This window comes from Fusarium vanettenii (assembly GCF_000151355.1).
Source record: "Fusarium vanettenii 77-13-4 chromosome 10 genomic scaffold NECHAsca_14_chr10_3_0, whole genome shotgun sequence".
In the NCBI taxonomy this organism is placed as follows: Eukaryota; Fungi; Ascomycota; class Sordariomycetes; order Hypocreales; family Nectriaceae; genus Fusarium; species Fusarium vanettenii.
In genome coordinates, this window is record NW_003315871.1 from 147,532 (window position 1) to 202,481 (window position 54,950).

General features: G+C 52.8%; 17 protein-coding genes across 17 annotated transcripts; 10 read left to right on the forward strand and 7 right to left on the reverse strand.

Moving 5' to 3' along the window:
- Positions 1 to 348: 348 nt before the first annotated feature.
- On the forward strand, positions 349 to 2,614 carry NECHADRAFT_51054 (uncharacterized protein; the record flags this gene model as incomplete). The annotated part of the gene is made up of 3 exons (XM_003047514.1): positions 349 to 457; positions 513 to 680; positions 726 to 2,614. The coding sequence occupies 3 exons, from the start codon at positions 349 to 351 to the stop codon at positions 2,612 to 2,614; spliced, it is 2,166 nt and encodes a 721-aa protein (XP_003047560.1).
- A 1,586-nt stretch (positions 2,615 to 4,200) lies between these two features.
- NECHADRAFT_96845 (uncharacterized protein) lies at positions 4,201 to 5,107 on the forward strand (the record flags this gene model as incomplete). Its single annotated transcript, XM_003047515.1, has 3 exons — positions 4,201 to 4,414; positions 4,472 to 5,009; positions 5,065 to 5,107. The coding sequence occupies 3 exons, from the start codon at positions 4,201 to 4,203 to the stop codon at positions 5,105 to 5,107; spliced, it is 795 nt and encodes a 264-aa protein (XP_003047561.1).
- A 1,507-nt stretch (positions 5,108 to 6,614) lies between these two features.
- NECHADRAFT_101885 (uncharacterized protein) lies at positions 6,615 to 9,778 on the forward strand (the record flags this gene model as incomplete). Its single annotated transcript, XM_003047516.1, has 1 exon — positions 6,615 to 9,778. One exon carries the CDS (start codon positions 6,615 to 6,617, stop codon positions 9,321 to 9,323), a length of 2,709 nt encoding a protein of 902 aa, XP_003047562.1. The 3' UTR covers positions 9,324 to 9,778.
- A 311-nt stretch (positions 9,779 to 10,089) lies between these two features.
- On the reverse strand, positions 10,090 to 11,366 carry NECHADRAFT_102874 (60S ribosomal protein L17). Its single transcript, XM_003047690.1, has 4 exons — positions 11,320 to 11,366; positions 10,883 to 11,096; positions 10,582 to 10,769; positions 10,090 to 10,527 (listed from the first exon to the last, which is right to left on the reverse strand). Exons 1-4 carry the CDS (start codon positions 11,320 to 11,322, stop codon positions 10,372 to 10,374), a joined length of 561 nt encoding a protein of 186 aa, XP_003047736.1. The 5' UTR covers positions 11,323 to 11,366; the 3' UTR covers positions 10,090 to 10,371.
- A 649-nt stretch (positions 11,367 to 12,015) lies between these two features.
- On the forward strand, positions 12,016 to 13,738 carry NECHADRAFT_72420 (rRNA methyltransferase NOP1; the record flags this gene model as incomplete). The annotated part of the gene is made up of 4 exons (XM_003047517.1): positions 12,016 to 12,154; positions 12,326 to 12,396; positions 12,454 to 13,117; positions 13,168 to 13,738. 4 exons carry the CDS (start codon positions 12,016 to 12,018, stop codon positions 13,224 to 13,226), a joined length of 933 nt encoding a protein of 310 aa, XP_003047563.1. The 3' UTR covers positions 13,227 to 13,738.
- A 182-nt stretch (positions 13,739 to 13,920) lies between these two features.
- On the reverse strand, positions 13,921 to 15,628 carry NECHADRAFT_50522 (uncharacterized protein; the record flags this gene model as incomplete). Its single annotated transcript, XM_003047691.1, has 4 exons — positions 13,921 to 14,345; positions 14,395 to 15,160; positions 15,214 to 15,339; positions 15,392 to 15,628. 4 exons carry the CDS (start codon positions 15,626 to 15,628, stop codon positions 13,921 to 13,923), a joined length of 1,554 nt encoding a protein of 517 aa, XP_003047737.1.
- A 2,690-nt stretch (positions 15,629 to 18,318) lies between these two features.
- Positions 18,319 to 20,615, forward strand: NECHADRAFT_50976 (uncharacterized protein; the record flags this gene model as incomplete). The annotated part of the gene is made up of 4 exons (XM_003047518.1): positions 18,319 to 18,408; positions 18,458 to 18,762; positions 18,810 to 20,099; positions 20,255 to 20,615. Coding segments are annotated over 4 exons (2,046 nt in total), but the record flags the coding sequence as incomplete, so codon positions are not given.
- Positions 20,616 to 26,298: 5,683 nt separating this feature from the next.
- On the forward strand, positions 26,299 to 28,874 carry NECHADRAFT_64151 (uncharacterized protein). The gene has a single exon (XM_003047519.1). The coding sequence runs from the start codon at positions 26,603 to 26,605 to the stop codon at positions 28,448 to 28,450; it is 1,848 nt and encodes a 615-aa protein (XP_003047565.1). The 5' UTR covers positions 26,299 to 26,602; the 3' UTR covers positions 28,451 to 28,874.
- Positions 28,875 to 30,114: 1,240 nt separating this feature from the next.
- On the forward strand, positions 30,115 to 31,061 carry NECHADRAFT_64155 (uncharacterized protein). The gene has a single exon (XM_003047520.1). The coding sequence runs from the start codon at positions 30,309 to 30,311 to the stop codon at positions 30,924 to 30,926; it is 618 nt and encodes a 205-aa protein (XP_003047566.1). The 5' UTR covers positions 30,115 to 30,308; the 3' UTR covers positions 30,927 to 31,061.
- A 186-nt stretch (positions 31,062 to 31,247) lies between these two features.
- On the reverse strand, positions 31,248 to 33,191 carry NECHADRAFT_101889 (uncharacterized protein). Its single transcript, XM_003047692.1, has 3 exons — positions 32,637 to 33,191; positions 32,442 to 32,573; positions 31,248 to 32,389 (listed from the first exon to the last, which is right to left on the reverse strand). The coding sequence occupies exons 1-3, from the start codon at positions 33,047 to 33,049 to the stop codon at positions 31,318 to 31,320; spliced, it is 1,617 nt and encodes a 538-aa protein (XP_003047738.1). The 5' UTR covers positions 33,050 to 33,191; the 3' UTR covers positions 31,248 to 31,317.
- An 897-nt stretch (positions 33,192 to 34,088) lies between these two features.
- On the forward strand, positions 34,089 to 36,467 carry NECHADRAFT_50799 (uncharacterized protein; the record flags this gene model as incomplete). Its single annotated transcript, XM_003047521.1, has 2 exons — positions 34,089 to 34,385; positions 34,458 to 36,467. 2 exons carry the CDS (start codon positions 34,089 to 34,091, stop codon positions 36,465 to 36,467), a joined length of 2,307 nt encoding a protein of 768 aa, XP_003047567.1.
- Positions 36,468 to 37,085: 618 nt separating this feature from the next.
- NECHADRAFT_72433 (uncharacterized protein) lies at positions 37,086 to 38,707 on the forward strand. Its single transcript, XM_003047522.1, has 3 exons — positions 37,086 to 37,261; positions 37,318 to 37,331; positions 37,387 to 38,707. Exons 1-3 carry the CDS (start codon positions 37,240 to 37,242, stop codon positions 38,323 to 38,325), a joined length of 975 nt encoding a protein of 324 aa, XP_003047568.1. The 5' UTR covers positions 37,086 to 37,239; the 3' UTR covers positions 38,326 to 38,707.
- An 87-nt stretch (positions 38,708 to 38,794) lies between these two features.
- Positions 38,795 to 40,756, reverse strand: NECHADRAFT_96853 (uncharacterized protein; the record flags this gene model as incomplete). Its single annotated transcript, XM_003047693.1, has 9 exons — positions 38,795 to 38,932; positions 38,975 to 39,131; positions 39,181 to 39,305; positions 39,353 to 39,833; positions 39,881 to 39,990; positions 40,038 to 40,395; positions 40,448 to 40,541; positions 40,625 to 40,667; positions 40,733 to 40,756. The coding sequence occupies 9 exons, from the start codon at positions 40,754 to 40,756 to the stop codon at positions 38,795 to 38,797; spliced, it is 1,530 nt and encodes a 509-aa protein (XP_003047739.1).
- A 1,583-nt stretch (positions 40,757 to 42,339) lies between these two features.
- Positions 42,340 to 44,121, forward strand: NECHADRAFT_51012 (uncharacterized protein; the record flags this gene model as incomplete). Its single annotated transcript, XM_003047523.1, has 3 exons — positions 42,340 to 42,845; positions 42,886 to 43,364; positions 43,412 to 44,121. 3 exons carry the CDS (start codon positions 42,340 to 42,342, stop codon positions 44,119 to 44,121), a joined length of 1,695 nt encoding a protein of 564 aa, XP_003047569.1.
- Positions 44,122 to 45,634: 1,513 nt separating this feature from the next.
- Positions 45,635 to 45,853, reverse strand: NECHADRAFT_9477 (uncharacterized protein; the record flags this gene model as incomplete). Its single annotated transcript, XM_003047694.1, has 1 exon — positions 45,635 to 45,853. A coding segment is annotated over one exon (219 nt), but the record flags the coding sequence as incomplete, so codon positions are not given.
- A 972-nt stretch (positions 45,854 to 46,825) lies between these two features.
- Positions 46,826 to 47,492, reverse strand: NECHADRAFT_85858 (uncharacterized protein; the record flags this gene model as incomplete). The annotated part of the gene is made up of 2 exons (XM_003047695.1): positions 46,826 to 47,305; positions 47,364 to 47,492. The coding sequence occupies 2 exons, from the start codon at positions 47,490 to 47,492 to the stop codon at positions 46,826 to 46,828; spliced, it is 609 nt and encodes a 202-aa protein (XP_003047741.1).
- A 2,734-nt stretch (positions 47,493 to 50,226) lies between these two features.
- On the reverse strand, positions 50,227 to 51,681 carry NECHADRAFT_50734 (uncharacterized protein; the record flags this gene model as incomplete). Its single annotated transcript, XM_003047696.1, has 3 exons — positions 50,227 to 51,086; positions 51,179 to 51,369; positions 51,416 to 51,681. The coding sequence occupies 3 exons, from the start codon at positions 51,679 to 51,681 to the stop codon at positions 50,227 to 50,229; spliced, it is 1,317 nt and encodes a 438-aa protein (XP_003047742.1).
- Between the last annotated feature and the right edge of the window lie 3,269 nt (positions 51,682 to 54,950).

The window sequence follows — 54,950 nt, forward strand, 5'->3', positions numbered from 1 at the left end:
CTGAGCTTCCAGAAGTGGAGTGATAAGAGGTGGCTGAACTGCAAGGCTGTGGCGGGATAAAGCCGACCCCTGTGGCGCCGGCCTTGGCATTCTCAGCCTGACAGCTCTCTCAGCCAATGACATTTGATGACGCGCCAGCAACCTGGCCCCAAGTTCAAGGGAACACACATTCCTTCAGCTCATCACCGGAATCACCATCTCATGGATCCAGTTTGACCACGTCAACGGCGACTCCTGACGACTATTTACTGGAAGCACCAACTGCGACACACTCGTTCTTATAGCATCGTGGCGGTAAAGGCCATTCACTCTCTGCGCTGCCCCTGATTCTCCACGATCGACAACGCCATGACGGACGCAGCCGTGGAAGCCGCCCTGGCAACTTCCAACGAAGCCCCCGCAGCTCCTACTTTCGAGGGGGAGAACAAGTTCCAGCATGCTATTTCAGCATGGAGGAGTACGACACCAGAGAGTCCTCATCACACAATGCGTGATACTAACTCTGCTGACAGCTATCGACCTCACCACCCTCGTCTCCAATCTAGACAATACGGCATCCGACATTGTAGCCTACCAGCGAGACTCGACGGTACAACGCAAAGAACTAGCGCAAAAGACCAAGGAGTTCCGCAAGCTCGATGATGCCACCAAGCTTACGGAGATCAAGGGCCTGCTAAAGTGTACGACCTACGTCCTCATGATGAGGTTATTCTAACTGGATGCAGCCTACCAAACCTTCATTGACCTTCTTACGAACCACTCCAAGTCTGTCAACTCGGCATTCTTGCAGACATATACCTCTTTCTCTGACGCACCCGATCCATATCCGCTCCTCGAGGCTTCGGTCGACTCGATGCTCCTCTCTGAGGACACCTTGCCAAAAATTACCGAAGAGAACCAGCGTTTGCAAGAAACTGTCACAGATCTCACTTCTCAGTTGGAGGAGACCGAATCGAGACTACAGACCGAACGGTCTGCCCGAAAGGAACTGGAAGAGAACCTTGACAGCCGAGTGAAGGAGGTAGAGTCATCATGGACCGCCGTGCTAGAGGAAAAGACAGACAACTGGGAGTCCAAGGAGGAGGCGCTGGAGGATAAGCTGGAAAAGCAAGAACGATTGTTGGCCGAGATGCGAGCAAGCTACGAGGTCAACCAGCGATTGGGCAAGAATGGAGATGACCAGGAGGCTCAGCGTAACCAGGTCTCAAGCGCCGAGCTTGAGATGCTTCATGCCGACCTTGATCGCACAAGCTCTCGTCTTGCCGAAGTTGAGGCCCGAAATGAGCAGATGAGACTGGAGCTGGCGCAAGCCAAATCTTCAGTTCAATCACAGCCCGAAGCCTCCCTTGAAGATGACCCCAGCTATATGCGCATGAGGTCGGAGAACCAATCCATGATCCGCAAGCTGGAAGCTGCACGCGTGGAAAAAGAAGGTCTCAAGCGAGACTTGGATGGTAAACTACGATCCATTGAGAGGGAAGTGAACAAGTTGAAGGGCGAAAGGGACACTCTAAAGGCCAAGGTCCAGAAGTGGGGCGACTACGATGAAATCAAGCAGGAACTTGAAGTCCTCAAGAGCATCGAGTTCTCCACGGGCGACGACGATGAAGTACGAGAGCATCTTGAGTCAGGAGATGCGGAAGGCAACTCACTGGAGAGGCTTCTCCTGGCTCGAAACAAGAAGCTTGGCGATGAGCTGACTGTACTTCGTGTTTCCCATAATGACCTGCAGAGTCGCCTTGAGAATCTTCAGGAAGAGCTATCGAGGACAAACGCTGAGCTAGAACGGTCTCAGAACCTCAACCAAAAGTTGGAGAGTGACCTTGAGAATCTCCAGGAGGAGGGCGCCAATGCTTTCCCGTCAGGAGCCTCTGTGGCTGGCACATATGTCACCCGAACAATCGGCCGCAAGAGCGGCAGAATCTCGCCGACATCGTCCATTATCAGCGGCATGGACCCCCGCATGGGTAGTGAGCCAGGCGAGCGAGTATACGGAGGTGGCTCGGGCATGCTGCCCATGGTCACGGCCCAGCGTGACCGCTACAAGAAGAAGAATACGGAGCTGGAGCAAGAGCTTTCGGACACGCACCGAACAGTCTCACAGCTCCGCCAGGAAGTCGCAGCCTTACAAAAGGACAACCTGAACCTGTACGAGAAGACGAGATATGTGTCGACCTACAACCGAGGCGGCGGCGCAGCTACGTCCTCCGCCTACGGGGCAAACCCGAACCCCTCAACAGTGTCGATTGGGGAGACGGGAAACCCTGGCATCGCTCTGGACAGGTATCGCAAGGCATACGAGTCCAACATTTCTCCATTCGCGGCATTCCGTGGTAGAGAATCTGCCCGAGCATACAGACGGATGAGCCTTCCGGAGAGGGTGGTGTACTCGCTGACGCGTATGGTTCTCGCCTCGCGTACCAGCCGAAACCTGTTCGCAGCATACTGCGTAATGCTCCACCTTCTGGTCTTCCTGTCCATGTACTGGCTCAGTTCGTCAGATGTCGACCGAGCCGCTCACCTCGAGTCTGCAGCGGCGGCGGCAGCAGCAGGTGTGGCCGGTGGTGGACTTGGCAGCCCAATGGATGGAGCTCCCAAGGATCCTGCCAAGTAGCCGAGAGGCGAGGCCCGTTTTGGGTGTGTTTTGCGTATACTGCGTATAGGGTTCAAGAAGGGAATGGGAATATATGTCTTGTAATACCACCGTAAGCTTGGAAGGGTTTGGGTTGAAGGTAGAGTAAATGACAGCTCGGGAACTTTGCGCCACAGAATCAATGGGTTCACCTATAAAATACATGTTACCTACAAGGTGTTTGCTTGTCAGAATGAACTTGACAGGCACGTCAATAAAAAAACCAACATGTGAAGAAGGACTCGCGGCTATCTCTCGACCATCCATCCACTACAGATGCAAGTCATGATGGACGGAAGCTTGGCTCTAGGGTGTCCGAATGCCCCGTCCCAATCAGAAGCGTCATTGGACGCGCGGGTCCAGTCGATGCTATTTTCTGCAGCCGCTGGCCGCTTCTCGCGGCCCGTCGAGAGGCGCATGACAAGACCCGCGGTGTCCAATCACAGCATCAAAGACGGGCGGCAAGATGAACAAGGACCCTGGACTCCATCGTTTGGGACGTTTTGGACATTGATTGCTCGTTGCCGCGGAGAAACTTTGTTTCTGGTCTCGGCGAAGCTTGGCTTCTTGATCGGTTGGTTCGCAGGAGTGCGCCGAGATATCTTGGGATCTTGATCCGGGTCTTGGCCGATGGGTTAAGACGGGCGGTACGAGAGATTGGAGGGTAAGCGAGGGAGTCCTGGACGCTTTTAGAATGTACAATTGAGCAACTGAAGGGCCGTTTACTCCTGGACCTGGTCAAGCAAACCCAGCAATGTAGCAATCTGTCTAAATACCTCAATGGCTGGTGGGCAGATGATGACAGTCTCGTCCATTAATGGATCTTTTTTGTTTAACGAGGACCCAGATCCCACATGGCAATGACCGAAACAACCTGCGCACGCATACACCTCTCTTCCTGGCAGCGCCCATCCATAAACGCCCATGCATATGCCGACGCCCGAGACAGGCGCTTAAATCTCCCCCATGCCACCAATCATGACCCAGCATACCCCTACCGTCTCGTCGATCATTGGACATTGCTCATCCATTCTGCTTCTCAGTCACAGAGAGCAAGCGAAGGGGGAGGGGTTGGTGTTGTTCTCGCAGACGCAACCCGTTTAATGGGTGTACCCGGCGTCATCAAACCAATCAATGCTGATGTTTCTACATGCTGCGGACCAAGTTGCCGCCGAACTTGCGCAGCCGAAAGAGAACGCGTATGACAAGGGCTTGCTTGATGGAGGGTGGGGAGAAGGTTGGTTATAATAAGAGACGGTTCATCGCCGCCCCGTCTTCATTGTTGAAAGTGAAGAGGCAGGAAAAGATAATCCAAATCTCAACAGTAGACTTTCGGGACGCTGGGCGTTCTTTTTCCTTTTATTTTTTCTTCTGTGTTTCCTTATTTCCTTGAGTACTCGAATATTCGTGTTTACTGTTATCACGCCCCCCCGGTCGAACAACAACCATTACTCTGTGTATCTGGACGCTCTGGTTTCTGTGGTTCTCGGGCCTCTCGAGTTAACGACGATATCGACACATTCCCGAAACCAATCACCTCAATCATCTCTTGCCCGCACGACTTCAAGATGCAATTGTCAACATTGCTCGTATCAGCCCTGGTGGCGATTGTTTCTGCGGCGCCCACATATCCCGAAGTCAAGGCAAAGGATGCCCGTTCGGCCATCGACTCGCTGGGTTCCTTGTCAGAGTACTTCAACTCTCTGGCATACAAAGTCAAGGCGGCCAAGGTTTCTGGAGAGGTTCCCGTCTGCGACCTGTCACAAGCCAAGATGCCTCTGAGTATGTCCAACTTTCAGCCCTGTTCCCGGAAGCCCAAGTACTAACCTGTGGTCAAAGACGGAGCACTGGCCGACCCCGCCGAAGGTCTCACCCTTAAGCACGTTGCTGTTGGTCGCGGCACTCAGAATTATACCTGCGACCTCAAGGAGCCTTCAGTCGCCCCCAAGGCCAACGGTGCCGTGGCTACCCTGTTCAACGCCAGCTGTGTCGCGGCCCTATACTCTGACCTCCTCGAGCAAATCCCTGGCATGGCCGTCCACTTCCCCCTGACGAATGCATCCAGGCTTGGCCCTGCTGAGCTGCCCGTGTCGGGCCACCACTACTTCACCGCCGATGGAGTGCCCTTCTTCGACATCCGCACACCGGGTCACGACATTGGTGAGGCTCCCTGCGCGAAGAACGATTCAGCTCCCGCGCCATCGACTGCCTCGGTGGGACAGAAGGGAGAGGCTGCCGTGGCTTGGCTCAAGCTCGATACCATTGAGGGCGCCACCCACAAGATCAAGCAGGTGTACCGTCTCACAACGGCTGGCGGTAGCCCTCCTGCCACTTGCGAAGGAATGAATGCGCAGTTCCAGGTTGAATATTCGACAGTGTAAGTGAACTTTTTGTTGAGTGATAACGACATTGAGAACTGACGTGTTGATTAGATACTGGTTCTGGGCTGGCGACATTGAAGAGGATGAAGAGTAGGACAAAGGAGGAACTGAAAGGGAAGCAAGTCACGATCTGGTCGGCGTTGTTGGGGGATGGAAGCAAAGCTCATGATACACGTAGTAGTATGGTTCGTCACGTAATAATATCCCCATCATGTTGTTGTTAGCGCTTTGTACTGTAGGCTCATTAATTCGACCTTTGTCTCGTACCTACATACCATTACGACAATTTCCATTGAAGTCATGTCATGTCTTGCCATAGATCAGGTCTTCAAGTGCGGATCCTCGGAATGGCGCATCAACCCTTGATCCCCATCAAACATCACCTCACCGACGCCCGCAACACCCCGAGCTTCTCCGCGTCTTCGGGGTCCCCGTTCCCCCACGGGGACACAGGGCTGGCCCCAGCAGGAGACCCTTGAAGTCCCAGATGCCCGTAGCACTCGCTTATTCTGGGACTGGGGAAACAGAGATGGGCAGCTGCCTGTCATGAGAAGCGGTGATAGATGGATGGATGCTGAGATCTGGGATGAAATCTGAGCATGCCATGTTGTGTCGTGGGGCTGTTTTTTACGGATGCTGAAAGAGAGCGACTTTCAGGTTTCTTTCAGCTGGAAATAAACAAAATTCTTTCAGGGCCGTCCCCACTATCGTTTAGGCTCCTCATCGCTGACTCCCACTGAAGCTGGGGTCATGCCACTCACCGCGGCTGCTTACATTTAGCAGGCCCTGCAGGCATTGACCGAAGAGGTACTTGGACTCCCGCCGTAGCGCAGGTGCCACGGAAGTACACTTCCATTCATCCATTGCGGGACGGAACATGACCGTACGTACCTTGCCTTTCCCCCGCGCAACCACTTCCATCCCTCGCTCTCCGTCTTTCGGTCCCAAGCGTGGGCCTTCTCCAAACTCAACCTTAGCCATCTCCAACATCCATCCACTGCAGCCCGCACGCATCATTTTACCACCCCCGTTGGATCCTCCTTCTTGTCACGTCGGAGCCGCAATCAGACAACAACTAATACCCCGTCGCCCAATTAGACCCGACGCACGCGCTGAGAGCAGCAGCAGCAGGAGGACGCTACCAAGCCGTGGGAGACGCGGGCCTCCCGTCTCTGTCCCCGTTCCCCGTTCCCCGCCGTCCGCGAACCTGTTTCTGCCTCTTGTTTCTACTTCCCCAGAGGTCGCCACAACTCGCCGCGTCGACCCGATCTAACCCGCCCATTCATCCTGCATAACTCTGCAGCCTGGCTGCTGTAACTTCCGGACTTCGCGACCAACCTCTCTACGACTTTTTCAGACCAATTTCCTGCGAATCATCGTTTTGTCGACTCAGCTTAATTAGACTTTGAGCCTCTTTTCGCATACTCATCGACTATTTTAACTCGGCGACTTCTTCCCCGCCCCGCCGCTCTTCTCTGCATCGATAAACTCATCAACTCCGTCCGACCGAACGAATGCCTACGAACTGAATCAGTCAGCTGCGCTGCCGCATTGGTTAGACCGTCACTTCTCGACAAAAACCCAGTTTCCCTGCCATAGTCATGTCTGATATGATGATGGCCGATTCCACCGGTCTGGTTGATCCGCCTGGCTTTGAGGCGGATCAACGGACTCCAGAAACGGCGCCGCCATCCTGCGACGACGACGCTTCCACAGACGCTGATGCCTCTGACCTGCAAGCTTGGCCCTACGACGCTCCCTCAGTTGTCTGGCCTCGCGACCGGCTGCCCGTCGAAATCTTCGAGATCATCACCACACATCTCACCAGGTTCGAAGTCAGAAGCCTGCGGCTGGTGTGCAGGGAATTCGAAGCCAAGGTGTCGGCGCAGTATTTTCGAAATGTCGTTGTACCTTTCAAGTCGGAGCTCTACAGTACCCTGGGTCACGATAGAAACGGCGTCCTCAACCGCACGTCGTCGGCTTTGCTTTCAAATGGCATGCGCATCTTTGAATCTTTTGGCCCTCACATCTGGCGCTTTGCTCTGTCGCTCGAGCTTGACGAGGATGCCTTGGCTTATCCGCCTATAAAGCCTACGCAAGAAGCTGTCCCGGCCTTCTGGGGCTTGTATCGTTGGCCACACACCACCTATCACCGGTACTCAGACCTCGAGGGACTCGAACAAACCGCCGATGAAACCGGGGCTATGAAGGATGCTCTCAAATGCTTGTCCAAGGTTAGAAATCTCGGACTTTGCTGCGACGCCGGCCTCGGATTTCTCGCAGGACCCGATCACATTGCTCGCAATGCAACCACTCTCCATCCCGTCTTTGCAACTCAAAACTGGCGCCGCGCGGGTTCGGAGCCGGATCAACGGAAGCGTCCCATCGTCACCGTGGGTGAGGTGACTGATCTCGTCAAAGCCATGAAAAAGCCCGTCTTTGAAAACCCAATCAGCTTTAAGAAAACTGTTCTGCAGAAGATGGTCACTGATGCTGGGTTCGAAGGCACTCAAATTAACGAGGCGGTGCGCATGATCCTGGAGACAGAAGATTCCAATCTGGCCGCGATTGATTTCGACGAGAGGGCGTCAATGCTCAATAACTTTGAGGGACGACGGCCATTCTCGCCTAACAGACTGCTGGCTGATTTTGAGCCCTCCTCAGACACTACGAAATACCCTCTGATCCCCTCTAGCCTGACGACGGCGCAGAAAGAGATGCTCCTTGAGCTTGAGTGGGCACACCGAGCCATGATTCAGTCATACGTTATTGGCTTGATTGACAATGCTCGCGACGGTTGCTTCCAGAACCTGACAACTCTCACGATCGCCAAAATCCCTAGCAGCCATGTGTACATCTTCAACCGCCATGACCTCTGGCAAAACCTCCCAACTCTCAACAACGTCTCATTGGGAGTGATTGCGGATTGGCGACGAGTCTCCAAACCAGCTCCTGGTTGTGTCGAGGACAGACCTGTTTCCCCTGTCGAGGCGGTCGAGAAGGTATATCAGCTCCTCAACACCTACATCGGTGCTCAGCAGAACATCGAGAGTCTTCACTTTGAATGGATTTGCGGTGGAGAGTTTGCGCCTGGAACATACCAGCGAAACCACTATATCCTCCCAGCCCCCTTTCTCCCAATGACCTATCTTATGAGTGCGACGGACAGCCCCAAGACTCACGGAGATTCCATTCTGAGCCTTCCCTTTGTCAAGCACTTGTCGCTCAAGAACTGCTGGTCATCTCCACATGTGCTTCTGCACATGATACGCTTCATGGCCCTCTCCTCACTTGAGAAGCTCGAGCTCGAGTCAGTGTCGCTCTCTGGTCCTCCCACAAACCAGACCCAGGCTCCCCTTCTTCAAGGCGGAATGGGACCAAACCCGAACGCTGCAAACTTGCTAAATCTATTCCAACAAGTGCATCATGTACCCGCTGATCAGGCAACGCTGCCGCACCAGCAACCGCAGTTCCAGCCACAAAACCCACAGCAGCCGGCCTTGGGTGATATTGGCATTGTGGCTCAACCAGGCGGGAACTGGGCTGCAAACATGATCCAAAATATGCAGCCCCTCGTACAGCCACAACAGCAAGACGAGCATCAGCAAGATGACCAGCAAGATGCACAACAAATCCCTCCTCTCAACTTACTGAGCCAACTCAACACCTTGGTCCCAGACGCGATGCCTGGGCCAATGGAGACGCTCCACCAACCCGAGTGGCTGTCTTGGGCAGGTATCATTGAACATTTCTCTCCCGGTATCAAGATTCGAAATATCCTGGCAGAACAGACGGGCTCGACTGGTGCACCAAATGAAGACTCGTGGTTCGACGAGTTGATTCAGTTGGATCAATACCTGCCATGGATAAACGCCCTCGAGGTTGATGAGAAGTCGTATTCCCTGAAGTGCCTCTCATTCAAGTCATGTGGCTACGTGTCGGTCGACGCACCCTTCCTCAACACAAGAGGCATTCTTCCTCATGGCGCCCAGGGACTTGGCGGTAACGCAAACCCCCACAACCAGGATCTCACTGCTCTCATGCAACGATGTCGTGATAAGATGCTCGGCCGTATTTCGCCCTACATCTCAAGCCGCGAGCTGTTCCAGCTCATCAACGCCTTTGGCATGGACATGGGCTGGGAGAATGTCTATGATAGCAAGACGATCTCTGATGCTGTGGCTGACGGTGTCGAGAGCCCTGGGAGAGGTCGCTTCTCGGGGACAATAGATGCCGACTATGCGGATCGAGGTGCAACCGGGCACTTGGGCAACCTTTCCAACATGGAAGGTCTGGGCTCGTTCTCATAGGACGAGGATGAAGAAATGGCTCCCATGGAGGAAGGAGATGAAGATGGCGATGAAGTTGACGATGAAGACATGACTGACACGGAGGACCAAGGTGTGCCTGAGGTCGAGGACGCAGACATGGACACTGAGAGTAATTCTGCCACTGAGACCGAGTATGAGACCGAGTACGAGGACGAGGAGCAAGTTGATGGTGTTGCTTTTAATTATTCTCCTTTTGTTTTGTAAAGGCAGGAAGGGCTTGAGGACATGACATTGGGCAAAACAGGACTGTACAACCTCGCAATGGACTCGCGAATGATGATGGATGGACGGATGGATGGGTTTGGGTTTACAGGGATTACGATACCGGCTCGGGAGAGCCCATGTTTATATGTGTATGTCAACTGTTGTTGGACAACATTGATGTTGGAGTACAGTAAAGGCTCGCGCTGAATAGCTTACTTGGATGGTTTTGTAGCCTTGAGCACAAGACGATGTGAAATGCAATAATCTTATGGCGTTGGCATGAAGGGATTGTGAAGCTTGTCAAGGCGGCAGGAGGACAACATCATGGCCAGAGCTTGTCCCATCAACGGCATTGACTGACTTGCATAACTTGCCGTCTAGTCAATCTTCACGGCAAGAAGCATTGGACGTCAATAGGGAGTCGTGAACCCTGGACAGGGTTGTATCGTCAACACCAATCGAGGAGCTGCTCTATGCCGCTGCTCATCATGTACCAGCATAACCTGGTCTCTGATCACATCACATCACAAACCAGCACTCATGAGGACTTGATTGATTTTATTTCGTCAAGAAAGCCTTGCGAATTTTTGCATGCGTTTCCCTTTAAAAGCCATGCTCACCGTAGCCTGCCATACACCAGGAGATGAAAAGCCACGAATCGCCCCCGCAAAAACCCTTAAAACATTGTGGAGTGCTTTGTGTTGTGCCTTGTTCACGTCACAAGAGGTTCCTCCCCCGAAATAACCAGTCTCGACCAGCGCTTAACAATTTTTGTCTATTGAGAGGGCCCCCCAAGAGGAAATTGGGAAGAGAGCTTCTCTACTTAAGCGGCGGTGATGGCCTTGCGGAGACGGGCACCGCGCTGTCGCGAGCTGAGGTGCTGGTCACGCTCGGCGACGGCATCGGACTTCTGGACGACCTCATCAGCCTCGGTGAGGATGAGCTCGATGTGGCAGGGGTTGGACATGTAGGGGTTGATCTGTCTTGGGTCAGTATTTGATAGGTATGTCATCCAGGGTCGAGGTTAACATACACGACCGTGAGCACGGTATGTCCGTCGTCGCTGCTTGGGGGCCTGGTTGACCTGGATGTGCTTGACGACCAGGGCACCAGTGTCGAGACCCTTGGCATCAGCGTTGGACTCGGCGTTCTTGAGGAGGCCGAGGAGGAACTCGGCGGACTTGACGGGCCATCGAGCCTTGGAGACACCGAACTGCTTTCCTGTTGGGGAAAAAATCCATCAGCATCTTGTTCCCAACGTAATCCCATGATTCACACTCTCCACCTCTCCATCTCCAAGTGTTTCGCATGTGGGGGAATCTCGAAGGTCGTACCTTGGGCGGTTCGGCCAGTGCTGCCGGCATATCGTCGCATGGGGACAGCCTCCTTGTGCTCCTTGACGTTCTCGAGGAAAGCAACAGCGCGCTGAAGCTTCCAGCCGTTGATGGCCTGGGCGGTCTCGCGAGTGTTCTTGAAGGACACTCGGAGGTAGGCACCGCGGGCGCGGGCCGACTTCGAGGACTGAATCTCGGTGGCAGCGTATCGAACCTGTGTTGCGAAGAAAAAAAGCCAGTCAGCCGTGGCATGTTCTCAGAATATTCCCATCACGAGAAAAGAAAAAAAAAGGACGCTGCAAGCACACAGCACGAAAACTCGCCCTCGACGACATGACCGTCGTCGGAAGCAACAATTCGTGCCCGTCTCGCGCGTGTATTCCTCCTCTTTCTAATTCATCGCGATCGACGGGACTGGGGGGCGCATTGGTACTCACCATCTCGGCGACTTGGGTGGTGAGTGACGGTTATCGACGACGACGTGGGTTCGGGCGGGCTGAAGTTGAGAAATTCTGAACTTTTGCCCTAACAGGTCGGGAGGGACCACAAACTCGCTTACTCAATTTGGGTGGTGAGAGGTCTTAGGGTTTGGCTGCCCTGCTGGTTGGAGGTACGAAAAAAGACGTAGTAAATCGTGAGAAAATCACAAAAATCCTGAAAGAGTCTGAAAAGAGCCAAAAGATTCTAATTGACTTTGAGAATGAGTCTGGAATGGTTTTATCTCTTCCTGTGTCGTGCACGAAAGGAATATCAAATTCAGACTGATGTGCACCAGATCACCTGACCCTGCCATCCATCGGCACGTGATTTCCAACTTTGCACCTTGCCTCGTCCGTCCCATCCCCGGAGCCACACTCCCCACTCTCGGAACCGGAGAAACTTGCTGCAGCAAAGTGGATCTAAGCTTCAAGAGCTTCAAAAAATTCTTTCTCGACAAGTCCCCCAAACGCCCAGCGTTCCCCCCAGGCAAGGCTACACAAAAGACAAGATTGGACTCTGATCCACGTCCGCCTTCTCTCGACGATCTCTCCTCGCTTGGATTCCTCCTCGATATCGACTTTCTCTGTCGTCCCTAGTTTCTTCAGTCCCTTTCAATTCCTTCCCCAGGGAAACTTCCAAATCAATCCGATATCATGGCACCTTTCACCCCTCGAGGAGGCGCCCGTGGTGGCCGTGGAGGCGGCGCTCGTGGAGGCCGTGGTGGTTTCGGTGGTGGTGATCGCGGCGGCTTCGGTGGCCGTGGTGGTGCGCGAGGTGGCTTCGGTGGCCGAGGTAAGAAGAGTTGCGCTGTCGCGCGATCTTGTCGTGTTTTGCATCTTGAGACTGACTGTTCGCAAAAGGTGGTGGCCGTGGTGCTCCCCGTGGCGGTCCCCGCGGTGGTGCTCGAGGTATGAATGACTCCTACTATCTACACTCTTGAATGGAAACTGACAATCTGAAAAGGTGGTCGTGGCGGCGGTCGCGGCGGCTTCGGTGGCAAGCCTGGCCAGAAGGGCGGTGCCAAGGTCATTGTTGTATGTTGAGACGCGATCCTCAAAGTTGAAAGTTTTGCGATCTAACACCTTATCTAGGAGCCTCACCGCCACCCCGGTGTCTTCGTCGTCCGCGGCGGTAAGGAGGATGGTCTTGCGACTCGCAACCTGACCCCTGGCGAGTCCGTCTACGGCGAGAAGCGCATCTCTGTCGACGAGACGGTCCAGAACGACGATGGTACCACCACCACCACCAAGATCGAGTACCGCATGTGGAACCCCTTCCGAAGCAAGCTTTGCGCTGCCATCGCTGGTGGTGCCGATGAGATCTACATCAAGCCCGGCTCCCGCGTCCTCTACCTCGGTGGTGCCTCTGGTACCTCGGTGTCCCACGTCGCCGACCTTGTCGGTCCCACCGGCTACGTCTACGCCGTCGAGTTCTCTTCGCGATCCGGCCGTGATCTCATCACCATGGCTTCCAAGCGACCCAACGTTGTCCCCATTGTCGAGGACGCCCGTCAGCCTGCCCGCTACCGCATGATTGTCCCCATGGTCGATGTCATCTTTGCCGATGTTGCCCAGCCCGACCAGGCCCGTATCGTCGCCATGAACGCCAACTGGTTCCTCAAGGTTGGCGGTGGTGTCCTCATCTCCATCAAGGCCAACTGTATCGACAGCACTGCGCCTGCCGCCGAGGTCTTTGCCAACGAGGTCCAGAAGATGCGAGCGGAGTCCATCAAGCCCAAGTTCCAGCTCACCCTGGGTAAGTTTTCTTAAACATGACAATGACCTACCTCAACTAACAGTCTTCAGAACCCTTCGAGCGTGACCATTGTTTGGTTGCCGGCGAGTACCAGCGCTACAAGTCCTAAATTGACATGAGCGGCTAAGGAGTTTTCGCTTGGAATCAAGATGAGAAGAGATGGTCTGCTTTGTCATGCGGTTTCCCAGGTTTCTCACGATCCCCGGTAGACATTTCTTGCGCGTCTTCAGCTTGCATCAGGGAAAAATGGTTGACGGCTTTTCTTCAACAAACGGCGAGGGGCGTTCCGGGTGGGTTGGATCTGTATACATATCAAATGTTGTCCCAAATCATTTTTTTGGTGGTTTCACGGCTCCAAGAAATCTATAAACAGTTGATCACAAACCATAAAGCACAACCAACACCACCCCCGGGGACGACGTCCTTGATTGAGCGATCGGAGACGAATATGGCACGGGATCAGACAGACGATGGATGCTTTATGTGGCCAAGCAAGCAGTCTGGTACACGTCTGCCCGGCCTACGACTTCATGATACCCCCATACGATGGCCACGCCTGGCGTCCCTGTGTTGTGTCTTGTTTATAGAGGATAGTTTAGGAATGCAATTTGTAATGTTTTGACAGTTTACCTTAAGCCGAATGACTGCTGGGTGACGCTGTTATGAAAATCAATGAACCATAGATTGATAGGATTGGGAGCCATTTAAGCTTATTCTTTACATGTATTCATCTATTATCGTGATGTTTATCTATCTACAGCAACAGGGTATATACTAGTCATCAAGGTCTATTTCTGTTTCGCTCATACTGCCAGTGACCGGCGTCGAAATTCGAGCTCTGCATCTGGAGAAGGCGCCTTGGTCATGACCATCGCCATGGGCATTGGGCGATCCTCGCCCTTCTTGAGGCGAATGTCATAGTTTATGAGCAAATGTGCCAGCACAAGTTTGATCTCATTGCCAGCAAAGAAGCGCCCGGGGCACGCATGCTTTCCAGCGCCAAAATTGATGTTTGTGTCATTGAGGGATGTGAATTGCCATCGGTTGCTGGCCTCATCTGACTCCTGGCGAAGATTGTAAAAACGCAGGGCATCGAAGCGTTCAGGGTTCGGGAAGTATCGCTCATCGACAGAGATGCCTGCTTGGGGAGCGAGCACCTTTGTTCCAGGGGGAAGCTGGGTGCCGTCGGAGAGGGAAATCGGTTTCATGACTTTTCGGATGAAGGATGCTGAGTTCGGTTAGTTAAGCGGAAATATGAGGCAGAACTTGAAACTCACTGATGTTTCCACGAAGGCGCTGAACTTCCCTCATGAAACTGTCCATCTTCTTCAGCTTGGCCATGTTCTCCTTTTTCTCCCACCCCTTCTCCACTTCAAGAATACGGTATGCCTCCTCGCGTAGCTCATCTTGCACCTCGGGGTATGCTGCCAAGTCGCAGAGGCATTCGCAGAGCAGGTTGTTGGTCGAGTGGATAGATGCCGCGGCAAGAATTAACTGCAGCTCGGCCTGGACCGTAACGTCGGCCTTCTCCTCCTCGGGCAGCCCTTCAATGAGCCACTGGATCATGTCGTCTGGGGCATCCTCAGATCCAGGCATGTCCATGTCTCGTAGCCGCTCCTCGAGGATGGGTAGGAGCATTTCCTTCGCCGTCTTGATATCGTTGCGAATCTGGCCCAGTTCCGAAACAAAATGTTGACCAATGGGTCGAGCCCATTCGGGGAAGAGCTGAAGCTTCACACAGGCCGTGAAGACGTGAATAGCAAAGTTGATGGTAGTGTTCATCCACTTCTCATCTCGGCTGATGGAGGGTCCGACAAAGGCTCGGCCACTCATGCGGGCGACGGCGCGGAGGCCAAAGGGCTGCCATTTCACAGGCGTCCAGTCCTCGCAAGCTGGGAACTCAGTAGCAAGAATGTATTCCAACTCTTGCTTCAACTGAGGCATGACTCGGGTGAGATTCTGCGTCAGCTTTGTCCGCACCAACAGCGCGAGCATGTCGCCATTGTGGCCGGGTGTAAACTTGGTGTACTTGGTTTGGAGAGCCTGTTGGGGGATAAGTATTCGTTATGACATGATTGGATTGGGGTAAGTATTACATCTGATACGGCTTCGGTGGCACTCAGGACATCCTCTGGTAGCACCTTGAGCTCACCAACGAGTCGTGCTGGTACCAATACTTGTACTCCCTCGGTGGCCTTGATCTGGTATACTCGATCGCGAAACTAACACAGTATAAGCACGTGTGGTGTAACATCAAAGTCTTGTCCAACCAACCTTTGTGTAACTATCCTTGATCAACGTCTCGGCATCAAAGATCCATTTCGTCTTGGGGGCTTTGTAGAAGGGGAACTCTAGTTCCAAAGGTTTTCTTCTTGACCGTATTAACCAGACGGCTAGAAGGACGATGGCGATAGTGATGTAATAGCTGGCACGCTTCCCTCCAGTGACAACTTGAGGTAATTGGACATCGACGCTTATGGGTGAAGCGAGGAGGCTCGACACGTTTTCCATGACGGTCGACGACATGGAGGGAAATCGAGTAGTGATGGATAAAAAGAGCAATGGATCCGTGGAAATCAAGGACCCTTCGAGATTTGGCGTTTTCTAAATTGACAAAGTAATCCGTGGTCGTAGCGGGTTATAAGTCGTCTCCGTATCCGACAACAGGGCAGGGCCGTGTCGTGTATTAGACCGTGTCTCTGCAGCGTCGGGAAAGGACCCTAGTGAAACCCAATGATTCGTCAAGGATCGACCGGTTCGGCGAGACTCGTGGCTAATAACACAGCACGAGACAGAAAAATACCCGATCCCAATCGGAGAGAAGGATCGAGTTGGTTGTGGAGGGCAGGGCTGAAAGGGTAGAGGTAGAACAACTGCACCAAGCTGTACAGATGACCTCAAGTTACATCACGGGAGCCATCAAGTGCGCGAGGGACGGCCTGCTTTTTGAGACCAACCTGTAGGAGGCTTCGATGCTCCGAAGCACGCTCCATGCTGACGGAGGATTCGTTGGAGGACCGTCTGTGTAGTGCCGTCTGAAACAAATTGGTTCCCAGAACAGCGCTCGGGATGTGCCACCTCCGGATCTTAGCCTGCCGCTGGGGTACAGGTAGCGTGTGAACATGGTACCATGGCGTACAAAGTACATGCAGGATTGCCCGCCCTATTTACGACGATCTTGATTGTCAATGGAATGGAAGATGGGATTGATGGACAGTTATCTTGACGAGATGCGTTAGACGGGTGAGAAAAAGCCATGCTTTTCGTTAGACGGAAGGCGATCTGCTTACACATCGGCACCTGCCCTGGCATCACCAAGTGCCGTTTTCAGAGGAAGGAGCGACCCCGAAGGACAAAAACTTCACCAAGTGCATCTAGAAAATCACCAGAATTATCCAAGAAACACCAACAGACGCCTCACCGACTTCAATATGCACAGACTGGTCAAGATCAATGTCGGTAACATGGCAATCCTTCAGCGCAAATCCGTATTTGGTGCCAATCGCGAATTCCTCCAACTGCCCTCTAGTCTCTCGGATGTCAGGCCTTCCATTCACTAGCGCCATTGTCCAGCAGCGGAAACATCGTCTTCCGTCAGAGGTCTGCGCGTCTGGGACATTTGGATCTGCCCTGCGACCAACGACAGGCCGCACAGCTCCTGATTACCACCTCTGACCCCTCAGCTTGCGGGCTTGTGCGCCTTCAACGCTCCAGCCAGCCATTCGGTTGGCTCTCCTCCTAGAACCCCTCGGCAGTGCGGCAGCCCCAAGCCTCAGACATGAGACTCAATCCAGCTCCTTGCAGGATCCATTGCGACGCATCGAACGCAACAAGTTTCTGGCGCCCACTGTTACCGCAATCACTCCTGAATCACCCTTCAGGAGCTTGCCGTTGTCAGCAGTTACTGTTCGAGGGCCGATGGCATTTACATCATGGTTGCCCACCGACATAAGCAACAACGTCACCAGATGGCAAGCGTCTAGTCCAATATTTGATTCAACTTGAAAACTCTGCCCCGGATACCAAATGCCAGCTGTCTCAGTCCGTGTTGAGAGAGGTCCAGACCTAAGCCCCAAACCTCACCGCTCGAGTTTTTCCACTTCCTGTCGGGCCACCATCACGAGAGGCTCGTTTGATTAGCCTTATCACACGTATGCTTCATGAACATAAGCTTAGATGCCTTATGATCATCAAGTGCCGATTGCCGACAAGTTTTTCAGGGCGGCATTTCAAGGCCTCAAATTCTGGCCATAGGCGAGGTTTCAGTATCGAAGAACAGACACAGTCGGTTTTGGCCACTCACCTTCACCATTTCCTGCCAGTTCTCGTATCAGACAGTCAACAAGTCTGATGCCTTCTCAAATTCAAATGCTAGCTGCAGCAAGCCCCATCAACTCAGGTTACACAACCCAGGCGAACAACGCTGAACGGTTCGCCCGCTTGGCATGACTATTCCACGATCCGATCCGTTCTCATCCCGCTGTACCCCCACACGGTTCCTGGCACATCTGCAGTTTCAACCCAAAGCAATCTTCAGACACCAATCATATCTGCTAATGCTTACCCCAGACGCCCGTTGTTGAAAAAGTTTTCGCATCATGCTCGGGGAACCCTGCTATCAAAGATCCTCTGAGCCTCCTCTTTGGCTGACTTGAGTTCATAATCACCTGTGTCTGCCTTGCCAGGCGATGGCACCACCTCAAGAAAGGCAACCAAGCCAACGTATGTCGACTGCAAGGCCAGTCGGGCGGTGCTTGGCTGCGTTGCGAGGATGATCGACACTGAAAAAAAACGAGAGGGAACCAGCTGCAGAGTGCAAATTTTTCTCTTTCCTTCAGGGGCTGTGATAATCGAGGTGGCTGTTATCATTGCCTGAGTGTTGGGGATGGCGAATTTATATGTGAGAACATGCACCTCTGCATGTGTCTTGCCAACTTCATTTCCAGATCTCTTCTTTATTCTCTCGATGTCACTTGACTTGCCCATTCCTTATCCAAACTTTGAAAATGTCGGATTTCCAGGGGCTTGGTGCGAAGTTCGAAGAGCCAGATGCCCAGGGCTTCCAGAGCTCTGTGACTGGTAGCACTTCAAGTCCAAGTCCATTTGTGGTAAGACTGTGAGCATCTGTATTTTCTCGCCTCTCACTCGAGCAGCAGGCTTCCGATGCATCCTCGCACACTTCGCTATCCCTCACTTCCAACGTCTGTCTTCCTGCTCCCGCGACGCACGATACAACAAGATCGCAGCATCACATGGACCACCTTGAACGCTTTGTTCAAGATCTCCAATCGGTAATGGCAGTTTTGTGTTCAAGAAAAGTGGATTACTTACATGTATCAGTCCGCGAAGAGGGCGTTTCCCAACTCTGCGTATTCTCGATACAAGGAGGTCGAAGTGCTGTTGATTCGATGGGAGGAAGACGAACTCGAAGTGGAATGGGAACTCAACGAGCTACACAAGATCTTCCGTGACCTGTATGGGTTCTCGACTGAGCAGTTTCTCATTCCAAGTCAAAACTCCCATCGGAAACTCAACCTCAAAGCTTTAAGTTTCGTTGAAGAGCACGAGAACGAAGACACTCTTTTGATCGTATACTATGGTGGACATGGAGTCATCAACAAAGCCAGACAGTCAACCTGGTCTTGGTAAGAACAAAATTCGTCATCGATTTCAAGGGCTCACTAGTGTATAGCAAACAGGACAAGACTTACGCAACGGTAGAATGGTCTGCCATTCAGACCTTGTTCGAAATGGCAAAATGCGACGTCCTCCTGCTCCTCGACTGCTGTGCTGGTGCCAGTGCGGCTCCGCTTACTGAGCGGCCGACCAACATCAAGGAAACAATCGCAGCTTGTGGGTTCGAAACATGGACACCACGCCCCGGGGCGCAGTCGTTCACTCATACATTGATCGAAGTGATGAAGGAGTGGGCCTCTCAACTCCCTTTCTCCGCCGCCATGCTGCATAGCGAGATCCTGACTCGACTCAAACATGCGCCGCCTCACCGGTCATCTCAGGGAGCATTGGTTGAGTCGAGGAAAACACCAGCTTACATCGTCTCAACGCCCGACCCACATACAGCCTCCATCACCCTTGGCCGCATGTTTGAAGAAGAGTCTTATTCTCTCTCATCGTCTCGGGCCGTACCCGGATCCATTCCCGGAAACCTCTCAGAGAAGGTGCAGTCAGACAGTTACGTCTCGAGTGAGGACCGCATCCAGGCCCTAATGGCGGTGGACGATAAGGGACAGAGAGCGGCTCCACATGTTCTCCTAACAGTTGCGCTGGAGGAGGACCAGGTGCTCGATGCCGCAAGCTGCGCTCGATGGCTGAAGCAGTTTCCACTTTTGGCAAAGTACGTGAGTGTTGAGGGCGTATATCGCAGTTACTCAACACTTCTGCTGTTGTCTGTGCCCGTCGTTTTGTGGGACTTGCTGCCAGATCATCCAGCAACGCAATTTGTGGGATACGTCAAGTCCCGCAACCTCGTGCCGAGGGAGGTGATGCATGACCGGGCAGCCACGCCAATCCCTATTACCAAATACTCGGCTCGAGACCAGGCAGTCGATCCCTTTGATTGCGTTTCTCCGCTGAAATCGACCTCGGGATTGAGCAGCCTTGATTCCGGATACGACTCAAGTATTCCGCGGCCAGCAACGCTGGCAGCATTGAGACGTACCCGGCAAACAACGGATGGCATGGTTGGTTCTCTGGCTAGCCAGGTACTAGCGGGTAACAGACGAAACAAGCTGTCATCAACGGAACTTCTAGGCCCGGATCGACCAACCTCGGTGCCAGCCAACACAGGTTCGGGCTTACAGCAGGGGCTTGTGTCGACCAGCCAAAGACCAAAGCGTCTGATCGTGTCTGTTAGGGAAGCAGACTTTGATGACGACAAACTGGGCGTGACCTGCGTGCTTTGTTACGGGCACAATGTCCAGCGAAGTCAGTTTGTGAGGAGGGCGACGTCAAAGCCGATCTGGTGAGTCAATTAAGTTGAGGATGCCGAGTCGCTCGGACGGTGGAGGTCCCCAGTTCTGAATTGTCATTTCTGCTGGATCGGACTGGAGCCGGTTGCCCTACCACCCTGGCTCTTCTGGAAGATTGAATGGCACATGGTTACTAATGTTGGTCTAGGAACGAAGAGTTCCGCTTTGAAGTGCACAACTCACCAATGTTCTATCACATGAGGCTCTCGGTGTGGGGAGACCAGATGCTAGAGCTCATTGGTGAACTGCACATTGACCTTTGTGAGTTGGTGCTAAAAGGCCAGCTTCCGGACCTGGATGAATGGCAGAGCCTATGGCGCGATGGAAAGAAAACGGGGTCGATCCGCATCAGGTTACAATACCTAGACGTGAGCGAGGATGAGGAGCGACAGGCGGCAGAGACCAAGGCGACGGCGGCGCAACGGCACCAACAGCGACAATGGCTGGAACGGCAACAGAGCGATGACGGGCAAGCTCGGGTGCAGCAGATGGATTTTCAGGTCTGGTAAGGGGCAACAAGACGGCGTCTGCGATGACAGGGAGCCAAGAAGCGGTGGCTCAGGTCCGGTTTGCTCAACGCCGTGGCTTTTGACCAGGGAGGATTCAAGGAAGAAAAGAGTACATGGTTGGTACACAAAGGGTCCCACAAAAAGACAGAACTCAAGCGATCGAATCGCTGCACTAGGGGAATTTGTTGACAGGAGACACCCCTGCCTGGCAAAGGGGTCGGTACTTGGAGGAGCCGCGCCGTCTCTCCACAAAAGAAAAATTCCATCCATCTTATCAGATCGTGGCTTACTGCCTAACCCATGGGCCTGGGCCGGGACTGAGGCCGGTGTTGTTTTTCTGTGGGACTTGTCGAGGGTGTTGAAAAAGGCAGTCAATTTCGGATATCCTTGTTCAAACAGACGGCGGTCTCGGACGACGTAACACTGAGCTTGTCGGTGAAAGGGATCCTTGAAGCTGACTGACCCTGGGCTGGGTAACAGGTAAATCAGGGAGGCGCAGAGATGACACAGGCCAACTCACACAAGCAGCGTTGAAAGGTGTTATCTGACTGCATTCCCCGGATGCGATACTCTCCAATACCGCGCCCCTAACAACGCACCTGCAGCATGGCTGTATGCAGAGTTGCAGAAGCGCCGGCGAGGCAACTCAACAGGCTGTGGGCTCTCGAGACCAAAAGGAAATGCTGGGCGAGAAAATCCCAGACGAGTCACGGTGAGGCAGGTTCCGAGATCGGTGGGCCTAGACTACGTGTCCCTACTGTACGGGGATCGTCGTCATTAATAGGTTGCAGCTCATCATCCAGCCAGCAGAAACAGGGAGGAGGTCCGAGATTAGATTGGATTGATAAGATTTTTTCAGTCTTTGCATCTGATAAAACAATTGGGTGGTCAAGGCTGAGGGAGACGAGTCAATTGAGGCATGCGATTGGTCGAGACCCACCTACTAGAACCCTAGGGAAAGAGGAAAGAACTCCCGGGCGCTGGCGATGGGGCAAGCGCAAAAGAAAAGCTGACCCTGACCCAAAGGGGGGTGTGGACGAGATGGATGCCAACAAGAACAAGGCTCCGCCCGTTTTGTATTGGAGCTTGCGACTTGATTACGGGGATGTCCCCAGCGGCTTCGTTTTTGAGTCGTCTGCCAAGAATTGGGTCCTCGGGTTGCTCAATCCCGAATCTTTTCCACAGCTCGGCGCACATTTCGGTCAGTTGGAGACGACAAGACTTTAGGTCTCGGAGATACTCTTCTTTGTGTGTTGCCCAATCGATCTCCGAGCGGCTATCGATACCCAAATCCTTCAGGATGGGTGTCAATGAACAAAGGTACAGAAGGTGAAGCACTTGGCTATGTATCTGGTGAATGATGTTGCACTTGGTCAATGGCAGCATGAGTCCAATAGCCTCGGACGTACTTCACCGCCCGGTTCAGATTCCAAGCTGGGAGGAGTCGAACAGACTACCAAGAACTAGCATGTTAGTTGACATAGTCTCCTGTATGTCATGAAGCAAGGATTGAACTTGTTTCTCATCCGTGTAGCCGGGAGCAGTAAGGTTTGGCGTATTTCGTTTCCTTGCCAGATCCCAACTTGAAATGATTGAAATGAATGGGTGTCAAATCCACAATCATCTTCCGTGGCTGTCCAGCAAGTTTACCGTGGCAGAGGCTTCGGTCTGTGTCGTCTGGGCGCTTAAAGTAATATTCTTCTTTTTTGTCTTGAATAGATACACATTTTCTTTGCATGTGGACTAAGTGCATGCATGTTAGAAGAATTCTAGTACTTGATATTGTCTACCTCGGCTTGTGAGCTTTAGCCAAGTTCTTGTAACATGGTCGCGGATGCGAGCCCATTGGCTTGAAACGGGTGTTGCTCTGCTGCAAGTTAATTATTTGGGTATTATACATGGCACCCATTGGCTCGTTAAATTTGCCTGCATTTCTCTTTTCCTTTTGGCAAATTGATGTGGTGCAGGTGTCGATCACAGGGTTGTTTCCCCAACCGCTAGGCCTGGATGATCCTGGACTTGATAGTGCAGGCCGTGATCTTAGGATTCAACTCCTACTACATTCAAGACTCTAATATGTCAAATCAAGCATGAAATTCAATGGCCTGGGATACATTCATAAGACTAACATCATTACTGCAAGAGTGTCTTGCAAAGTAGGCATATCCGCACCTGTCCATTGGTCTGGAGATAACCTATACCACATCTCTAGGCCACTGGTAACATACCCATCTTGGTCTGCTTCAAACCCCGTCGAGACTGTCCAAATTCTTTAATGGTGTCGCACCAGTTCTATTCACCCTAAGGCATGCATGGACTTGGGGAAGTTACAGCACTGGCCGGTTTACTGGAAGTCCTCAAGGCCCTCCCTCAACCAGGTTAGGAGTGGGCCGAATCGACAACACGGACGAGAGTCCCAGCTTAGCACCTAAGAAACCCCAGCATTGAAACCCTTCAATAGACTCCAAGGTCAAGCTGGCCATCTCTTGCGTGGTATGAGCGATATTATTGTCTGTCTAATGACCTGACGTCTCCCCTTGCAACATTTTACTAATTTACTGTCCCAACGACGAGGTACATTCAGGGAAGCCCTGGCGGCTTTACACAGGAGCATGAATGCATCAGATGCTGACGTGTGGTCGGAAGCGATGCCCGCATCTGTCATGCTCAGAGTGCTTGTAGATGCCCAGCACGTCAAAGATGGGGTAAGGAGGAGAGAACTGCGGCTTTGGGGCAACAATACGGCAAAAGTGACAGGTTCCAGTATCCCACACCAACATGAAGAAGCATCGGCTCGGGTTCGGAAAGCGAAAGGAGGGTGATCAGACGCAGGGCCAGAAACCGAGAGTGGGAGATAGAGAATGCGGGGAGGATGGGTATGGATGGAGGTGGGGGACTTGCGCCGGCAAGGACAGTAGTGCTCGATTCGATGGATTCGAGAGCAAGAGCCGGAGATGCTGGTGCAGAGCCCGCGATACGGAATGTCGCCGTTATCGAAGACCCGCTGGGATTCCCTTTTCCCCGGGGAGCCCGCGGAAAGGCTCGGTTCGGGGACCGGAGCTGATCCGGGCCAAGGCCTTTCTTTCTTTTCCTGGACCCCGGATGGAGACCTGCCTGTCCTGTAGGTAGGTCGCGGCTGTGCCTTTTACACCCATGGATTCATACATGGATAATCTACCCGTTGAATTACATCCCCGTGCCGGTGACGAGACAGTGAGCTGACTTTGACTTTTCCCTTCCTCGCCATTGGGGACTCGGTGAGCGTCAGGGGTAAAAGGATCAAGGGCTTCCGGTTGTTGGGAGCAAAGAAAAGGCCACAATCGCGGGAATAGACGGCGCCTTCGAAAACCGTGAGGCTAGCCGGGACGTGAGACTGCCGCGAGGTGGCCTGACCTGAGCACGCCTTGACTCGGAAACGGACACGGCTAGTGGTCGGTTGATGGACCCGACCGAACCCCTGCGGGTTTTCCCCTTGGAGAGACCATGATGGTGATGGGTGACATGGTGTGTCTGTCCCTTTTTTTTTTTTCTTTTTTCTTCTGGCAGAGCCTCATAGAGAGGACTCGACTCACCGCTGCCCAACAGAACAGGATGAAACCCGTGAAATAAGGAGTCGTCGCCTGCCAATTGATTGATTAATTGACGGCAAGGATTGGTCTCCGAGGGCGCACCGGAACGAGACTCGATTAGCCTGTGCGGCCCACGTGTTGCCTTTTACACAATGAAAGGGAAAATGTTGCTGATACTGCGGGAGGTGTGCGTCTATCTAGCATCGTGTTACAGTGCTGACAACCACGAAATGCTTGAGCTCTGGCGGGCTGCTGGGTTGAAAGACCGTGGCCGATAGCCGGGCGCCTTACTGTGTAGACAGCCCCAGGACAGTGGAGGGCACCGTCCATACCGGTAGCCCGGTTACGGTAAAGCACGTGAATGAAGACTGGTGCAGTGTAGGATCGCTCATCACACTCGGGCGGACCGGGTAGGTACGATTTGCGCATTTTTTTTACTGATGAAAAAAAAGAACTGTTTACTTGGTACTGTAAAATTTTGGACATTGATTGTGGCGGTTAGTGGCGGCGGATATCCCTTTCTTCTGCTGACGGTGGTAGGTCACGTTGTGAGGAAACAACAGAGTTGTCCTGCTGACCAGATGCACAAGAGAAGAGCTAGGAAAGAGAAGCCGAATGGGAGGAGCAATTCCTGTCTGTCTGTGTTGGCAAAACTCCTCCTCGTGAGGACTTCCCGTTCTTCCCCATTTTTGGTGCTGCCTCTCTGATTTGTGGGTACTGCCGAGGGCATGGACCGAAGAGTTTAGCAGGTCATGATTTGTCCTGCCTTGACTGGTCCTACCACAGCAAAAGCGGCGGTCGGTGAGTGGTTGATTGATAAACAGGGTGGCCAATCACATGACGGGAACCTCAGGGCCCGTCCAATGCCCGGTGGCAGAGTGTCCGGTCACTGGATCGGCAAATCATTAGATCATCCGCCGTCATTGAAGGGGGAAAAGAGAAGATTTGCTCGATATGGAAGCAGATAGCAAGCAATACATTGGCGCACAACTCTAAGGCAACAATGTTTGCTTGTGAGAGGGGGGCAGGTTATCCGGAGAATGGAAGGAGAAACCGAGGCGGCTTCCCTTGTCCACGTGCATAGATTGATTAAGTGCCACGATTGATTTGATTCGATTGATTAAGTCATTGATTGATAACGAGATTGCGATAATGACAAGCCGACAAGACTCCTGTCTCGGACACGGACCCCAGGGAGGCGTGTCTGAGAGTCAAATTCCCAACCGCGCGTGTGCGCCCCTTTCTCAATCATCATCAGCAGCAATCCCCAATCAATTACCCATCCTTCACTCATCAGCTTCCATCCTCGATCCCAGCCGTTGGGCATTTGCGCGAATCGTGTGTGTGCGTGGGTCCACATCCACCTTCCCTTCGGTCCAATGTTTCGAGGCGGGCTTGGGGCTGGACCTGGGGCCCGGCTTAGCTGAGCGGAGAAGAGCGACGAATGGTCTTCTCCCCGGAGCCAGGCCAGGTTATGGAGGAGGAGCTCCTCAGTCAGTCATGGAAGGAAAAGCAACAGAGCGAACATGACTCCGCATGAATGCGTGTTGTTGAAGTCGGGCGACAAGGGGAGGGGGTGTCGTCGTCTGCTCCTCGAATTCGGGTTTCTCATTCTTCTCCCTGGTTGAAAAGAAGCAACAGCAACAGCCCTATCCTTGCATGTGCTGTTTGAGTTCTTATTCACAGCTTAGTCGTAACTACAAAGCAGGCAGTGGGCTTTCTTCGGGATTCCGACTGCAGAGTTCAGCCAGCCGAGGTTCAGGAAAAACAATCAAGGCATTCGACCCTGGGCCTTGTCTGCCATATTTTCCACACCTACCCGTGTGTTAATGCCAGCAATAATTAGTGAATACACGGAGAAAAAGGAAAAAATCCTGGCACAGGAGTGCTACCGCAAAGATACCTTTGTTTTTTCCCTTCCCTTCCAGCAAATCCTCGCCCCGTATAGACCCACACCCCCCCCCTTTGACCGACGCACACACCACTCCCTCCAGGAAGCCCCGCCGAATATCCCCAACCTGCATCGGGGCGCGTTCCTTCCATTTTTTATAACCTCCCGCCATCGGCCGGGCTAAGGTATTATTTGAGTCTTTGCCCCCTCCAACCTTCCTTCACTTCCTCCTTCCCACACAAACCTTCAAAACCTTGTTATCGTGCCTACAGGATCTTATCAATCGCATATCCTGTCCTTTTCTCTATTGACTCGTTTTTCATCCTGTCCAGGGCATAGCATCATCCTTGCTGAATTGGGTCCCCTGCGATATGCCCATCAGTTTCTGACGTCGATTCCCACCTCTACCAAGAAAAACCGCCGCCACGATTCTCCCAATTCGACGGGCATACCAATACCTTCACCCGACCCTCAATTCGCTCAACAATCACCTTCTTCGGGCGACCAACACACATCTCTGGCCCATCATGATTGCCACCGCCTCTCCCATCATCCGCATTGACGGCATCGTCAACCCCGCCGCAAACCCCGCCGAGCTGGCTATCACCGAGGGCACTCCCTCAATTGCCCCCTCCCTGACCTACTCGGACGAATCCGATGACCAAGAGGATGAGCCCGTCATCCCCCTCGAGCGCCGCCGCCGCGCATCTACACGCCTGATTGCCCAGAACGCCCGTGACATCCAGCGAATCACTGGAGAGTCGAGGGCCGAGTTTGTGGGACGCTGCTGTGGCGGCGCCTGCTGCATGGGTGACAGGGCCAACGTCGAGTATGAGGACGTTCCCCTGCCTGACAACGATGCCTACAAGTCTCTTGGACTTCGACTTGGAAACATTCCCGCTCATTTGACTGGTGTCATTGAGATGCCTGAGAAGACTGTTTCTTTCACCTCAATTCCCAGACCAGTCTCTTCTCCCACCGACTCGGCCATCTCCCTCGGCTCTGACACTGAGCCATCTTCCCCCACCACCAAGTTCCTCACCCCCGGACCTGGCTATGAGGCCGTCGATACCACAATTCAGCCTCCTCAATTCGTTCAACCTCATCCTCCTCACCATGTCTACCCTGCCAAGATCCACAACACTCGCGAGTTGACCGGACCTGGTGCTGAGAAGCGCACCTACCACTTCGACCTTGACATCACCGACTACCCTCCTGAAGAGGTTTTCGACTTCAGAGTCGGTGGTGCCATTGGTGTCATGGCGCCTAACGATGAGATCTCGGTCGATGAGATCCTTGACACTCTCATGATTCCTCGCTTCCAGCGAGACAAGCCCGTTCTCATGAAGACCACCAAGGGTCGCTGGCCTACCGTCTGGGGTGACGAGAAGGCTCGTGAGCTCGTCACCACCCGCCGTGAGCTCCTCACTTGGACCACCGACATTCAGTCATATGCCCCAACCAAGGAGCTTCTCCGCATCATTGCTGAGCACGCCTCGGCTGCCAATGAGAAGAAGATCCTCATGTACCTCTGCTCGAACGAGGGAGCTAGCATCTTCTCTGACTTCCGCGGTGGTCCCCACGTCACCCTCTCCCAGATCCTCAACGCTTTCCCCAGCTCTCACCCTCCTCTGGACGAACTCCTCTCGATCCAGCCTCAGCTCATGCCCCGATTCTACTCTCTATCCAATGACCCCACAGAGTCGTACGCCCTTCGTGATCACTCTCAGCGCCGCCTGATTGAGATTGCCGTCACTGTCCATGACTCTATGGACTGGCGACGTGGTTGCCGTGCTGGTGTCGGCTCCGGCTTCTTTGAGCGTCAGGCTCACAAGTTTATGCGAGCCCAGGCTGCCGGTGAGAAGGCTCCTCAGGTCTTCATCCCCATGTTCAAGGGTTTGATGGCGAACCCCCTGGCCAAGCAGTTCAACTCTGACGGCCCCATGCTTCTGATCGGTGCTGGTGTTGGCATTGCTCCCTTCCGAGGCTTTGTCCAGCGTCGTCTGAAGCAGGCAAACTGCGCCAACAAGGTCTGGGTCCTCCAGGGCATTCGTGACTCACTCGTGGACGAGATCTACAACGGCGAGTGGGGTGTCCACGAAGAGGAGGTCAAGCGCGTTGTGCAGAGCCGAGTCGGTACTGGCAAGTACGTGCAGGAGGAGGTGCGAAACCAGGCCGACCTCGTCTGGTACATCATCAACAACTCCATCGACGGCCGCATCTTTGTTTGCGGTAGCAGCAAGGGCATGGGTGAGGGTGTTGAGGAGGCCCTCTGCGACGTCGCCATGGAGAAGGGTAACCTCGAGCGCGAGGAGGCTCACAAGTTCTGGCAACTCAAGAAGGATGAAGGCAGATACATTGCCGAGACATGGTAGATGTGTGCCTATTGAGGTGGAAATGACGACGACGAAACGATCAAAAGAAACTCGAAAGGTTGTATTGACGGGTGGACAAAACTTGTGTTTTCTACGCGAGGGGATGAGCATTGTACGAGAGGAGGGACATGAGCCGACGCATTCTAGATGGCCGCGGCGCAAGCAAGAGGGATAAGCATTCTGCATTTTGAGATGAGAGGAGCATTGGGAACATTGGAACAAGGCGTTGAGAGGTTGAAGCATTTTATATGGTTTTTGTTGTTATTGTCTGTTGAGCGAAGGAAGAAGCCCATGGGCACCTCGCAAGTGGACGGGTTTCTTGTATGGAAAATACCCCAGCGGCGATTTGAGACGGACCATGACCATTAAGGACTTGCTCTGTCCAGGCTGGGAAGTTGAGTTGAATGATATATATCTGTTCACTATATTGGCTCTTGTGTGATGTTGAGGCGTATTATGTGATTGGTTGGGTTTGGTGATGGTAGATATTTCACTCAGCCGTACGAGTAACTCGATATTATTATTTCCTCGTACATGATTGGCATCGCATATTTTGACAGCATGCAATACGCTGTAGATCCATTAATGTGGAATATCACTTTGGAAGCACACCTCTGCGTCTCTTTCAAAGTACGTACTCCGTCGCTGACACTTTGGAATCACTCCGCATTATCACACTTGGCACATCAGATGGGGGACAATGACGCGCAGGAGAGCTGAAACGAAACAAGACAAGCCGTATCCGTTTCCGGGTCTAGCTCTCACGTGTTAGTTCAGCCCTGTAATAGCTAACGTTGATTTACGTGAGCGAGGTACATACATAATCAGCGTCTTCTTGTTATCAATCATTGCGAGCTCCCGCGCGCGGTTTCACGATAAATCAGAAACTGGAGGGGTAGAGGATAAGGTACGTATCTCTCCGTGGGGCCGACCCGCTCTGAATCAGCGGCATGTAATCGACATGGCACCACTTGTCGCGCAGAGCACGTGCGCGCCTGTTGGTAGCGAAGCCGAGTTGCCTTTGAAAGGAATTGTAGGGTAGTGTGCATATGGGATCGTATTATGTTGGGGCAAAAGATGGAATAGGTCGTGCCATTGGGGTCAAGAGTTGCGAGGTTGGATTTGTACTGTCGGCATTTGAATGGGATATGGTGGGATACTACAGAGATGCGGCATAATGCAAGATACAGCAAGATTCCACAGAGCAACACACCGCTGTATCAACTATTGAAGCCGTAGACATTAATTGTCACAGATCAACCACTCCGAGACGGATAACCCGTCGAATGGCAACAGCTCTTTCCATCTATTTCCGCAATTCCGAGATTTCACTCTCATGTCTAGGGTAACGACCGGAACTCTAACCCGATTCGGAACAATACATCCGCATTTCTCGCTGATCAATCCTGACACAAGCGGCCGGGAGCCCCACTCCATCGCCGGTTCGATACAGAATTTTACGGCGGCGGGCGGTAGGCAAAACGGAGCCTGTCTACACTCCGGGCAATGGACCCGCGCTAGCCATGACAAACCAAGGGCCGAGTAACCGCGCGCGACGCTCGCAATTCTCCCGAGACCTGCATTAGTCAGGTCTTTGCAAAGATGTCTCGGTGGGGTCTCTGCTTTGCGACATTCCGTCAGGGTCTTGATGTGTTGTGACATTTGGCGGGGCAGGAGGAGGGGTTTGTTGGTGAACGAGTCGGTGGAGAGATTGGTATATATTCGACGTGCTTTCCTCTTGAATTGCTTCTCTTTTTCCTTCCCGACAGACTCATTCAACTTTTACAGCTTCTATACAGCTTCCAACTCCAACTTCTCTACTTACACCTTCAACTCCAACCACAAAACAACCTTCACAATGGCTGCCAAGCTCTCCGCCGACCTCCTCCTCCAGCTGGCCAAGAACCGCCGCACCTACTACGCCCTCTCCAAGGACCTCCCCGTGACTGCCCAGCGCATCCAGGAGATTGTCAAGGAGACCACCCTCCAGACCCCCTCGGCCTTCAACTCCCAGACCAACCGTCTCGTCGTCCTCTTCGGTGCCGAGCACGATAAGCTCTGGGACATCACCTCCGACTCCCTCAAGGCCATCGTCCCCCCCGAGGCCTGGGAGAACACCGCCACCCGCATCGCCGGCTTCAAGGGCGCTGCTGGAACCGTCCTCTTCTTCACCGACGTCACCGTCCAGGAGAGCTTCCAGGCCAAGTTTGCCATCTACGCCGACCGCTTCCCCCCTTGGGCCCAGCAGACCAACGCCATCCAGCAGTACCTCCTCTGGACTGCTCTCGAGGCCGAGGGTCTTGGCGCCAACCTCCAGCACTACAACCCTCTTATTGATGAGAAGGTCGCCGAGACCTGGAAGCTCCCCGCCACCTGGCAGCTCAACGCCCAGCTCGTCTTCGGCGCCAAGGCCGGCGAGGCTGGTGAGAAGGAGTATGCTCCTGTTGAGGAGCGTGTCAAGGTCTTTGGTGCCTGAACACGCCCGGGCCAGAAGCTATGATTAATCATGGGAAAGCGTTTTTGGAATTGCATTTAGCGGTAGACTACTAGAAGCTTGAAATGAGCCGGCATTGCATAGTCTAGACTTGACGAATAAACTATTAAGAACTATATATCTGTTTTGAACGTGATGTCCATCAATCAACAACTTCAATTCATCCTCGAATCATTAGGAGTTATCTGTCTTACTATTGAGCTTGCAACTAGCTGTTACCAGATTGCTACCAATTAGCTCTCATTACTCCCGTCGACCATAAGCACTTATTCACAAACAATTAGCTTGGCACCAAATTGTAATACAATTATACATTTCTAGATATCCAATGCTGACATTATGTGCCGCTTTTTACTTTTGTTTATACAATGTCTCACTCAATCACTCGTCCTAATGCTTGGCCCATCTTGACCGTCTGTCCCTTCTCTACAGCCCATGCCCAGCCTCTTCGCTCCTTGTTCTCATCCGTCTTTTCTGCCGGCGCCTCAAATACTAGTACAACCGTGCTCCCCAATTGGAAACCACCCATCTCCTCACCACGTCGGAGTGCGTGGCCTCGGAGAACGGGACTGGCTGACTCGTAAGTTGCCTCAGCAAAGCCCAGATAGGGCTCACCACGCTTGGCCGCCTCCTCAGCTGCCCGATCGGCAGCCGTGTCCGTCAACAGGCTGTTTGTCCGTAGCTCCTTGTCAAAGTTGATGATAATGGAACCCACATTGGTCGCACCGACTGGGACGTAGCTGAAGAAACCCCAGCGCCACCGACCCAGAAGCACCACACGTTCGTTGAGAGTGAAGAGACCAGGGAGGGTTCGCTGAAGATAAGGGGACACGCTGTACAGTTCTCCGGCAAAGTGACGGCGTCGGTCAACAACCCAGTTGGTGGGAGAGTGAAATCGGTGGTAGTCGCCAGGAGCCAAGTAGATGACTGCATAATAGAGAGAGGTTGCCTTGTCGTGGGAGAGCATATCGTACCAGGGCCGCTCACCTAGCGCAAGCTCAGCCCGAACCTCGGACTCTACACCAGGAGATGCGGGCATAGCCTGGTCCTTGTCTGAAGGACCCTGCTTTCCAGCACCAGAAAGAAGGTCAGGCAGTGTGTACGCGATTCCATTGACCTGGGCAAACTCTTCATCCTGCTTCACAAGTTCTTCGCTGCCCGAAATTTCGGTGAGTGTTCGTTCGTCGTCTGAAGATGACAGGCTCGAGATGCTGGGGGCAGGTGTGTTCTTTCCGAGGAGAGCGTCGATGCTATACGTCATACCCTTGACCTGCTCAATGTCACCGCCTTCGATTTGGCCAAACTGAAGAACCTTTCCGTCGGACGGGCAGAGCAGGGTGTGGGGGTTAGGATCGAGAGGACGAGCACCGGGCTTGAGACGACGGTAAAAGAAGGATGCGAGATTGGGATATACGTGGAGGTCGGGTTCGGCAACTTCGTCGAGGCTGTACACGTCAGTATAAGTTCTGTGCATATGGGCCGATTTGGGAGACCGACTTTACACCAAAGACGAGCGAATAAAGCTTGAAGCCGGGAACTCGAAGATAGTAAGGAAGGGTCAATTCATTGAACCTGCCCCAAAGCCTGGAGATGGCCTTGAGAGGCAGAGTCGACATGACCTGGACTTGCCTGGAGTCGAATTAGCATTGAGGGCATCATGGTGGGATAGGGGCGGTGATGGGAATTGCGTACCAAGGACCGTCAGGACGCACCCTAGGCCGCCTCCTGGGGGCTTTGGTACTCTCCTGGCCATCTTCAATCTCTCGACGCTCCTTCTCCCTGGAAGAAACCTTATAGAACTGGACGAGGCCTAGAAATCCGATACCCAGACCGACAGGGATCCGGTACCATTGGATTTTGGTGTTTCGCATGGCCTCGCCGAGGCGTTGTGAAAATCTCGGTCTCTTGCCCGAATTGGAGGCAAAGGTGCGGAAGGAGGATAGTGAGGGCCTTGGCAGGCATCGCGACCTTGTCGTCGAGTTGAGAAACATGTGTCGAGAGGCAGACGGTGAGAAGCAGTTTGCGCAGCGAGAGCGCGCGTAGAACGAGCAGCGGAGCATGTGACTGCCGACCTGGGAGGAGCCAGGCCCAAGGGTTGGTGCCATGGCGGCGGCGAGCGAACGGACGGATCCCGTTCTTTAATTGCACGCTTTGATTGCGCTGCGCAATGCGCGATGGGGGTTGATAAGGGGAACAAAAGGCCCTCTTCTAGATGGACTCAGGATTGACGTCAAGAGGACGATGACGATGACGCTGAGTTGAGGCTGTTCCTGTTCAGCCGTTAGCCGCACCCTCAGCTTTGTCTCGTGGGTGGGCGGGCTGCAGCGTCGGATGCAAGAGGCGCCGATACCGAGGGAGGAGTTGAGCTCTCACTCAAACGTTGGACTTTGGTAAAGCGGGAGACGGAAGGAAGGGACGAGCACAAACGGGCAGGACCGCAGGGGCCGATCCAAGACCGGACCAATCATATGCCCGCCCTATCAACATGAAGGTGGCCAGAGCTCAGAAGCGACTGCACAGAAGGACAGAAAGAACACCTAAAAAAAAAAGGTACGTACCGACACCGCAACGGGCAGTTTGTGGCCTAGGTTGAGTGCCTGTCGCAGGTTGGATCCATTACAAGGCCCCAAAAGGCCACCTACCCTGACCACCGACGTCCGTCCATGTTGATGAACGGGGGGAGTATCACATCTTTCACCTCTCTTTTCTTCTTTCATCGATTTTATCGCCTCTCTAGGGGCATATATCGATTCTCTGGCACTTGCTTCAGCTTCGCCTCACTCCTTTTTCGCGCCCTTATCCAATATACCCCATTGCTTTTGTATCCGTCTCCAGATTGTTGGACATGCGACCCGACCCGTGTTAGTAAGACGATACCTCTGCGACCCGACGTCAGTCAACAAGTCGGTGCTTTTTCTCAACCAAGCTTGACGCGAACACCTTCATACGTAGCCGTATCCGCTGCCGCAGCCACTGCAAGGGCGGGGACTGCAAGCACCCAACTCTCGATAACCGAATTATCCATCTCCTTGCTTCATCTCCATCATCCCTGATCCTTCAACTCTTCGCCCCCGAGCTCTTCCTCCCCGTGCTTACCAACCCCGAAGCTATAGCCTGGTGTGGCATGCTCGCAGCTTGCCCATCATGGCTTCCAAGCCCCCCACTGCTCGTCCCAACGACGAGGGACCGGATGATGCCTCCTCGGGCTCCTCAGTAGACGACCAGACCGTCAACCTGCAGGTCGTCTCGCCTTCGGTCGGCGTGAATCGACCTTTGCTGTTCCCCGGTATCGCTGCCAACACGACCGTTAAGCAACTCAAGGAAAGGATTCGCCAGACTCTCCCTTTGCGACCTTCGGACGAACATCAGCGACTCATTCATCGTGGACGTGCTATTGTTCGCGAGTCAGATACCTTGTTGGACATCTTCGGTGCCGATGCGGTAAGTTGCTTCGATACCGGACTTCAATTGCCCCCATCTACACTTTTACTAACTGGCACCTCGCCTTTACAGCTCCGTACCCCCGAACAACAGACCATTCATCTTGTCATTAGGGATACCCGAGATAGTCAATCATCTACTCCGACAGTGCCTCCCGTCACCGCTCCCGCTTCCGCTCCCGCTCCAGCTCCAGCTCCAGCTCGCGGCCCCAGCCCAACTGCTTCCGCTCCCCCAACAAACGTCCCCCGCCAGCATGTTCAACATGCCCACGGCCATGCCTTTGGATACCAGACTGCGCCAGGTTTCACTTGGAGACATTCGATGCCTCCAACCTCCAACCCGTTTCCTCAGCCGCGCATGCCGTCACCGTCACCGTCCCATACGCCCGAGCAAGCCGCCGCCTTTCAACATCATCACCAGAACATGACTCAGTGGTTGAACAATATTCAGCGAGAGGCTATGGCGAGGGCATTGAATCAGAATCAGCGGACTAGAGCTCAGATGGGCATGCGCGGCGTTGGGGACACCGCGGCTGGGAATGCTCCTGCAGGCGACAATAGCGGTCGAGCAAGCCCTGCTCCAGGTCACACCATTTACCGCGAACATGTAGGACCCAACGGACACACTTACCAAGTTGAGACTGTCGTTCGCACCCCGGGGCAAGGCAATGCAAGTGGAGCTATGTCTCCGGCAGATGTTCAGAATATCATTCGGACTGCCGATGTCAATCAAGCAACACTGGCAATGACGAGCGCGATGCAGCGCAGCGCTTCAAGCACTTCTCTTTACAACCGTTCTCTGGCACAACCTGGTGTGACCACGCCAGCCTACCCTACCCCCAGCTCAATGGCTGGCAGCGGAAGAGGAACTCCGGACCACTCGGCTGCTCGACTCACCACCGCTGGGGCTCCTGGAAGCTCCCAGTCAAGACCAGGTTCTGAAGTATACATCCTGTCATCGCCTGAAGGACCACGAGCATTGCTCTTTAACAACACGGGGGCTGAAACTTACTATACGCCGCGACTTCGAGGCCAAGCAAGTTTCCCGCAACTTCGAACCACTCCTACTCTTGGCACCTCGATTAACGATCTTCACAATCAGATGCGGGCTAGGCACCATCACCACCATCATCACCATCATCTGCGTCCTCAGACGGTACCACAGCCGCTGTCCCAAATTCAGCCTCAAGTACCGCCTCAACCCCAGCTGCAGGTTCAACAACAGCAGCAACAGCAATATGCGCCCCCTCAGCAGGACCAAGCACGTCAGGACCAAGGTCAAAACCAGGCACAAGTTCAACAGGACCAAATGGCAGCTGTGGCCCCCTTGATGCATCGTGGCAACCCTCCTGCAGCAGCACTTCCACCTCTGCTAATGCAGCTTTGGCCGCAGATGTGGCTTCTGTTCCGGCTCACCCTATTTGTCTGGTTCTTCACTTCTCCCACTGCAAGCTGGTCGAGATGGTTCACCATCATTACTATTGCAGTGCTCATCTTTGTTATTAGCACAGGTGTTTTGAATGGTGTTCCAGATCATATTTGGCGACCTCTGGGACGGCATCTGGAGAATCTGATTCCCATGGAGCAACCAAGGCGCCCACACGCAGGCCCGCAAGGAGCTCCACAGAGAGGCGGTGACCAGAATGGCCAGGCTCGACAAGAGCCAAACCCAGAGGACATGGCTAGAAGACTAGTGGCACAGCATCAGGGTCCGGAGAGCTGGATTATCTCGCAAGTGAGACGGCTGGAGCGAGCCGGTCTCTTGTTTCTTGCCAGTATCGCCCCGGGTGTTGCAGAGAGACACATTGCCAACCTAGAGGCGGCAGCGCGAGCTGAGAGAGAACGTAGAGAGGCCGAAGCGGCGGCGGCGGCAGCAGCAGCGGAAGCAGCAGCAGCACAGGAGAACGAAAACAACGAAAACCAGGAGGCGACATCAGCTCAAGGAGAAAATGCTGATACGGGAACGGGACAAGGTGGTGAACAGGCAGAGGGGCAGGGAGGTGATGAAATACGTGAAGAACGAGGAGTTCCGGAAAATAATGAGGCGAATGAACCAGTGGTTGAACAGCTTGTCGCGGTCTAGGCACCGGGCGTGTTCCGCTTTGGTTTTGAGAGGAGGGTATGGTAAAAGGGGAACGAATACGGATGAATGCGATGGATGGATTCAAGCGAGATGATGTTGGTATGAGCGGAAAAGTTTAGCATGGGCAGCTTTGCCACGGCAAGCGTCTCAAGGATGGAAGGGTCAGGGAGTTGGGGGTGTTGTGTTTCTCATCTTGGGGTAATATTCTTCAAGGGGTATCATTTTTATTCTTCTTCATTTGCAAGACGCTTTCCTCAGAAGGAAGCTGGGCGCAGGCCCTTGTATTGATTAGCCAGAAGCGACGCAGTCAGATGCGAGCTTTGCTTTGGTATTGTTTGGGTTGATGGTTGAGCTGAGCTGAGCTGAGTTGACTTTTTACGTATTAGACAGTTACCAGCGGTACACTCGACTCTTTGTTCAAGATGGAATACATGGCATTTTATGGTCACTGTCATGTCAACCCCTGTTCCTTGTTAAGAGCTGTCGTCGTCGTAGCTATTGCTGCTGCCTCGAGGGGCGGCTTATCTTATCAGTAGACAAAGTGGCGGATGATATCAGAACGTGGCTGCGAGCTCCGTCTTTGCTCCGAGCTTCAACATTCGTCATTCACCTCGTCAACCTCTACTCAATTTGTCCCGCAACAGGCGATTTGAGCGACTGAGCCTATACTATCCCTTTCATTTCGGTATATAGTTTCCTACCGAGGAATTTCTCATTGGAATCTGCCAGCGCTGGCTTGGAATTACTGGTCACCGCTAGGCCTGTCGCAATCATGAGTGGTGGATGGAACACCAGTCAGTACTTTCCTTGCCTCGTATGCTGAACGTTGGGCTAACCTGAACCTCTACAGTCGAGTCCGATGCGGTATGACATATATTTATCTCCTAGACGTGTACCAGAGCTGACTGAAAGCTTCTAGGGTGTCTTCACCTCGCTCATCGAAAATCTCGGCGTCAAAGACGTCCAGTTCGAAGAACTCCTAACACTCGACCCCTCCGAGCTCCTCACCCTCCAGCCTGTCTACGGCGTCATCTTCCTGTTCAAGTACCCGACCGACCAGCCCTATGCGACACCAGAGGGCCCCCGTGACGGCTCCTTTGACCACTCGGCCTCGGAGAATATCTTTTTCGCTGCCCAGACGATCCAGAATGCGTGCGCCACGCAAGCGTTGCTGAGTGTGCTGCTCAACAAGACGGACGACGTCGAGATTGGCGAGAAGCTGGGCGAGTTTAGAGAGTTTACTATGGTGCTTCCGCCCGAGTTCCGTGGTGAGGCCCTTAGTAACTCGGACCTCATTCGTGAGGTGCACAACAGCTTCGCCCGTAGCAGTCCCTTTGCCGACGAGACGGACAAGACGGGCGCTGAAGCTGAGGATGCGTTCCACTTTATTGCCTATACACCCATCAACGGGACCCTGTACGAACTGGATGGCCTTCAACCGGCTCCCATCTCGCACGGTGCCTGTACATCGGACAACTTTGCCAGCCGCATGGTCGAAGTGCTACAGCGCCGTATCGCCCGCTATGATGCTACTGAGATTCGCTTCAACCTCCTTGCCATGTGTCGGGACCTGCGACAGCGCGCACGTGACTTTGGCGACGAGGAGTTGCTGGCACGAGAAGAGCGCAAGCGACGAGACTGGGCATTTGAGAATGCGCTGCGGAGACACAACTTTGTGGGCTTTGCGGGCGAGGTTCTCAAGGGGGTTGTGCGAGGCAAGATCGCTGAGGGAGGTGATGAGGCTTGTGAGAAGTGGGTGAAGGAGAGTCTGGAGAGAAGAAAAAATGCCGAGCAGGCCCTGAGAGGCCGAGGAGGAGGAGGCGGTGATGGCGACGGTGATGTTGATATGGGAGTTTAAGTGATGGCAATGAGGATTAAGATACCATGTCTCGCGGCCGGCGAAGGGCAAGCTAGAGCTTTCTGATACCACTGTCCATGATGTATGTTTTAAGGGCTGACGCGGTGCTTCTTAGACGCAAAGAAACAGGGAGTTGTACGGATCATGACACTTGAGCACAGCATTCAACAAGGCGTACATGATTTTGATTTCTCATTTCTAAACTAGTTACATTGCTACACGGCATCTATCAACCCCGTCAGTCGTCTCATCTCATCTAGCTCTCTGTCTCTGGTGTATCGTCTGTCTCTCTATCTGAGTGGATTCTATTCCATTGACATGACGACACCTTCTTCCGAGCTGTTCAACAGCTTGTATATATCATCATTATGCAGAGTAAAAACTGCCTCTCACAAAGCCAAAATGAGATGTAGCCTCTCCTGAAACGACCGCTTACATAGGTAGATGCGAAGGACATACGAGTATGATGCTAGTTCACCCAGTGGGCAGGAGGAGAAGCGGGGCGTCCAGTCTTGGTGATGGTCTCTTCCTTGTCCGAGGAGACGGCGGTCTCGGAGCTGCTGTGGCCAGGACGGTCAATGTAGTCCATGGCAATGTCGGATCGGCTCTGACGGTCGTCATCGTCGTCGTCGCTGTCATCATCACTGACACGACGGCGGATGGCGCGAACGAACCAGGGGGCGCGGCCGGATCCCTTCCAGGTCCAGTACTCCTTGAGGTCATACTCGCGGGGCTCGAGCTGACCGCGGGAGAGGAAGACGACGATGGCGATGAGGCCGTTGAGGACGGTGTAGACAAAGACGCCACTGAGAATATTGTTAGCTGGGATCTGATAGGAGGATAGGGGGAGCTTACGCGATGAGACCGTAGGCGACGCTGTAGCTGAAAGGGATAAAGGTCATGACGACAAACGAGGGGAGGACATCGCCGATGTATCGCCAGTTGATCTGGGTGATTTGACGGATCATCATGCAGCCGACCTGGGAGAGTTAGCTGTGTGCACAAGCTCAAGACGAAGTGAACCTACCAAGATGAGGGTACAGCCAGTGGCCCATGGGGGAACAGACGCAAAGATGGGGGCTAAGAACACAGAGACGATGAAGCAAAGTCCGGTGACCATGGCGGTCAGTCCTGTTCTCCCTCCCTCTGCGATGCCGGCGCCACTCTCGATGAAGGCCGTGACAGGGGAACTCCCGAACAATGCGCTGATAGAGATAAAGGCAGCATCAGTGCAGTAGGCGATAGTGGAACGAGGAAAGTCTCCGTTACTGTCCCTCATGACGCCACAGAAACGGACCATGGAGTAGAGAGTCGCAGTGGCATCGATAATGTCGACGTAGAGGAAGGTGAACAGAGCGAGTGCGAACTGAGAGGCCGGAGCTTCAAAGGCCCAGTCGAGCTTGTTGAGAGTCTTTTCCATGGGGTGGAACACGACGATTTGCTTGAAAAAGTCGAAGCGGGAGTCGCCTTCGGGGGTGTGAGGGAAGTAGGTGATGGGGGTGTTGCGGCTGATGAAGGTTAGAGTGTGATGAAGATAATAGGGGAGTGGACTTACGGCCAAGACAGCATGGAGACGAGGGCGATGCCGATGATGAGGGCGTACTTGATGCGGAAGGCCATGAGGAACGCCGTGACGATGCCACCGCAGAAGACAGCGACCCAGAGCTAGTATTGTCAGTATTGGCATTGCTTAGATATAGGGAACAACTCACCTTGGGGTTGGACATTTGACCCCCAGAACACATGCCCGTAACCTCATCAATCATCTCGACAGGACAGCCACCAAGAGCCAACGGGGTAGCCGTCCAACCACCAGTGATGGCACCAATACCCGCAGAGTACGAGAGACCAATCTCGGTGAGGAAGAAACCAATACCAACACCGGTAGCAGTCTTGATGGTAGCGGGTATAAGCTTGACGAGCCACTGTCGCATGCCCGTGAGGGCGAGGAAGACAAAGATGAGACCTTCGACAAAGACGGCGGTGAGAGCGAGACGGTAGGGGATAGGGCCGCTACCGTTGTAGCCGACAACTTGGAAGGTGAAGTAGGCATTGAGACCCATTCCGGGGCTGTGATGGGGTTAGTGCAAGAGATTGAAGGAGATGATAAGAGGAGGCGTACGCGATGGCGACGGGGAGGTTTGTGAGGAGACCAAACATGAAGCTTGCCATTCCAGCGACGGCGGCGGTAGCAGTGACAAGGTCTCGTCGAACATCTGATGCTTTGTTAATTGTATTCTGCGAAGATCTACTATTAACTTGCCTTCCTTGCAGGCGACGTATTCGTCAATCTTGTCACAGGCCTGTCTGTCGGTCAAGTCGCAGACGCAAGTACCGCCAGTCTGAGAAAGAAGCGCGGCCTTCAATCGTTAGCTTGGATCAGATGTGTAGGTGAAAAGAGACATACGTTGACGGCAATGATGTATGCCATGGTGGCAAAAGTAGTCAAACCAGCGCGAATCTCTCGAAAAAAGGTAGACCCAGCAATCTCGTCGGCCTGAAGAGTTAGACCAGAATTGAGAATAGAGTTGGGATTCTTACGTGACCGCTTCCAGAGAGACGAAAGAAGTAGCCCAGACGAGAGGAACTGATGTAACCGTCGACCTTGTTTAGGAGATCGCGGGCGCCGCAAAAGCGAGAGGTCGAGGGTGCGCCTTGGTCGCGGTTGGCGTCTATCATTCCGTGAGGGGGAGGAGAGGAGGCCATTGTGAGGTTCTTTGTCGGGGTGAATGACCTGAAGGTGAAGAGATTGAAGGATTCTTGATCGTGAAAAGAAAAGAAGAAGGGTGGAAGGGGAAAAGGAGAGAGGCTTGGCTGGTGACGCCAGTAGACGCCGTGGAGAGGATGAGGGTGACACGGGAAGAGTGTGACTCTAGGAAATGAAATGAAATGAAGAAGAGGAGGAAAAAGCAGGTCAGTGAACAAGGGAAGAGGGAAAAGTGCAAGGTGATATGTACCTCGAGTGGCCGACACCTGGCAACCAGCTGCTCCAACTGTCGATGGCCTCGGACTAGACTAGGTAGACAGACGAGGAACCACAGTTACCGAACAAACGGTTCTTGTGTGTAGACAGACTCGAGTGCTTTCTTCGAGTCCAAGTTGCGAGGCACAGGCACGACGTCAAGTTTGCCCTCCAAAGGGGGGGGGGGGGGGGGGGGACATCTCGTGGGAAGAGGTAACTGGGAGTCTTTGTTGGAGTTACAAAGGGGAGGGTGATGTTTCTGCGGGCCGGCTGTGTATCACCATCATGAAGAGGATAAAGCAGCTGGAGATTAATATGGATATCCACGCTGACTGGTTGTAGTGACCATGACAGGAGATGTCAAGGTATATCAACATGTAGATGATATCGTAACAGACATACATCCTTTTAATTACTCGTCCCTTATCATCAACCTCCACCAACACACGCACCTATCTCTAGATAGTTCACGACCTCAAGTAGCACAAACCTGTAACACAACCTGCACCTCCCCGGCCTTTATCAAGCGAGAAGGCGTCCAATGGCGCATCCAAATCCATCTGTACATATCCGAACAGGAGTAAAGCCACTATTCTAGAAGAGGGTAAACTTTACTATTGGGTCATGGTTATATATCTGTGTGACTACGCTTGACCTGAAGAGACTATTCCTCCGTTCTTTATATCCCATATCATGCCAACGCATTCTTGGCCTTTTATGCTTGGGGCTCTTTTGTATGGGACTATGCCTCGGCCCATTGAATCATCACTGACGTTGCACGTTGTGTGCGTATGTGCACTAGAAAGGGTGTCTGTCAGTGCTGGCAGCTGGCAACGGCCGTCAACGAGACCGAACCGAACGGTGCTGAGAAATACTTTCTCTGATGCCTGATGTGATTTCCACAGCTTCATCTCTTTCTTCTTCATCACTTCAATCACCACCTACGAGAATAGACACACTCGACACTCGTTCCATTTAATTTTGAACCCCGTTTCTAGACAGCACGAGATTTCCACTCCTTAAATCTCTTTCGCGATATCTTCATCGCAGCCATGTTCGACGTAATATGGACCGATCCCGATCGCGAGCTCGTCGGAGAGCATCGCGCAAGAAAGGAAAAGAAGCGCGAACAAAAGCAAAAGCAAAAGGAAAGAGAAAAGTCCATCGTCAGACGTTCTCAATCTATTCACAGCGGTCGATCTTCATCTGACCATCCCTTTGGCTTCCTCTTGGGTCGGGGTTCAAAAAAGGACAAGAATAGTATACGCTCGAAGGATTCTAATACTGCTAGCCATCGCAATTCAGGCTTGTCGAATGAGGTTTCTAATGTTGAGATTCAGGCGACCAGAGCTAAACGGTGTTCGGGTCAAGAGGTTTCAAGGCCGGAGACTTCGAAGCTCGTTCAGCCTCTGGGACCGGCTTCCTTCGTCACAAAGCAAACAGAAGTATCATCTGTCCCTCGAACCTCTGGATCTGAGAATCATGATGTATCTTCCGAGGTCTGTATCTCGTCTGAGCCTGACACCGATCAGCCTGTGACGCCTCCCGAGGAAGATAGGTAAGATACTTAACTCCTCTGAAGAACTTCCACTGATGAGACATAGAACCTTCCCAGCACCTCTTCTTCGATCTGATTCTCCATCCAACGTTATCCCCGGCGTTAGATTCGCTGCACGAACAAAGGTACCCATGAAGATCACCTTCAAGTCAAACGGCGCAGACAACTGGCGCCCACCCGAAGAATGGGCTTGTCTCTCCGAAAAGGACAGTGAAGACATGAAGACTCCAACACAGGCTTTGATAAAGACGAGTCATGATATTGGAACCGACTTGGACACGCTGCACAGAGAAGTCAAGCGTATGGCAGCTGCAAACGCCTCTGTCGTCCTCTCGCGGATCAAAGAGGTTTGGAGCACCGTTGACGAGAGTCTTCATTGGGAGCTCGTCTTGGAGAAGAAGCGATGGATGCTATCTACTCTGTTTCACCTTGATCCTATCCCATACAGTCCTGTTCGTTCTCTGCCACCTAGTCGTGATGCCGGAAGCGTCAAGATCCTGGCTCTATACGAATCTCAAGGTAAAAACACCATAAGAAGTAACAAGTCAAGATACTGACATATATAGCGATGGCTTCATATCTCGCTGCGCTTTACCCGAGCAAGAAAATCTACCATCTATCAGCAACACCGCTTTCAAACGCCAAATTCCCAAATGTCAACCCCGTACTGGTCCCATCTGTTTCTCCATCAGCTTTCCCCGTTGCGCCGAATCTCTTTGAAACCGTCTACTCGCTCTCTCTTCCCGCTCTGTGTCCATCGTCAGATATACCTGCCGTGCTTAAGAACATCAGCAAGTGTTTGCGTGAAGGAGGTTCTCTACACCTGACGCTTATCGATCCTCTCCCCTGCGCCAAGGTTCTCGGAAACCGAATGCGTACATGGATAGAAGAGCATCTACTTCTCAATCTTGAGCGCAACTTTCGCTGCACAAACCCAAGCAAACTATTCGGAGACTGGATGGGCGAAGCCTCCCTCCGTGGCTACGGCAGCACCATCACATCAACAAGATTCTACGCAGTACCCGAGAGCGTCAAGAAGAGCCGATCATCCGAGGAGAGCAGCGACCCTTTTATCGACAGGGTGCGGGACGACAATGAGATCAAGGCGGAGCTTAGGTGCCTCGTCGGGCGGATGCTGTGGATGGAGGTTTGGGGGAACTATGTCACGGGTGACACGTGGTGGTGGGAAGACGAAGACTGTGTTAGAGAGTGTCTTGAGCTGGGTACTTTTTGGGAGTACAAGATGATTGAGGGCTTTAAAGACAAAGACATCTAGCGAGATGGACCGTGGGAGAGTTGGTCTCTTATCTCTTTAGACGCGGGAAGAATGGCTTCATGCCCCGAGAGAAGATTGGCGCTTGGCTTTCATGTATACACACACACTCAGAGAGAGAGAGGATCGGAGAAGAACGTTTTGTTTCTGATGAGTGGCTATGGAAGAGTTGTTGCTTGGTTCAACCGTACGACGAGATGCTGTCATGAGTTTCTGTTCCAAGCCTTTGCATTGGCTGTTTATACTATGAGATATCAGTTGTAAAATTTAGAACGTAGCAGAAATGCCGAGAATAATGGTAATAACTTGTTATATCAAGTGTTGCAGCTATGTATCACCTGTTATATTGCGGCTGTCTAGCCATATTATCGAATCAATATCCAAACGCCTCCCGTGAAAGCCCTCGTGTGCGCTAAACTAGATAATCCAAGTGTAGTCTGGATATGAACAATCCTGTACTTTTCATGAATCGTCTTGAAGTGACAGTTTCCATGTATCATGCCTTCTCAAAGACTCACCGCACCGAGACGGATATCCCGTCCATCAGCCTTGGAATCTCCTCAATGTCAGACTCTGCATCAGAGGCTTGATCTTCACCAGCAGTTGACTCCTCATCGTCTGAGCTGTCGACTTCCACAGCCTCACCCATCTCTACATCCCCCCCACTTGACACCACCTCATCGTCATATAGATAACCATACTTTGACGGTGTTTCCCACACAGGGGTGGCCAGTTCTTCCCTCAGATCCTTAAGATAATCCTCAACATCATCCATAGCTAGCTGCCACTCCTCGTGCTGTATCCTCTTATCAACAGCCTTGGCCCAAGCAACATAGTTCTCGCGCTCCCACTCCTCCTCCTTCTTGATCAGGGGTACCAGACGCACACGCGCCATAGGACCGTCTCGTGCCTTGAGGAAGCCCAAAACTTTCTCAAGGGTTTCGATATCATCACGTAGATTTCGATCTCGAATACCGCCATAGAGCCTCATGAATGAGCGCTGCTCCTCATAAGTCGGGAGACGCTTCGACCCAATGTCTAGCCAGTATGGGGCATGGCTGATCCAGACGAAGCAGTCCCAAGGGGTGTAACCACCATCGTTGCCGCGGTAGGGGTTGAGGTTTGGGAGGTCCAGCTCGTTGAGCAGTTCCAAAGCCGGCAGGGTGGAGAATTCTGCAGCAAAATGCAAAATGTTTCGTCCATCGTAGTCAATGACGGACAGGGAAGCACCCGCATTAATCAGACACCTCAGGCCTGACACTTGATCATACATGAGGGCATCAAGCAGCGGAGTAAAGCCCAGATCATCAGGGAACTCGAGGTCGGCCTTGGCTAGGAGAAGCATATCAATGACCTTTGCGAGATCCTCATAAGTGCAGGATGACCCCTGAGCTAGGTGGTGAAGCGGAGTGCTATTCCGCTCATCACAGCCCATGGCATCGGCGCCAGCAGCCAGTAGTTGTGCCACCATCTCAGGATAGTGGCGACGTACAGCAAAGTGGAGGGCTGCAGCACCATCGTTTTCGGTTATGTTTGGGTTGCAGCCGGCTTTGAGGATGACCTTGACCGTGTCAACATCGCCGCAGTTGGCAGCAAACATGAGAGCCGTCCGGCCATGGTAAGCCTTGATGTCAACATCGACACCCGCAGCGACGAGCATCTCGGCATCTCTGGTACGGTTCATCCGAGCTGCCAAGTGAAGGGGCGTGGAGCCGGTGCTGTCAAAGGTGTCGATGGCCCAAGGCTCTTCCTCGATGGCAAATTGCAGGCCCCATCCCTGGCGGACAGCAGTATGAACCTGGGTGGTTGTCGTCTCGGGCTGATCTTTGACGAAAGACTTGACCTTGTTGAGGATGTATATCTCGTGGTCAGTGAGGAACTGGTGCTGAAGAGCGGCATTTGCCTCGTATAAAACATTCCTCGGCCGGGTTAGAGTTACTTTGTAGACGAATAGGGCACGATGAACACCTACCTGGGAAGTCCAGATTCTGGCAAGACGCTTGCCCATTGGCAAAGGAGAGCCTCAACGCCATTGTACAATCGACGACGGATTGCGTACTGCGAGAGGGTTAGCACAACGGTCAGACAGTCTGGGGCTCGTCACTGACCTCCATGAGCCCTTCACCAGAAACATCATGGTCATTCGGGTAAAAAGGCGCCTTGGTTAAAGTCTTTTGGGTGATATGAATACCAGCCCTAAGATCGCCCCAAATATCATGAGTAAACTCGATCAAGGTCAACGGCCGTAACGACCAGTTGAGCCCTGAAAACTGGCTATAAGCTGCCTGAAAGCTAAGAGCACCGGAGAAGAACCATGTGGGAACCTGATACTGGAACTGGAGGCGCGGCGAGCGTTTCTGTCGACAGCAGTTTGGGTTCGTGCACTGCTTGGAGTCGTTGCTACGGAGAAGCCATGAGCCTACCAAGGACCGCGTCCAAGGTGCGCTCTGATAACTGCTCTCATTAAAGTGACATCGACATTGGCATGTATGCGTATAAGTCATTCGTCGAGCTGGCATGGCGGATCTTAGCTGTACTGAGTTGTTGTATGCCCATGGCGTTGAATATTCGTCCTCTTTTGATCCTGGAGGGTGTACAATTCCTCGAGCATGGGTTGGTACTAGACCGATGGACTTTTCTCCGAGATAGTCTGAATCACTGTCAAGGTCCTCAACACGATCATCGTCGAGTTCCTCTGGCTCTGATGTTAGTACATAGGATGGTGGTAGCTCTTCAGCTGGTTGAGGTCCTGGTAGCTCAGCCTGAATCCCCAATGCTTTAGTTTTCGACTCAAGTATGAAAAGGTCCATAAACAACTGGAACCGAGCTCGGAATCTGCTTTCAGCATCAGCGAGAGATGATCTGAGTAAAACTCATGGGTAGTGGCTGACTCGGCCTCGCTGGATATCCCATGCGACGTCATGGCAAGATGCAGAGTGCCCTTTGCGTTCTGCAACTTGCGTTCGAGCTTGAGAATCCTCTGCTCCTCCAGAAGCCACTTTCTCTTCTTCGTCTTCCAAAGCTTCTTGTCTGCCTCGTCGGTCCCGCGAGCGCAGCTCTCAAGGACCTTGTTCAGCTCACTCGTCACCTCGTTGACCTGCTCGGTTGCCTTGGCCAAAAAGTCCTGCTCTGGCGAGTTGGACGGGATCTGCTGAGCGACCTTGGCCATGGCCTCGGTCAAGTCCAACTAGAGCAATTGAGTTAGACGCTAGTAATAACCGCCAAGCAAAGAAAAAAGAATATACCTCTTTAATTAGGCCATCGAAATCGCCTTGTATCTCAGGAATCTCGCGTATCAGGCCGACAGTCTTACGGACGGCTTCCAGAGCCTGCACGATGGCGATGCCACTGGCGACAGCGCCGAATACCTCCATTTTTGGACATGCAGTGGCTGCAAAGGTTGTATCACGCGAGAAGAAATGGGGGAGATTGAGAGAACCAACGGGTCCGTCAGCTCACGCAGGCAACGAAGCCATAGAAGGGGCTCTTGGTGAGGGCTGAGAGGCCAATCAGATGGCGAGGGGACACAGCCTCAGCGCGTAGAGGCGGTGCAGGGAGAATCTGCCATGATGAGAATCTGCCTCGCTGGTGATGTAGGCTGAGTTTGGATGCCTCTGCTATTATTATTGCAGCTGAAGCTGTTTCAGGGACAAGATCTGTATATGCTTTTTGTTGTAGAGACTGAGAAGCAAATGCTCTTGATCAATTGACAATGTTTAAGCCACTGACAAGCCACAGTCCACTTGCCGCTCTCTCCACCTCCACTATTCTCGGTGGGGACGGGACGGGAGCTTCCTTGAGCAGGAAATAACTCACTGGGGCCTCCCGACTCACGTGAGCTCAAGTTTCTCCATACCTAGGATTAGCGAGAGTAACCATCTTGGGCTTGTTTCTTGGCTACCGTTAACATCTAGGAGTCTTGGTTAGAGTGTTTGACTTACTGGATAACCTTATCCTTGTTCACTCTCTGGGCTCATGAGTCGGCTACCTCCTACTCACACACGGGCCTGTCTGCTCCCTCGCTAAGCACGGTGCGTGCTTCAACACCATGGAATGCGTCCATGAGTGAACAAGGCTTTGAGGCAGCCATTCCCTCCTGAAGTTGGAAATAGTCTTGGCGATGACATAAATTGTTCATCTGTACAAGTTACTCACATATAGTTATGCAGGTTTTGTGCAGACCTGGAGTACTCACTCAATGCTGGACTTCGATGAAGCCATCAAGACATAACCCTCTAGATAACATCCTTCACGAGGATCAATGTTATCATGAAATGCCTCTCATAATGACCATGATATCATAGTGATAAATAAAGTATTCATAATGAAAGACCTCAACTCACTCACCAGCCCGTACCATTCCTGCACACTCGGACCAAGACAATCATTACCAGTTCATCCCAAGTTTACCGAACAAACCGCCTGACACATAGCCGTGAACCGAGGTCCCAAGCGATCGGATGGACGGGAGAACGATCACCTCTTTCCCGCAGATGGCTTGTTGGTGAGGAGAAAACTGGATGATCTCTTAGAAATGGCTTCAAGAGCCAAGCTCTCCCCCGCAAAAAAGAGCCAGCCATCTCGCTTCTCTCTCTTTTCCCCCGCATTTTGGCCTTTGTCTTGGCAGAGAGCCGGATCCCCTGACCCTGCACTCGGTCACGCTCTTTCTCTGCCCATGTCTGTTTAGCAACAGCTAAAGCGGAATAGAGAGAGTCGGAGGTGATAAAGAACGCCACTGGGACTTCCAACGGAAAAGGGCATCGCTTTGCCCCTCACGACCTATCTCCCAAGGCCTAGAAGCTCTCACTCCCGTTTCAAAAAAGACCAAAAAGTCTATTCTATTAAAACCTCGTACACATGATGCCCATGTAATGAATATCCCCGGCGATGCTGTCCAAAAGAGGAAGCTCAAGACCGTGGTTTAACTCCACTTTGAGAGAGACCATTTGAATTGCCGCTTCGTCAATCTTTTTCCCCAGGATCTCATCTACATACGTATCTCTTATAAAAAAGGGGGGCTGGTAAAAAAGGGAAAGAGAAAGGGAAGAGAAAAATGGTCCACTGATATGCCCATCCCCGGATTTTCCCCAGATTTGCTCGTGTGCTTCTGTTTTGCTGTTCACGACCACCTCATTTTCCTCATCCCCCTCTTCTCCGCCCTTTTTGCACAAATATCCCCCCTTCTCCAACAAACATATTAGAAATACCCAATTTCTCCAAAATCCTTCTACTCTATCATCACTCCCTCCGGACAAGCGGCTACACGCCCCTTTATGTGACAGAACACGCATGGCTCCTATCCCCTGCCCACCGCGTGGTTTATCACAGAACACCACGTTTTCTCCTCGTGCACCGGATAAAAGCCCTCATCGTAAAGGAGGTCCAAGCGTAACTTGTATGTAATCCACGAGGGAAAAAGTTCTGTGCATCCTTCCTTGTGCATCTAGACTCCTTTAAAAACTCTGCAGACTTCTCTCCAACCACCGCATGTGGCGGTCAAGGATTCTCGGTTCCTTCGCTTCGTTAATCGCTCGCATGAATTTGACGGGAAAAGTAAAAAGGAGAGGCGGGCTGCATGTTTCATAGAAAAAGCAAGAGGGAAGAAAAAACAACTAAAATGTGACGCATCGGTTCGACAAGAGGCGGGGGACAAGGGGTCCTGAAGAGCAAAAGCAATGCTCAACCGATAAGCTTAGATGGACTTGACGTTCGAGTCTGGGTTGCAAAGCCTGACGAAATATTCACGTTCAGTCCATATTCTCTAATGAATACCAAAATATACGCTCAGAGTCTATTCTGACGCTTTGCAAGTAAATGTATGTACCGTCAACTCCCTGATCTCCTATGTACTAGCCCACATTCGCCTTCAACTAGCATCCTACCCATCAGATGCCCAATCCAAGCCCCTAGGCTTTTCCGTAAACATATAATCAGTCGCGACACGAAACTGGGGTATCCGTCATATCCGTTCGGCCAATCCTCCAATGCCGTCCTTTAATATGTCGCTATCCAAGACGCGGTCCATCCATGGAAGCCGTGTCTTCATTATACAAGGTGATACAAAAGAAAAGTATGTAAAATCCACTCCTCCAATCATACACAGTAACCTTATACGTGTATGTTATCTCGCCGTCCATCGTCCGAGGTTGGCCTGCTCTCGTTGGCCAGCTCCGTCATACTTTCCGTCTCGTACTTATTTGAGCGTGTGTTAGCCCGGAACTGGCTAAGATTATGTCGGTGGTGATGATGATGGTGCACGCTGATCTCAGGCGCCATGCCACCCACCAACTCAGTCACGTCTGGTCGTCGACCCATGCGTAGGTCGCTCAGCAGGCTCTTGCATGCACCCCACGATGTGACCATGTAGATGAGCGCGTTCCAGAAACCCTGCAGCGGAAGCACAAAAGCGCTCATAAACTCGAGCGGGACTGAAGAATGCTTGGTGTGGAACACAGCATATACACGGTTGGCGCTCGACGGGATCCAGGTAATGAGGATGGCCGTGAAGAATAGGAGGGCACACTTGGTGTACTGCCATGCTGCGTTGTTGAGCTCGCGGTTTCTTCGCCGAGCCGGGTTGCGCTGAACGGGGGGCACCTGCATGCTGGTCCGCGTCTGCTGTTGCTGGATCGGAAGTACTACATCGGCAACATCCCCGGAGCTAGTATCTGCCGAGATAGTGACCGAGTAAGCTCCGTTTGTGTCCTGCGGGCTGTTGACATCCGGAGCTCGGCGGCCCATAGGTTGAAGGTGGATTGCATTTGGGGACATGACTTCGGTCGTCACCGAAACCTCAGTAGTCTTGATCGTAGCGAGAGCATCCCCAAGAGAGGTGAGATCCTGATCAGTCGAGCTGAAGTTATCGAGGTCTCTTCGCTTGCGATAGATGGTGTGACCAGCGCGGATATAGATGAAGAAAGTAATGGCAATGACGACCCTGTGAATGTCAGCATTGGCTTTGGTTCCGGCTTGAGTGCTGCTTACCAGATAGGACCGTAGAAGGTAATGATGCGCCAGATATCCCACTCAGGACTCACCCAGCACCACAGAGTTGCATCACCATACATTCGCTCGCCTTGCTTGTTCTTGATGAAGATGTAAACAAAGGCAGGGATGAATGGGATTCCGTAACAGCCGACGAGGTAGGGGATTTCCATCTTGCGTAGTCTTCGGGCGTCAAACTTGAAGTAGAATGTCAAGTACACATTGATGGCCATGGAAAGAGTCCAGAATGCGTCTGCGGGCATGAACCTGCTCATGTTAGTGTCTAGCTAGGAGTCTCCCAAAAGGCACGTACATCTGGATCAAGAAGGCCTGGAACTGGCATCCCACCGAGGAGGGGGAACCCAGGTATTGCCTCGACATTAATGTTCCGACATTGGTCATCATGTTTCCAAACGAGGCGTAAAAGACGAGACGGTTGATGGGTTTATGAAACGCCTTGGATGACACAAACGTGCCAATGACGAAGAGGGAGCCTAGCAGGGAAAACACCGAGCATACTCGTTCGATGATGCTTATGGAATTGAGCTGCGACGCAGTGAGAATTTCTGACGACGACATGGCGACGGAGTTGAAGCGCGAGGCCTAGAATGATGATTGATGTAGTAGTAGTATTATCGTGGACGTCGTGTAATTGGGTCGTTCAGTCGGAGTACAGCAGGCGATGTCGTCTACCGATCAAGTATCATTCTCGTAAACACAGCTGGATCCTGTGGAGAGTTGTAGTGGTTGTTCAAGACGTGGCCGGCTTGTGGCAAGTCTCGTGAGGTTGCTTAGACGAAGGTAGGTCCAACCCAGTCTTGAAGTATAAAATCAGGAACAAAAGGTAAGCAAGTCAAAACAGGCCAGGGTGATTATGATGTACTCTAGCGTGATGACAGACAGGCGAGAGTAAATGAGGGGAGGACGCAGATCATCATGGCAGGATGGCAAAGAAGGAATATGGAGGGGACGATGATGGTGGGTGTGGTGGGAAAGACAAGATACAAGTAGTCTTACCCAGAAGCAGCCAAGAACCCGGCACAAAGGAAGACAAGAGGTGTGTGTAGATGGGATGGGTGTTGCAGGGAGGGGCAGGAACAGGATTCGAATGGTTCGAGGGACGATCCTAAAGAGGAAGATGAGGCTGCTGCTGCTGCAACAGAGGAGGGGGAACTAGAAGAGCTAGAACAGAGGCTACGACAGAGAGGGGGATAAGAGGACAGGTGAGGAGGGAAAAGGAAGGGTCTAGGTCACGGAAACCGTTGACGAGGGTCCCCTGCGAGCATGGACGGCTAGCTTGATGCGCTGGAGATGCGAGTGGGCTTCCTGTCGGACGCATCATTAATGGAGCCCGGGGAACAGGGCAGGGAGACTCCATGGTGTCCACAGGCACAGGGAGAGACTCGAGATGGAGCTCCACAGGGTTGGTTGGCTTTGACGTAACAGAGATCGAGGGCAGCTGTGTCGACGGATATCTCGGTGGTCGAAGTAGCGGAGTGGCGTAACTTGGTATGACAAGAGTCAGGAAATGGAAGAAACGGCCTTGAACACGACAGCGGAAGACGATTAAGCCTCAAAGTCAAACTGGACGGTAGATAGCATGGGGAACAATGGGTGATGGAGGAAAGGCCATCCATCTCGCATTAGGGCTGCATGCTCAACCACAGACAGGCAGTGTCCGCCAAACGAGACCTGTTGTGGCCTAGATAGCTCAGCCAAGCTCTTTAGGGCCTTGTCGTCGAGGTAGGAACGCGGATGGAGAATGGCACGGAGAGCAAAAGGTGGCGGCGAATCAATGGCGTTGGAGAAGGAAGCAGATGGGCAGTCGGACGCGGCGACGGGCCAGCGGGCCTGTTGTGCTGTGCTGTGCATTTCCAATGGGTGGTTGATAATGGGCGTCGATGGTGTGTAGAGGTGTGAAGGCAGAGATGATGTGTGTGGAGTTTGTGGAGAAACCTGGTGAGCAAAACCCACATGCCTGAGGATCTTGGGGTTGGTCAGCCCGCGCCTTCCCCCGTCTGTAACCCGTTGATGCAGAAGGTGCAGTGGAGACCTTGCTGAAGGAAGGAGTGGGCAGGTGGCGCAGGCCCACTGGAATGGCCCTGGAATGGCCTCCTCTGAGCAACCAGCGGCACGTAAAACAGATCCCCTGGAAGAGCACTGACTCTGTGAAGAAGCACTGACTCTACTGCTGACATTGAGTGGTCCCTGGCTTCATCTCATCACTCAAAGATCCTGATCCTCCTTCTCTTTGCCGTCATAGTGTCAGGAACGGCGCCCTCCTTACGGCCCTATTCTTACGCAACATGTCGTCGTCGGCCCCTGAGCAGCCAGACAGGAGCTTCATCTCCTACCAAGCTTTTCCTTCAACTGTCAGACTCGGCACTAGAAGCCGTAGATGCAATGACAAATGCCCCGAGAAACTCGGCCGCGAGACAGTTGACAGCAATGATCTTCGCCCTCCCGAGACAGAGCTATCGAATTTAATTAAAATTCATCTTGTCTAGGCCTCGGTATAAGTCGCCAAACGTCGGAATCGGCATTCCTAGAGTTTTGCTCTTCATCTTCACGTGGATGCTCCCTCCCTCTTCCCAATTTCCCCAGAGCCAAGCCCATCGTGACCCTCCCCCAGCTTTTCTTCCTCTCAGCTCGAACAGCGCCCGCTGGAGAAAAGGAGCATCCAATTGACCGCGTCGTCTTGGTCTTTCCCATGTCTTTGCTTGGCGCGGGGTTTTTCTTCGCCACGACAGCTCTTGGCCAGCCACGCCCAGCCCATGGGACCCCTGCTGTATGACGTGGCTTGGCATCTGGGGGAAAAGGAAAAACAGCGAGACGAGAGGCCACGGGTAAAGAGGGGCGATGGGGACGGCAGATGGAGAGGATCCGGGGAATATTCAGCAAAGGTCAGCAGTTGACGGAGGCGTCTTGCCTTGTCCTGTTCAACACCATCTCTTTCGTATCCAGACGATATGCTTTTCTCACCGCTTCCTGATAAGCTTCACTGACCTCACAGGCCGTACACAGCATCTCCTTTTCATCATCCAGAAGCGCGCAGACCCATGATCCGTCAGCCCTCACAAAGCCCAAGTGGAACCTTTCTTCAGCGTCTTGTCCCCCCTCCGCCAAGCAGTTCCACGACTCAACTTGCCGCCTTGTTCCCTCTTAAACCCGTGTCCAAGTCAAAGCGCTCAAGCCGTGGCTGTCCAACCCCAGACGCCAACTGCGCTGCTGTCGTTAGGGCTTGCGTCGTCTTCTTCACCGGAGCTTGTGGTAGCTACCGCCGACGCGCCTCATCACGCCGTCTCTCGTCCTGGCGCGATGGAACATGTGGTAGAAGAAGCAGCTCCGGTGGTTATCTAGATTGCCTCTCACAATCAGGCCCCTTTCTCTGCGGGCGGCTTTGCTTACGGGATCGACTGCCGCCTCTTCCGTAACTCGAGTCCACGTTTGGCGTCGTCATTGAAACCCTGCGGCTTGATCGATACTGTGACGAATGAAGCCTCCATCGAGGTTTCAGTCCATCTTTATCGACCATGTTCGCGCCGTCGTCTTGGCCACGTGTGTTGACCGCAAATCATTTCCCACGAGGGCTACTTTGCTCTGGATGCCACGCGGGAGACCAGGCTCACGATGCCACCAATATCGTGTCACATCTCGGGGCGGTCTACTCCTCTGCCTTGCACCGATGGACGCCACATACGCAGCGGAAACGACCTGAGACGGTCGCTCTCTTGAGAGGTGTTATATACCACGTTTATTGGATGCAGGATGCAACGGTCTGGGCTTAGTCGACAGCCCTTGAAGGTTTTGGCTTATGCATATCTGGTATATGCATCCATTACAGATGC

Excerpts from the sequence above, each read along its gene's own strand:
- NECHADRAFT_102874 (XM_003047690.1), bottom strand. Across the intron at positions 10,770-10,882 it reads CACTGGCCGAACCGCCCAAG|GAAAGCAGTTCGGTGTCTCC; the intron begins GTACGACCTTCG and ends TTTCCCCAACAG. Across the intron at positions 10,528-10,581 it reads CATACCGTGCTCACGGTCGT|ATCAACCCCTACATGTCCAA; the intron begins GTATGTTAACCT and ends GACCCAAGACAG.
- NECHADRAFT_64151 (XM_003047519.1), top strand. The coding sequence starts at position 26,603 with ATGATTGCCACCGCCTCTCCCATCATCCGCATTGACGGCATCGTCAAC.
- NECHADRAFT_64155 (XM_003047520.1), top strand. The coding sequence starts at position 30,309 with ATGGCTGCCAAGCTCTCCGCCGACCTCCTCCTCCAGCTGGCCAAGAAC.
- NECHADRAFT_101889 (XM_003047692.1), bottom strand. The coding sequence starts at position 33,049 with ATGGCACCAACCCTTGGGCCTGGCTCCTCCCAGGTCGGCAGTCACATG. Across the intron at positions 32,574-32,636 it reads GTGCGTCCTGACGGTCCTTG|GCAAGTCCAGGTCATGTCGA; the intron begins GTACGCAATTCC and ends ATTCGACTCCAG. Across the intron at positions 32,390-32,441 it reads TCGCTCGTCTTTGGTGTAAA|CCTCGACGAAGTTGCCGAAC; the intron begins GTCGGTCTCCCA and ends TGACGTGTACAG.
- NECHADRAFT_72433 (XM_003047522.1), top strand. The coding sequence starts at position 37,240 with ATGAGTGGTGGATGGAACACCA.